Below are 69,679 nucleotides of genomic sequence, written 5' to 3' on the forward strand. Positions count from 1 at the left end.
ACTTGCAAAAATGGAACCATGAACGTTTTGGTCATCTTCAATCAAAAATACAAAACTTGCAAAGCTTCAAGGGCTACCCAATGAAGAAGGAACTCAATGGAAGGGGAATCAATCATCAAAAGAGCTAGAGCATTTAGTTAGCTGTCAGGATACCTTTTAGAGACAAAAATCAAGAGTAGAATGGTTAGAAGAAAGCGAGAAAAAAACAAATTCTTCCATGCAAGCACAATAGCTAAAAGGAGGCATAATCGAGTATTCAAAATAAGGGATACAACTGGTACATGGTGCTCGGATGAGGATGAAATCTATAAATTATTTGAAAGGTATTATACTGATTTATTCACATCAAAAGAAATTGAGGACCATCACTTGGAGGAGGTTCTCCAGGAGTGGAAAGTGGTGTTTCCCAAGAGCAAAATGACAGACTAATTGCCCCACCTTCTTTGGATGAGACTATACTTGTTCCTCCCATCCATTGTACCGAGCTCCCAATCAACTTTTGTTAAAGGAAGACTAATTTCAGATAATGTGTATAAAGCCCATGAAGCTTTTCATTAAATCAAACGCAAGAAGAAAGGAAAAAAGGCATTACTGGCACTCAAGCCAGATATGAACAGAGCTTATGACAAACTAGCTAGAGTGGAAGAAAGGAACCCATCACGGACTCACAATAAAAGTTGAATTGCTAAAGAAAAATAGAAAAACCACAATAGAACCTTGTCTCTCCAACCTCATCCACGGCCTTCATCAATGTCTTTTTTATTTTTTTTGGATAATAAAAAGAGGGGATGCAGTAGCAGCGACCTAGCACCCTCCTACGCAATGTTGGGATTTTTTATCAAATGCGACCTATACAAGCATTAGCCATGTGCACTACCAGCGCAAGCAATGACCCAATCAGCGGAGCCCCACCGGAAGCCTAGTATAGTCCACAGAAACCAATAGCGCTCATGCCCATGCCAAAGAGCACATAACTGTCCAATGTAAGAAACAAATGAGCATAGGGGACTTGAACTTGAGACATGAGATTTACCAAACCACTTGGGAGTGAGCTTGAGACTACTAGACCACCACCTCGATGGTTCATCAATGTCAGACCTGAAGGAACATGGCAGCACCGGTATACCTATCGATGTCTTCAGGGGCGTTAGTGATCTCTCAGCATGTTAAGGGTAGTTTAGTCACTCAAAATTTTACTCTTAGATGAAGATTTTAATCTCAGCCATCGATTTTGAATCTTCTCTTCTAGGTGTCACTCTCTCCTGCCCGCACTGTTTTTTTTTTTTTTTTTTTTTTTTTGGGGGGGTAAATGAAACTTAGGAAGGTCAATCGAAGCAAGGTAATGGCGGGAGCTGCGCCATGTTTGTTCTGTCAGATCGCTCGTTCCTCTACCTCTACGCAGCTCCTTTACGCCGTGGGTTGCTTGCTAAGGATTCTTACTTCTTCCATTTCGTTTCCTCGAGTCGTTGGAAGTAATAAGATCCTAATTGTTTGCATTTATTGTAGGATAAGAAGGTCGTCGCCTTTCGAGATATCAACCCTTCCGCTTTCAGGTAACAATCTAACCCTTTGTTCTTGCGGTACTTTTGATTGTCGTTAAGTATGATGTAACCCTATATGCTTTAATTCAAGAGTTTAGAGTTAAATAGAACAATTAGTCATGTATAACCATCTTATAAAGTTTTAGTAGCTGATTTATCAGATCCATTGCAAAAGGTTGTGCAATCACTGAAGAAATTGAAGAACTCCGAATATTGTCAACTGCTGAGTTGAAACTCTAGTACGTCCCAACTGCATTTGGTTTCTAATTCTAATATGTTCTGTGTTTTTTTTAGCGTTTATCGTATTATGGGTAGCAGTATGGGTAGCAGTAGATTCTAAGAACTGGCGGAGTGGGGTAGGTGGTGAGGGAAGCTCTTGTATTAGTTGAAGATGATGCATGGTGATATTTCCGAAGTTCTAGGGTGGGGGGGGGGGGGTAGAAACCCACTCATAAAAGGCCAAAATTGCTTTAGAGGGATTCCAAAGCTGGAGCTTGAGTCCTTGAATTCAATGGAGCAAGGGCCCTAATCATGCCCTATGATACCACAATAATACCAGAAAAGTAGGAGGCATTCATATTTGATAATAGCTTCATAACTCATAGCTAACTTTCACTTGACAGAGATGGAAGTTCTTAGGGCTCTTGTGATATCCAGCTTCACAAGACAGCCAAGGTGCTGCTAGCATTCTTCCAAAGTGAAGGCCTGAACTGTCATCACCTTGATGGGGGGACCAAGTTTTGCACCAGCTGAAAGCAGGCCTCATTGGAGATGAGTTCCTGAAGGAGAGAGTGGAACTGGACCCAAATATCACTGTACTTGAACTCCCAAGTCCCTAATCTGTTCCATCCTTCAAGGACTATTAAGTTCACCCAGCAAAAGATTTTAGGACTCTTAATAGAACTAGATTTACAGATCACTTGAACAACTATAGATTCAAAAATCAATTAAGGATTTAATCAAAGGACTAAATAAAAATAAAATAAGATATCCTAACTAAGACTTTGATGCAGAACCCCTATACTAATGGTACTGGTGTAGGGAGAAATACCTATACCTGATGCTGGTTTTAAACAGCTAAATTGAATCATATTTGCTCTTCATCAACTGAATATTGATTACCTAGGTGAGTAACATGTATCTACTTACACTTTTTTGAAAGAAAAAAAAATGAAAATTCTCAAAACGTGCACGGTCTTCACACTTTTGATACTTAGGCATTCGAAAACCATATTGTGTTTGCGAGTGCCCTTTCTTTCTTTAATAACTGATACAAAACCTCATATATAGTAATATTTTAGTTTCGCCTATGAAAATCAATGCTGGTATTGGGCTTCTTGCTTGAAAATATTGTACCCACCTTAGAACCTCATAGCCTCCTTCCACCAACAGGGCTTTGGTAATATTTAGTCCTTCTTCAGTGCCACTAGTATTTCCACCATTTAAAGTTTATTTTTAAGTAATTAAGTATGATGCAACTTGAGACCCTGCTTAGAAATCTAGAAACAACAAATATATAATTGTTTTTACACTATATCTTCAGCATTGAGCTATTCCTACTGCTGCACTTTTCATGTGCCTCCATGCCAAATCCAAAACTATGTTTGCTACAATCTTATGCAACTAATTTGAAAAGCTCTGCAAGTTGCTTTAATCATTTTTGTTTTTTCTTCTCTGTTCTTTGCTTTTCTTTTTTTATTTTTCTAGTGGCCATCCTTGTTGTTCATGTAATCAGTTGAAAAGCTTCTTCTCTTAGCTTGATTGTTTCTGCTTTGTTAAACTGTAGGCATTACCTGGTCATTCCTGTGGATCACATTTCAACAGTTAAAGACCTCAAAAGGACAATGGGAGACTATAAATTGGGTAAAATTTTGAATGCAATGAATGTGTACCATTAGTCTATTTAACTTTCACCTAGTTAATCTCCAGTTTTCTGTCTTTCCTAGTGAGCCATATGTTGGACGTGGGACAAACTCTACTTCACAAAGATGCACCAAACTCCAAGCAGTGCAGGTATTGTGTTTTCAGAACAGCAAAACATATATATATATATATATATATGAAAGGTGTGAAACAATGGCTTTAGCAGTGACCAAATGTCTGGAAATTAAGTTTGGAAGGAATGATGTGGATTTACGAGTCAATAGGGGTACATAGGAAGGGGGGGGGGGACACTATTCAATACCTTGTGAAGATTTAAGGTGCTCAGCTTTTCTATTTCCCACAATTTGTCTTCTTCTCCACCTTGCCATTGCAGGTTCAGTCTTTATAGGTGAACAGATATGGAGCTTACTCATGGACTTTTTCTCAAATCCTAATTTCAGTCTCCATCTTCTTTCAAATGTAAAACTTGTGACTGCTTTTCTAAATTCTCTGGTTCAATAATGACTGTGCCCTCCATTTTTGAACCTTTAAAACTGCATATCTGCAAGAGCCGAAGCAATTTATATATGATGGTCAAAAGGGTTTTTAGTATCCCCCACTTCAAATGGCAGAGGAATGTTAGCGTAGAGCTCCGAAGAGTAGTTGATGTGCTAATGAGTTTGCTTTTTTCTTATTTACTATTACTATATATTTTTTCCAGGGGGCGGCAGAAGGGTGGAAGAGTCCCTCATCAGACCACGATCATAACTTTGTTGAGCTACACCTTGGTGAATATGGGAGAGTTGAGAGAAGAGATACCTCTGAGGCTCTGCCACTATTAGGTGCTTAACTGGTTCATTAATGAAAATGAAACTTAGTGCAGCTCAAACAATTAAAATGGTTGTTCTTCCCATACTTGCAGCATTCTCATTTGAATTAAATAATCAACCTGCAATGGTGTGAGAAGAAGTTGACGAAGAAGTAGAAGATAACTGGGGAAATAATAGATTCTGACATCTACTGAGAGTTTGAGAAAAGAGAAGACCAGATTGGGAAAGGTTAGACTGTAGCAATGGGAAGGAGAAACTTCACTTCTTTACTCTTCATTAGGTACTTCCCTAAATTATGTTATTCCTAGTTTACCGCTTTAGCACTATAGCTTTGCTTTATTTTCTTTAACTGGTTGTCCAAAACTTGCCCACCACTCAAAATCAGACCAAGATAACACACTTATAAGGATGACAAATAGAATAGTGAATCAATCTCACTCGCTATATACGTATAGGTGCAAATGCATTTCTTGGATAGCATTGTGATATGTTCTCTTGTTATTACAAATTGTCTCCTGCGAGTGTAGTATGAGTTCAGGCCGATAGCTTGTCTTGTGGAAGGATTTGTAAATAAATGTTGCTAAAACAACAGCAATTGATATTTCTTGGATCTGAGCTTAAGGCAGAAGTAGTCAGCTTTGCTGATGCAGGTGAGTTCAAAATATACTCTTTCTGGAAAGTTATAGAAACAGGTCTTAGATCCTTGGAGGCAAACAGGCCTTGACTGGCCTTTTCTCATGTTTTCCAAACATGCGTTTGGAGCCTGTTTAAGGAAATGTCAGCTGAGTACCCCACCCAAAACTTTGGTGAGCTGTAGTCTAGATTGTTGTTTGCTTTTAAAGTACTGATAGCTTTTATGTTGTTTAATTTGTAATAGCACTCCCTTGCTTAATCTAGACTTCAGGCTTCTCTTGAATTTTGAGAAAACACTGCACCCATTAAAAGGACCCAACAATTCAACTTTCAGGTCCGTTGGACATTGTAGTTGTCTATTTTAGGAGTTAGCTTGCTATCTGCAACTTGAATTGTGCTATTCAGTTCTGATTAAGTTTGGACCTATATTAAACTACCTAATCCCTGTTTCCAGTCCCTAAACTGCTTTGTAAATGAGACTTCCTCCTTTGTTTCACTTCCTTCACACTTCAGCTTTATACAGACTGAGAATTATTGTAAGGTGTGTTTTGCCTGATTTGATATCCTTTTGAAAATATTTGAGGATGTTAAATCTGTCCAAGATTAGTCAACTGAAAAACCACGTTGTCTTGGTAACTTGACAAGGTCTCAGCCAAGTTGGTGCAGTTTTATGTACAATGTAGGCCCTTGGTTTTGGTTGCCATATGACCTAATTTGGCATGAAACTTACAGGAATCCTTTTTAGGGGCCCTTCTAAACATAGTGGAACCTTAGTTTTCAAAAGAAAAAACATCCAAAATGGTAATTCGCATAGGACCCTACCATGGATGTTAAGTGTTTGTATAGTTCAAGTAAGACAAAAAAAAGAAATAGGAATTAAAAGAGATCAAAGTATGAACCATTTCATAAATCATTTATCGAAAATTGTTTGTTACATGCAGGTAAGCAAATCTCCTCTAGATGTTGTGGATGGAACATCACATATACTTATTATTATAAAGAGCAAATTATAGCCTTGAGTTTGCAAACTATTACATTTACACCCCCTGGAATTTATTCTGTTTCGTTCACACCCCCTTTTTTTCACATCATATATCAAACACACATGTATAACTTAGGCCTTGTATCTAGCATGGCCTCGAACAAAACTGATTGGAGGGCAAGAATCCATGTAGCCGACCCCATTTAGTTGGGACAAGGCTTATTGTTGTTGTTGTTGTATATCAAACACACACCTTCTGTTAGAATAATGGGGTTAAATGATGACTTAGCATCCACTGTATTTTCTAAATTCCCAAAGTACCTTCCACCCTCAAACCTGTTTCAACTTTGTAGGAAAAACAAAAAAACAAAGAGAGAAAGAAGAGAGGAGGGTGAAGAACAACCATGACTGGTTTATATTTTTTTCAATTTTTCTTCTCACTTATAAGAAGATTCAATGAGGGTAAATATGTCTTTTTTATTTAAAACTAATGGTGTCAGGAAGGGGGGGGGCCTTTGTACTGTAATTAGTTTCTAGGGGTTGTAAACATAGCACCCTGCAAGTTCAGGAGTGTCTATATAACTTTCTCTATTATACCTATTTCTGGAGACCTTCATCCTTGCTACCTGTTTCTAAGCTTCTTCTTTCTTTCTTTTTTGGGTTAATTCTAACCTCTCTTTACCTTCCGCAGGTTTGGCTTTCATCAGCCTCCATTTAATAGTGTTAACCATCTCCATCTCCATTGTTTTGCACTTCCCTTCATACCCAGGTGAGCATTTTCCTTTCGTTTCCTTGGGAGACATAAATGCAATTTGAAATTATCTACGTCTGTTGACTCTTAAAGATTGTGAACAGCTGGAAACATATAAAGTACACTTCTCTAGGACCCTTGGGTGGATTCATCGAGGCCACAAAGTTGCTGGAAAAGCTAAAGGCATAAGCATCTGAGTTGTAAATATGACAAGTGTGCCCTTACCAAAAAAAAATATGACAAGCGTGCCTAGCTTGTGTACTTGTGTGGGCTTAACAGCACGGGCCGTTTGGTTACAGAGTCTGGTTCAAATATTTAGATTCACGGTTATTTGGGTGTTGGATACGCTCCAATTTTGTTGCGGTTTTGTGGATGCTTTGACATCTCTGGATTTCACCCATTTTCAAATTTTTTTTGATCTCTGATCTGCTTTTCCCCGTTTTTTTTTTTTGTCGGTTTTGTTCTCCCGTTTCTCCCCCCCCGCCCCCCCCTTTTCTTGTGAGTTTGTTAACTGATTCTTGGAAACAGTTGCTTGCAATAATCATCCAGGCATTTGTTAGTAGGCATAAAGAAACTAAGTATCTGAGCTTTGCCAAGGAAACATTGAAGTTATGGACTGAACGTGAGGTCTTTACATTAGGCAAGTCCATACTATCCATCCATTTATTGTGTTGTCGTTTGGTTGCATTGGCATCTACTTGGGCAGCCTGTCACCTTGTAATCTGATTGTATGCTCAGTTCAAATTATCTTTATTCAAAATCGCATCATATACCAAATTTATCAAAATTAATGAACAATCTTACCAATTATATTCCAGTGATTTAGGCCTCAAAAGTCAGCATTCCAAATGTGGTTAGGGAAGAGTATATACATGAAAGAATTTATAAAAACAATATAAATTATGAAGGGATTCTGTAATCGGATCTTCAAAGTCAACAGGTAATCTTTCCAATTATTTCGAATGATTTAGGTCTTAGAAGGTAACATATTAAATGTGGCTAGAAATAAGAATTTACATGGAAGAATTTATAAGAAATCATTCAAATTTACCAAATATTAGCATAAAATTACAGTAAATACCAAAATTTTGGGCCCAAAATAACAAAAATATCCTCCAAAATGGAGGGTGGAAATCTCCTAAAATTTGGGTCAAATTTCACCAAAATTTCGGCGAAATTTCGCCAGTTCGCCAGGTAACAAAGCAGCGAACTTTCATTCCTTGGTTAGACAAATTTGGGTTTTCTCAAGAAAGTGGTTGGTTTGGCTTATAAGGTTCATAAATGGGTAATCCACCCAATTGTGAGGATATCAAGACAGGAATGACTCCTGCTGTCTTAAGTTGGCTCAATAAGATGCAAATCCAAAAAAGAAAAATCAATTAGGGAGCCGGGAAAACTGGCCATTTTGGCTGTGATATTATATAGTTTCTTATTTTCCCATTTGAGTTTCTCTGTTAGCTGTACACTTTTAGCCTCAATGTGACCTCATTTGTCAGTAGAGATGTTCAGATAAGAATCAATATCAAAAGTGGCGACTAGTCCAAATCTGCTCTTAAATTACCAATGGAAACTAAAAACCAAATTGGGTTCTCTTTGACATGACTCCATTATTGGCCAATAAACACTTTCGGTGTTCCCCATCAAACATGATGTTAAGTGCTAACCTTAGCATCTTTAGGTAAAAGCAACAACATGATTCGAAGAAAGCTGTTCGGGGTTTAATGGTTGGCCACTGAATTAAATGCCCCGGACAATAGGAGAAAAATTCCAAGAAGAGAGTGGTTGGCCTAATTGGAAGATACTTGGCCGCTATCCTTTCAAACTATATTATTAGGTCTTGTTTGGCATTCCCAGCCGTTTTGTTGTCTTCTGCCGTTCACATAAAATGCTTTATTCCAAGGTTACGTTTGGTACCAAAGAAAAGATATACAATAGAAATTATTCTATCCCTCTTGTCTTTTTTCTGCACCTCAATTATTTTTAACGTTTGGTTACCCAAAAGGAAAAAAAAAATTAATTTTTAAGGTTTATCAAAGGATATTTTTTTGTGGATATATGTCGGGTAGGGTACACCGTACAACTACACTAATTATGGGGTTTATCATATTATACCAATATGAAACGAGTGCAATCATTGGCTTGAATATTATATGGTTTATCCAATCAATTTTGTTGTTCCAAATGAACCCATTACCAAACTCCATTAAAGTTGGATTTGACCTATTAGCAATTGTTTTTGGATTACAATAGACCATTCAAAACCCTAGCTGTCAGAACTCGTAGAATTTCAATTGACATTTAACCTTACATTTTTTATAGTCCACTTAGTTTGATCTAGATCATTATTTTCAATGCTTTCATTACTTTTAAGTCGAGCATTAAAAAATACATTGTAGACCAGACTCTCGGTAAAGGCTCTAGATTTTTTTTTGTGGAGGGCCTAGTAGTTATGACTGAAATATTTGTTGAAGTGAAATACTCTATCCAACAACCTAAGATGTAAAACTGTTTAGAGTTCCAAATGTGGGCTTGTTTAAAGTCAAGTGTGATGGAGCCCTTCTGCTTAACTTTCAAACTGGCTGGTATTAGTTGTGTTATCAAAGATTATGAAGGTTTCACCCTTCTTGCAATGTCTAGTCTGCAGAAGATGAGTAATTCCTTCGTAGATGAGGTGAAGACATTAACTTTCTTTAAAACTCTTTCGTATCTTGTTCTTTTGTGTGTATTTCTAGAGCTGCAAATGTTGTCGCAGATACTCTAGCAAGGAGAGTCTTGTCCTTGACAAGTAGAACATGTTGGCGAACTTCCACTTCTTCGCTACCAAGATGCCTTGTGTTTTTCTCGCCCTTCCTTTGAATGAGATCATTTTCTTACCAAACCAAAAAAGAAAATTAAAAAGAAAAAACTGCTTAGAGTTGTAGGATTAATGTCTGTTTTGACTCTTGACTAGCACCAATCCAGAAAAGGTGGTATGGAGAGATTCACCCATGGTTTCATTTAAAGAGCAAATAAATTTACCAGCTCATGATGTTCTTTTCTTTATTGATACGGTTGAATCCAGCAATGAAATACCTTTCTTCAAACTTTTTATGAAGGATAACTTTTTCAAGTTCAGCTAATCTGGGTCTACCATATTAACTAGGAAAGAGGGGAAATCATGAGTAATTTTATGTTCTAGGGTTGGGTCGATTGATGGGTTCTTTTTTTGGAAAATAGGGTTGGTGCATTGGAAATGGAGTATACAATAATATCCGAAGCAGCTGGCACATACAAGACTGAAAACGACTCAAGCAGAGCAGAAGACACCCAAACTGGTCCCTGTGATTCTGTGAATCTGTGACCCTTTACTCTTCCTCTTTCCCGTCCTTAAAAGAGTATTAGAAAATAGCAGAAGCAATTCCAACACTCAATTGCCCTTTCTATGCTTTGTCATACCCACATCAACTGTTACTCTACACGAAGTGACGCAGAAACGCCATGCTAAAGGAGAGAGAGAGATGGCGTCGTCTCCAAGTTTTGCTCGTATCTTCAAGAGACACAGCTGTGCCAAGTTGCCAACTGCCCAATGGCTTGTTTGTTTGGTGGCTAGCCTACTCGTGTGGCGGGCGAATCCCTCATTTTTAACTCCGCGCGAGAATCTAAAGTCTTTATAAGGAGAAACAAAAGAAAAAAAACGTACGTACCAAAATAGAGATGTCGTCATTCATCCCTTACCTACTCCAAGTGGTTCCCACAATTGGCCACGTGGCAGCCTTTCAATCGAGCCTTCCAGCTGGCAAGTGAGAGTCCGTGGGCCCTGCAGCTGAGCGCCTTCCTTCTTTTGGACTTTTTCGAACCAAATTACTACTGACGTGGTTTGGGCAAAACACCAACAGAGAATTGTGTTTGGTATGCATTATTGGATTCTTCTTAGAATGAGTAACAAACCAAACAATGTATCAGTGCGGATAAGCGAAAGCCTAAGCCTAACGAGCGACCACTGCAGAGAAACCTAAAGAAACGAATCTGTTAAAAAAAAAAAAAAATTCCCCTTTTCTGGATAAAGATATAAACTTGTAGTACGCTAGTCTGACCATCACCAAACAAATGTCTCCAGAAGCTCCGACTCCTCCATTAAATATTTCTGAATGATTATCGTGATTTAATGGCAACTTTTAAATTGTGACTTCGTAGCCCCAATAAGAACCTCTGCAAGAAACCCAATAGCTTCGACTCCTCTCACCCACCTTTTTCAAAACCATCTAAAACCAAGCGCTGTACTTTGTTTCTTCATCAAACCTCGCCTTTCTTACTCTTTTTCTCGGATTAATGGCGTCTCTTCTGCGTCGGTTGCTCTTCTTCAGTTTCTCCATTGCATTTCTCTCAGTTGCGTCTTCACATATTGTTTTTCCTCTGAGCCACTCTCTTGCAAATACCCAACTTAACCATACCCATCACCTTCTCAAAAAATCCTCTGTTCAGTCCACCACCAGGTTCCGCAACCACCACCATGGTCATCTCCACCGCCGGCAAATATCTCTTCCCCTTTCTCCCGGTAGCGACTACATCCTCACCTTGTCTCTCGGCTCCGAACCAGCTCAAACCATCTCCCTTTACATGGACACAGGAAGTGACCTCGTTTGGTTCCCCTGCGCCCCTTTCAACTGCATACTCTGTGAAGGCAAATACGATACCTCCGCTGCCACAGCTCTTCCTAATGTCTCTTCCTCTGCTTTTGTCCCCTGTAACTCCCATTCCTGCTCCGCCGTCCACTCATCTCTCCCATCCTCTGATCTCTGCGCAATATCGCGCTGCCCATTGGAGACCATTGAAACTTCCGATTGTTCTTCCTTCGCTTGCCCACCTTTCTACTATGCTTACGCCGATGGCAGCTTCATTGCCCGTCTGTACCGCGACAGTATATCGATACCTATGTCGTCCCCATCGTTTCGCCTGCAAAATTTCACCTTTGGGTGTGCTCACACCGCACTCGCCGAACCAATTGGCGTCGCTGGTTTCGGTCGAGGAGCCCTCTCTTTGCCTGCTCAGTTAGCTAATCTCTCCCCTCAACTCAGTAACTCGTTCTCTTACTGTTTGATTTCTCACTCATTCGATGAGCAGAAAATTCGCAGGCCAAGCCCATTAATTCTTGGCCGTTACTCTCAGAATGATGAAGAGAAGCAGCAATCAATCGATGGGAAAAGTGAGTTTCAGTATACGAAAATGCTCGACAACCCCAAATACCCGTACTTCTACTGCGTTGGGCTTGAAGCGGTCTCAGTCGGAGGAAGTAGAATTCCGGCACCTGAGATATTGAAGAAGGTGAACAGCAAGGGAAATGGTGGAATGGTGGTGGATTCTGGCACCACATTTACAATGTTCCCAGAGAAGCTGTATGAAGCAGTGGTGGCAGAGTTCGACCACCGGGTCGGTCGGATTTACAAGCGGTCGAGAGAGACAGAGGACCAGACCGGGCTCAGTCCTTGTTATTACATTGAGGCGGCGGCGTCGTCGCCTGCGAATGTACCAAAGTTGACACTACACTTCGTAGGGAACGCCAGTGTTGTTCTACCGACCAGGAATTACTTCTATGGGTTTACCAACGGTGGTGATGATGGAGTAGGCAAGAAGAGGAAAGTGGGTTGTCTGATGTTGATGAACGGTGGAGATGATGCGACTTCAGGTGGGCCCGCGGCTTTACTAGGGAATTACCAGCAACAAGGGTTCGAGGTGATGTACGATTTGGAAAAGGGTAGGGTTGGGTTCGCCCGGAAGCGATGCGCTAGCCTTTGGGATAGTCTGAACCGGGGACGCTAACCTACGTGGCTGCCAATAGCGTTGACTATCCTTGAAAAGTCGAAATCATGGATCTATAGGTAGCTAAGTTGACCGCACGTGGAGTTCATGTAAATACTGGGAAGACGTGTTGTCGGAAATCGGAATAATAATAAGGGATGTGGGAGAAGATAAACTTTGTATATATATATATATATATATATATGGGTTTTGAGAAATTTGAAAAGTTTACCAAAATAAAAAAATAATAAAAAATTGAAAAGACATTGAATAGAGATAAATATCATAAATTAACTATATATTTCGAGGGGAGTTGCCGGCCGAACCAACCATAGAATCTATGAATTTTTATGCTGCTGCATCACTGCATACAGCTGATAGTGTAGATTAAACCACTCATCAAAATAAATTTGAACGGTGCAGAATCAAGGAGTGGGTTTTAATAATAAATATTATTTTTTATTTTTATATTTTAAAAGTAAATAGTTTATTAATTTAAATAAAACCCCTCCATTTATTCAGATCTTCAAAAATCTATTTTGTTTGGCCCTAGATTGGAGATTAGCACGAGGGGTTTGACGCCTATAAGTATGCATTTGGTAACGTTTTCATATTAAGAGACCAGTTTTTATACAAAACCATTTTGTAATGTTCTTGTACTAACAAACCGTTCTTTGCTTAGAAATGGGCATTTGATAAATTCGTTCTGAAAATATCTATTAGAATAAAGTGATATTTGATAAATTTGTTCTAAAGTTTCAATTTGAACCAATTTTATTACTTCTGTTTCTTTTATTTAGTAAAAACATCTTTTAAGAATGTGTGCAATACCGCTAAAAGTGTCTTCACCCCAAGATCAATCAGCTCAAACCTTTACAAAGTTCCTCCAACACAAACTGGTTTTGGACTCTTTACCTTCTTCCATGGCAATTTTACATTCTTATTTGGAATTAACTATATTTGTTACTGAGAGAGAGAGAGGAGGACTTATTCTATTTTTTAAGATTAGCACGAAATGTAGTCTTTAGATTATAGCACCCCAAAGGTTGAAATGAAAGGGTTAGGCCCAATATTCTATTTTGGTTCTTTACTCTCTTTCTGGGTTCCTCCATGTTTGGGATTGCTGGATTGTTTTCACTCAAGTTATGGCATCTCCACGTATTCACCAGTGTGCTTCTCTTTCTCCATTGCTTAGTTCAAAGTAAACTTTATCTTCTTGCAAAACGTAGCTATTTTGCCACTCAATTTTCTCCTACTTACCAAGATTTCCTTCTCCGCATCAAACCCTAGATGGGGCAAAACCAGGAGAAACGATCAACCCTATTGGTCAAACTGGTCTAAGAATTTGAACGTACGTATTGTGAGGGTTAGTTCAATGCTCTCATTAGGCTGCTGGGGAGGGGCGGTGATGATTGCCGGCAAAGGGAGTGGCGTGATGTCCCTGCCGGGCAAGGGAGGGGGGGGGGGGGGGTGGATGAACGACAAGATAAGGGCAATTTTATAAAGGGGCATTTAGGTCTTTATGCACGCAAAGGGGTAATATCGTCTTTTCCAACCCTCATTTGTCGGTCAAAAGACTTCGACCGTCAAGAGGGGTAACTTGATATTTTGTTTTATGGCATGGGTGGGCATCGTGATATTAATTGCATATAAAGGGACAATCAAGAATTTAGCCCCCACTTAAGGGATCGGCAGCCCTGAAAAAAACTCTTAATTTTTAAGGATGTGTTTAGCCCATTTTCATATGTGCAAGATAGAGTCAGCTCAAAATTAGAAAGCTGGAAACTCTCCCACACAAGCAAAGAGGTTTTGTTAAAACTAGAAAGGTTTTTTTCTAGTTATTGGAATTCTAATTATCTTAATAATAGGTCTAAGAGTGATACTAACAATCAATACTACGATCGTTACACCTATGACACTAAATACAGTTGGAATAGTCACCTTGATAGTTTCATTGATAATTATCTTTGTTCTGAAATTAGTATTTGATAGTAATAGCTCTATTCTCAAAGAAGCTGCTGTTAAGGAAGCACCAAATTTCTAGTGGCACCATTTCACCTTGATTCTACTTCTATTTTTTTGTTCCGTGGAGGCACATACAACACTAGGATAAACCGGAAAAGTGAAACAACATATCAAAAAGATTCCTATTACTAACCTTAACTCATGTAGAAAAAAGAGTGAAAAATCAAAATTTGTTGCATTCTCTTTAAACTTAGTTTGCAGGAGCACACTACAAGATTTCAACAACAATCTATCCATGATGAGATAAGAAGAGCTTCAACTAAACACTAATGAGGAAAAGGAGAAAAGAACAAAATACATTGGGTGGGATGGCATAGACTATGTGTACAGACCATTATTTGCTAGAAGAATTGACAATTATTTGCTAGAAGATTCTGGGCAAACCCTAAATTTTAGGAAAATCCTCTTAGAAACCCTAACCCTAATATGGGGTTCACATCATATTTCAACTTTCAGAAATATTCTTGATATACTTTAGGAGTTTTATGTAGCAAATTGTGATGACCAACCACTATAATTCTAAAGAGGTTCTCCTCAGAGGGTTTGAGGATGAGAGACAAAGTGGCAATGTCAAATTTGGAAACAACCTGATTGATCTCATGGCTAAAGAAAGGGGAAGAGAAGTGGAAGCCCTTTCGAAGGGAAATCCCTTTAAGTTAGTCTAATGTGACAGAAGGTAAGGCACTTTCATTGTTTCAAGTTTCTTTAACTGTGCAGATTTAATTATTCTCAGTTCATTTAGACCCTATACCAACTATTTTTGCCAGCTGCACAAAACCTATTAAGTAACAAACTGTCAAGATCTTTTTCTTCCTCAAGAAAAAGCCATTGTCATTATTAAAATAAAAGTGCCTGTAAGTTTTGATCAACTAATCACCTGAAGAGATACTTAAGGCTCTTTTTGGTATCAATTCTCATTGTCTATTATGACTATTTAAAAGAAATAAGTATAAGAATTCATTATTGATCAAGAATGACAAATGGTTTGGTGACATTTGTCAACAATAAATTATGGAATGAAAAATAAGTTTGGTATGTTAATTGAAAAATTTTTAGAAAATGAAAAATAAGTCTGACAATAAAATGATTTCCCTTTGACTTCCCCTTCTCGAGTTCGATATATTCCCCTCTGTTTCCCATTCACTACATTATTGGATATTTGTTCTCTGGGATTTTGTTCACTCGTGGTGCTGTTTTAATTGGGAGATAGGGTTCTGTTAGCATTTGCGATTCAATCTTTTGAGTAGAAATTGAAGACCCAACTTTGCCCGTTGGGCCGTTTTGTTTCGGTGAATAGAAACAAGCTTCCATCTTTTTTGTACGTAACCTAAGTATATCCCCCACTAGTATAACATCAAACCAAACTAAAACCAATTCAAAACCCAAATCGCTAACGGCTTCTGCACGGTCCGGCGTTGATCGGCCAGGATTGTTGATGGTTTTGGTTTGGCTTGTCTGCTCTTACCTAACGGTTCAATAGATCACATCGATCAGGAAGCGAGCTGAACCCAAAATTCAAACCAAAGAGAGATTATCCAAAGCGTGAATGACATAAATCGAGCCTATATCACCATGACCAAACAAATCAAGAAAGAGGTAGCCCGGTAGATATCATGCCACCAAAATCTAAAACTGCTCACGATTTCTTAACAAGGAGGAAGCATTGACTAAGAGCTTTGTAAAACAAATCGTCCAAAAAGAAATGAAATAAAATTAAAAATAAATCCTTTCAAAACTCCGAAACAATAAAATAGAGAGAACCAGACAGGAAACTCATCAATGCAAATCCACCTTCTTGAGATTTTTTGCGGGATTGAGAGCTTCCTTGAGACATGGAAAGAGGATTTGAGAAGCCGCCGTAGACTTGAGAAGAATTTTTCTAGGAAATGAGAGATGTGATAGGGTTTGAGAAGTGATTTTATAAAATAGTGTGTTTTTATTGATACACCCCTATCTAAACTTCAAAATTTCAAGTTTACCCCCGCATAAATGAGGAGAATGACTTTTCACCGATAATCCATAATGGACTTTTAATCCATTGTGAATTTTTGAGGTTTTTCTATTATTTTAAATAAAAATAAAAATGATAATGGATGCCAAACAATTTAAAACAATGAAAAAATCTCATAATAGACAATGAGAATTGATACCAAAAAGACCCTAACTTGTAACTGATCAATATATGCATAGTGTGGTACCTCATGCTTTGCTTTACTGTCTGCAACTCAGACCAGTTACTGTTATAATCCAGAAGCACCAAAAATCCTTCCTTTCTTCCTCCATCTACTTTCCTCAACTAAATCTGTTGATTGATGCTTTAACAAGAATGTAACCTAAAATCAAAGTAAAGTAACCAAAATTTTAAGCTTCACATGTTATATATGTTGGTTTCTAGACCTCTAATATTTAATCCATGATTAAAATCAAAAGCAGATAAAAAAAAAAAAAGAAGCTATTTTAATATCAAAAGCACCTAGAAATCAACTTCCAAATGAAAGCAGCACCTGGAGGTGCAAAAATTAGAAAAAGTGGGTCAGATAAGGTGCCAACATTAGGCCTAATTTTAAAGCAGCAGAGACAATAGTAAGAGTTTGACATTCAAAACAAATTTTCTCATATACCTGTATAGACCAGGTAGTTCTTGCACAATGAAGGAGATCTAATAACCCAGAAATGGTTTGTCCCATTCATAAAATAGACATTTATTTGTTGATGCTAGGGACACTAACACGATTCTAGGCTCATGCTTTAGTAGTCCTTCACACATCATGAGCCATGGATGGTATAGCAATGATAGTTTGCAGGGTTCCCTATACCTATTTGGAAAAAATTTCATATGATAATTGAACATCTGAAAAGGATATATCAACCTATTAAGTATTAAATAAAATATAGATACATGAAACAATACCAATTCAAACCTTTTAAATGTTTCAGATTCATTTATACTTTTCCACTCCTACTCTCCAACCCACCCACATGCTTATAAGAAGAAAAAATTAGTGCTGCTGCCACTGGAGAAGATAAAATATAACCAGAAAAGGAGAACCTTGAGACCTGCGACTATTAGTTGACCCCAAAGCAAAAGCAGCACAAAAGATAGAAGAGGATGCCAGAGTTACAAATCAAACCCTAATATATTTCCCACTGCAATTTTTTTTAGGGTGGGGAAGAAAGGAATCCATAACTAAAACAGTTTCATGAAAATTTGCTTAGGTCTATCATTTAGCTTTGTCTCATGATAATGTATGACAAACAAAAGAAAGGCCACATACTTTACAGAGACATGATCATCGTAATAGCCTCAGAGTTAAACTTCAGTGAAGTCTGGAATGAGCATCAGCTGGTGAATATCATAACTTAGGGTAACAAAAAATAAGTGTCTCCTTTGTCAGGTCATGAAGAACGAATCTTCTACTTGTACACAGATCTCCATCTATATTCTCTAATAAATCCTTCAAGTTTCGGGCGAAGATGGATATAGTGCCCCTTCTGTTCCATTTGTTCTATCACTTTATAAGCTTCATCCAGTTTTCCAGCATTCCGCAAATTAACTACTAGAGTTCTATAAACAATGAAATTTGGACTGCAACCTCTAGATTCCATTTCATCCAGTATTGCATGTGCCTCTTCGAACTTCCGGGCCATGCAAAGACCACGTATCATGGAATTGTATGTAAAGGCATTCGGTAGCTGTCCTTTTACAATCATCTCATCAAACATTTTCTGTGCATTCTCAAGCTCCCCAGCAACATTGTATCCCGTGATCATGACTGTGTAACATACCACATCTGGCGTGTACCCCTTCCTCACCATCTCATCAAAAAAGTAGCGGCACGCAACCAAATTTCCAGCCCGACTCAGCCCATCCATCAATGTGGTGAAATGAAGAATGTTTGGTTCACAACCAGCTTCATTCATCTGATTTAATAGCTTAAGAGCTACACAGGGTTTGTCATCTTTCCCAAGCACATGGAGTAAGATATTATATGTGTGGGAATCTAGGGAAAGTTTACTTTTAACCACCATATCATCAAGCAACGAACGGAACTCATTAAACTTTCCCAGTCTATACTTTGCACATAAGAGAATGTTGTATGTTAGAACGTCAGGAGGATGCCCATCGGCAAGCATTTTCTGGTACAACCACTCAATCAGATTGTACTGATTTACTGCCAGAAGAGAATGTAGGATTGCATTGTAGGAGTGCTTGAAGGGCCTATATCTAAATTTCTTTGATTTAAGAAACCTCTCCACTATATCCCTTCTCATACCTGCCTCACTGAAAGTACATATTAAGATGTTAAAGGTCCTGGCAGTAGTTGGCAACCCATCTTTAGTCATCTGATCAACTAATCTTAGAATTGCCTTCCACTCCTGGCAATTTGCATAGATGCTCATAAGCAAGTGGTAGGTTCCCGTGGTGTGGCTGTAGTTATCTTGAAAACTAGCCCATGTGAAGAACTTGAAACTCAATTTTGCACAGCGGTCCTTATTTGTATGGTTTATAATTTTTAAAATCCTTTTAAGAACTTCCCTGACAAGGAAAGTTGACACACTAAGTTGCAACTCATCCAGAGCCAACCTAACATCAAAACCCGGCTCATCACGGTGGAGAATATCCATGATTCGATCAGCATCCAACCTAATGCGCTTGAAATTTTTCTGCCGAGGGGACAAATCTAAATCTTCCTGAGAACCATTTTCGTCATCATCATGAACATCAAAACTCGGCTCATCTTGATGGAGAACGTCCATAGTGCTGATATCAGCATCCAACCTGACATCCTTGGATTTCGGCCAATGGAACAAATCTTCCTGAGAACCATTTTCGTAACTGTCCTGAATTCCTACAATAGACATCTCGGGGAGGGTCGCAGCATTAGGGTCCTCTTGAAGGGAAGAATCAAAATCCAGTTTTGGATCACCTCCCTTTGAGAAACCATCAAAAACTTCTTCGCACCCATTGTCAATGGCACCGTCGTCTCTGAAGCAGCTACGGTGGTCACATAGAGACCACCGCGAAATATAGCGAAAAAACGAAATGCTCCAACTGACCCTTGACCAAATAGAATCGTACGAGTATAATTTAAGCATCTGGAGAACTTCATTGTCTCTTTGCTTTTCTTTTGAACAGCAGCAAGTTCATAGGATAATAAATTTGTAATGTCTTAGATGAACAATAAAAGAATAAAAATTTCATTCTACACAAGAGTTGAATATGAGTAACTCCGGACACAAACACCCACTTAATAATGGAACTGCTGCGAACAACCCTAATTCTGATGAAACCCTTACGGGCAAATGCAATAAAAATTTGATCTCTGAGAAAAACAAATATCACCGCAACTATTAGAGTTCTGTTAATAAGGATTTGGGACTGCACTACACATACCCGATTTGGCTGATTGCAGGCTCAGAAACACTCGCTTTACGCTATAGATTGAAGGTCCGTCTGCCCCTCAGATAAGGCAAAACAAGGATCAACAAGCACCCCCTGAGCAGTCGAACTACATTGCCAGAATCGTACTTCGAGCGATCAGATCAGGTGTATGTGATGGATCCTTATGCCAGCTGATAGTGTAGATTCCACCGCGTCATCCAAATAAAATTGAACGGTGCAGAATCAAGTTTTAAATCTAAACATTATTATTTATTAAAATACAATTTTAAAAGTAAATAGTTTATTAATTTAAATGAAACCCCACATTTACGGCATTTACTCTATCCTCAAATATCTATTTTGTTTTGCCTAGATTGGAGAATTAGCATTTGCAGATAAAGCTTGTGTCTCTAGCATTTTTTTTTTTCTCTTTAAGTGCACGAGGCATTTGACGCCTATAACTCTATAAGTTTGGTAAAGTTTCGTAACTAATAAACCAGTATTTATGCAAAATCATTTTTTAATATTTTTATGCTAACAGACCATTCTTTGCTTAAAAATGAACGTCTGAAAAATCCATTCTGAAAATACCTATTAGAATAAATTGGTGTTAGATAAACTCGTTCTAAGGTTTCAATTTAAACCAATTTTATTATTTCTGTTTCTATTATTTGGTAAAAACATTTTTTTAGTATTCTATAAAAAGTGTTATTTAGAACACTTTTCTTATTAGCCCATTCTTAAAAAACAAAAAAACGAACAGTTTTAATAAACGCCTCCAACGCAAAAAACGTTTTTTAAAAACGTTACCAAACATGCCCTAAAAGTTTTTCCTTGATTAACTTTGGCATTCCTCCAATCCAAAGCTCCTCTTGCACAAACTGGTTTAGGACCCTCTATCTTCCATGGCAGTTTTACCTTCTTATTTGGAGTGAAACTATATTTGTTCTTGGGCTCGCTTCATTCTCTTTTATTTTCTAGTTAGCAAAAAATGTAATCTTTAGATTATTCTAGCATTTAAGAAATAAATTTCTTATACCCAATATTCTATTTTGGTTTTTTATTCTCTTTCTGGTTTTCCATGTCTGGGATTGCTGGATTTTTTTCACTCGGGTTTATCACATTTTCGTCTCCTCTTGCTTCTGTTTCTCCTTCTTCTTAGTTTAAAGTACGATTTTATCTTTTTTGTTTATTTTACTTCCCCCTTTTCTTTTCTTTCTTTGTCTCTATTTCATTTCCTCTTTAGCTGTTTTAGAGGTTCCTTTTTCTCTCTTCTCTGAAACATGTGTCACTCAATAACGATTTTAATAGCTTATGATTGAATAACTATAATAGAAGGTGGTTGCATAATGAGGGATTTGGACATAAATCAAGTGCCTTCAACTGCAGAGTAATGGTAAAGATGATGCATTGAATCTACTTTATGTCACTACTGGCCAAGTTGTGAGTATGAAGATGAACGACAAAATTTCCACTGCCACCACGAACAAGGGCTATTAGGTCCCCCCCCCCCCCAAAAAAACTGGCTTTAATCACTCCCCTCTTGAAAATCCTTAGAAATAGAAATCTGAGTGTCAGTAATTGTCAAATACTTAAAATGTAAAAATAAAAAATTATATTTACAACTAAACCCAACCACTTGATTCTATAACCGTTCAATTATATTTTGATTATATGACATAATTTACACCGTCGACTGGTGCAAATAAAAATCCAAGATATATGACAAGTTTTCACCCTTGAAAGAAAAAGCGAAACAAATCTAGCGGTTCCTGGCATTACGTGGTATTACGGGACCCAGTTGGTTCCCTAAAGAGTATAGGTGTTGAAATCGTGATATTGTTCCTGGCATTATGTGGTATTAAGGCCCAATTGGTCCTCTACGGAGTTTAGGTGTGGAATCGTGATAATATCTCCAATTTTTCATGGTGATTGAAATCCAAGTACAAAAGCAATATCGCAACGCCTAGCTGCAATTCTGGTATGCACTTTGGAGTGGTGACTTTCCGAGTTTGTGCTTCGAATTTCAAATATAGTGGAATATCCACGTGGTAAAAATGTCCAAACAAACACCACCTTGAAACCATGAGTGATACATCAACTTGCTACTGTCCCGAAGCCCGAAGATTCTCCCTCTCATTGCTTAGTTGTCCCTCACTATCCGTACGTGTGATTTTATGCCTCTGCCCGATGCTCACGGACGTATGATGTAGCCCTCACAACCCCCAAGATTTTCTCTTTCAGGGCACATTGGTTTTAGATCTTATTGATATGGATATCAAACCCTACCAAAAAACGGATATGGATATCAAACCAAAACAATTCTCAATTTTAGAATTTTTTTTCAGGGCACCTTTTAAGAGTTGAAGTGAGGTTTAAATTATTAATTGCCCTTTATATGTAATTAATATCACGGTGCCTCCCATGCCATTAAGCAAAAATCAAGTTACTCCTCTCATGCCATTAAGCAAAATATCAAGTAATTCTTCTTAAAGGTCAAGTTTTTTGACTATCAAGTTAAGATTGGAAAAGACGATGTTACTACTCTACGTGCATAAAGACCTAAATGCCCTCTATAAAATTGCCTTATAGGCCCAAGTGGATGAAGAATCCCTTCACTTCTCTCTCTCCACATTAGGTTCTCCTTGGTATGGATGAAGGTTTTGAGGAAATTTAAGGTGGGGATTATCTAATTTTGCAAGCTTCTAAATAGGATAGGTTGGTTTGGGGTGAGGAACTTAACCAAATCAGTTCTTGAAAACCCCAGAGATTGAAAGAACTCAATCTTAAGTTTAAAGGTTTTGACGGGATCGGCAAAAAGCAACTTAGGGAATTTCGTCATTAGGTTAGCTATTCGAGTGTTAGTGAATCCATAAGTTCGGAAGAGCTCAATGACAGAGTCCAGTCCCCTTGTGGTCTCGATGCAAATCTTCTATGCCGTTGAAGCAACAGATTTGGGAGGCAATCCACAGGAACTCACAAGGTTAGAGATTGTGAGATTTTTTTGGTCAATGGAGCCCAAGGTTCCTGAGGTTGATACAGTAGATGATATTGTTCGAAGAAAGAGAAGATGGCAATTCGTAAAACCATTAGCTTTTGTTGTAACCAATGTTTTGCAAGAAAAACACAACATTGATAAAAAAGAATACTCTTAATGCAAAAGTGCAGCGGTTCCCACGGTCAATTTTCTCCTACTTACCAAAATTTCCTTCTCCGCTCAAACCCTAGATGGGGCAAAACCAGGAGAAACAATCCACCCTATTGGTCAAATTGGTCCAAGAATTTGAACATAAGTACTATGAGGGTTAGTTCAATGCTTTCATTAGGCTGCTAGGAAGGGGCGGTGATGATTGCCGGCAAAGGGAGGGGCGATGGTGATTGCTAGCGAGGGGAGGGGCGGTGGTGACTGCCAGCAAGATAAATGCAATTTTACAGAGGGGCATTTAGGCCTTTATGCACGCAGAGGAGTAATATCGTCTTTTTCAACCCTCATTTGACAGTCAAAAGGCTTGACCGTCAAGAGAAGTAACTTGATATTTTGCTTTATGGCATGGGTGGGCGCCGTGATATTAATTGCATATAAAGGGGCAATCAAGAATTTAGTCCTCACTTAAGGGGGAGCGCCTAAAAAAAATCTTAATTTTAAGGGTGTGTTTAGCCCAAACACACATAAAATTAGAAAATGGTTCTCTTAAATTCTCAAGTTTTCTATAAGAAAGAACCAATTAATAACCCTGGGCTCCCAACCAATATAGGTGTTTCAAAAGTGAGAACATTTTCATATGTACAAGATAGTCAGCTCCAAATTAGAAAGCTGGAAACTCTCCCACACCGGCAAAGAGGTTTTGTTAAAACTAGAAAGGTTCTTTTCCAGTTATCGGATTCTAATTATCTTAATAATAGGTCTAAGAGTGATAGTAACAATCAATATTACGATCATTACATCTATGATACTAAATATAGTTGGAATAATCATATTAATAGTTCCATTGAAAATTATCTTCATTCTGAAATCAGTATTGATAGTTATAGCTCTGTTCTTGAAGAAGCTGCTGTTAAGGAAGCATCAAATTTCTAGTGGTATCGTACAATAAGAGAGAGGGTAGCCAGGATGAAGGCTAGCCCTGTTTCACCTTGATTCTACTTCTATTTTTTTTGTTCCGTGTAGGCACAGACAACACTAGGATAAACTTGAAAAGTGACACAACATATCAAAAGATTCCTATTACTAACCTTAACTCATGTAGAAAAAAGAGTGAAATATCAAAATTTGTTGCATTCTCTTTACCTTAGTTTGCAAGAGCACACTTCAAGATTTCAACTACTATCCATGATGAGATAAGAAGATCTTCAACTAAACACTACTGAGGAAAAGAAGGAGAAAAGAACAAGATACATTGGGTGGGTTGGCATAGACTATGTCTATCTAAATATAAAGCAGGACTAGGATTTCGAGAATCAAATCTATGAAATATAGCCTTGCTGACAAAAGCGGCATATAGACTATGGAACAAATTGGATTCTCTATGGGCAAAACTCCTCAAATCAATCTATTTGACATTGCTCATTTCTAGAAGCAAGACTAGGCCAACAACTAAGCTAGGCATGGAGAAGCATTATGAAGGGACAAAAGGTGCTGAAAGAAAAATTAATTTGGCGCATAGGAACAAGTGACAAAGTATAAATCTGAGAAGACGGATGGGTGCCAGGATTACCAGGGGAATTAATAAAAAAATACCAAACCAGATGGATGTACTCTGACTTGGGTTGCCAACCTTATTGATGCACAAAACAGAAGATGGTAAGAAGAAGAACTCCAGTTAGCCTTCCACCCGTCAGATGCAATTCATCATATCAAAAAGATACAACTGAGCATCTTTCCAATGGAAAATATTCAAATCTGGGGAGCTGCAAAAAATGGAACCTTCTTCGTTAAATTGGCATATCATTCTTTGGTGAATGCACAAGAGAAGGAAAGATTGCAACAAGGAAATTCATCAAGACTTCCAAGATGGAGAACGATAGAAGACAAGACATGGAAGTTTATATGGGTGGTGCAAACTTATCCAAAGATCCGACATTTCACTTGGAGATCTTTAGCGGAAGGTTTACCAACAGGAGCAAGTCTGCAACAACGAAGAGTTCCAGTTGATACTTATTGCATCTAGTGGAGGATGCAAACCATTTATTACTTGGATATCATTTTGCAAGGGCAGTCTGGTTTGCGAGCAACTTAAATTTTATCCCACCCTCTAACCCACAACAAGACTTCAACATTTGGATTTCTAGTCTTCAACAAATAGCACCAACAGGGAAGGAGGAATGCTGCAAATTCTCCAGTCACTGTTTTTTCATCTCTTTGTTCATCTGGTTAGCAAGAAATGAGGCCATTTTCAACAAGAAGACTCGGGCCCCCTTTAAACTGCATTACTGAACTCCAGTAGATGTTGCTAACAGGGCAGCCCAAGCCCACTGAGAATTCTTTGAAGCAAACTCACTCACGCAACTTCCAGCACAAGTTGAAAGTTAGAGACTAGCCCTTACAGAGGCAATAGGCGCCCAAGGGAGAATAGTCAAAAGAGGTTGGTTTACTATTAACTGTGATGCAGCCTTTAAAAAAGAACCTCTATTTATGGGCTTGGGTTTTATCATCAGGGATCACCAAATGAACATTATTATAGTGGTATCCAAAAAACCACCTTCTATACACCAATAGTGGGAGAGGCATGCTATTAGATCAGCCATACTTGCAGCGCTGGGAAAAGATCTGAGGAAGGTTGAGATCCAATCAGACTGCAAAGAGCTCATTGGGTATCTGCATCAACAAAAAGGAAGCCCACCAACTGATTTGGAGCCCATTATTGCATATATTTTTCATCTGAAACAGTACTTTGAAGTTTGTAATTTTCTTTTTATTTCTAGGATTAGCAACAATGTTGCTCATGTCCTAGCCTGGAAGGCGCAATCGATTTTGGGCTCGATTGCTTGGCCTATATCCATTCCCTGGCTACTGGAGCTTTCCTCGCTCGCCTTGGTGTAGTCCACTTTCCTCTAATAAATCTTTATTACCCAAAGAGAAGGGATTAATTTTAAGGAAATCAAGGACAACTCTAACCAATATTGTGAATCCCAATTCCCAATACTAATCCGAACAGCATATCAGTTTCCAAGTTCACTGATACTCATTCTGATCCTATGTACCAAGACAAAGAACTTGGACAATTTGCTTCAGTGGATCCCAAATGAGAGGAAAACAGGAACTGAAGTGCCAATTTAAAGGGCACACTAAGGCAACTCTAAGGAACATGGCCCAATTCGAAAAGACCTCATGGAAACAGTCCCTGTTTCTACAACTAAGATCTTAAGATGTAACCAAAGACTTCATCCATGATCCTTGCAAGCTTGCTTCAAACAATTCATATAGTGGTTCCTTATAACCCCTGTATAACCTAGGCAGGGATTCAAAGATAGGAAGGAAAAGAACGAGAAGGTAACTTGACTCTAAAATCAACAAAGCAAGCTCTAATACGAAATTGGAATTACCTCATTTAGGTAATGAATGTAATCAAGGAAGAAGGAAGAAGATAAGAGAATACTAGGAAATTAAGAGGTAAAGATAAGTTGGTGGTAAGTTGTTTGGGTACATGTTCAATATGCCTAATCCTACAACCGATCCAAGTTACAGCCCAGTCCAACCTCTACCACCATGTTTCTTCATAACCTCAACTCCTACGCCAAGACACTGATTTTTTCAAGAAACCTACATCTACCAATTGGAAAACTAGAAACAATTCAGAGTTACCCTATCCTAAACAGAGCCTCAAAATCTGGACTCAAACAGACTATCCAAAACATTAATTGAGATACCCCATCTCAAAATCCAAACTATCTCAAATTTTCAATGCATCAAGAATCTTGGAGTCCCATTCAATTGATCCAAACATTGTTACATAGCAAACCCCATAACAACCCATTACCCATGAGATCAAAATCCTAATACACCCTATTTGATCTTGGTTAACACGCCCATAAATAGCCCAACTTGACCTGATTCAAGATCCCGTTTCTCTGCCTTTAGTTCTTCCAAGGCTACATCAGGAGGTCTAACAACATAAGTGGTAGTCTTGCATAAGACAAAGGATGAGTTATTTATTGTATGATTCAATGGTGGGTTCAAATGCAAACCAGAAGGTCTAAGAAGCTGGCACAACTACAAGAATGAATAAAACCAAAGCAACAATTTGGAATTCGAGGAAGACTTAGTTGATGGCTATGGTAGCATGGCTTTCCATCAAAGGTGGATACTGACTAAAACCAGTTGCAGAATATGAAGATCAGCTGTTGTGCCTCTGCAGATTTTTCTGGGGCCCTGAAGCATTTCTATCTTGTTCACATACACGGGCCTGTTAATACAAGCCAATGATTATTGACAGGAAAAAACATGCCCAACTTCAAAGTCCCCACCATTGCCAAAGGCTTCTACCATTCATAGCTCCAGCCATGATATATGAGATTCAAAAATGCTACTGGTTTGTAATTTGTTCAAGGGTTTAGCGTATTCAGCCTGTCCTTCCAAAGTAACTCAATATCCACCAACGTTTTTTCACCGAAAATCTGGAAAGAAAATGTTGAGTTATCACTCTAATGATACTAAAAGTTTCTAAGGTATTCTTGCCATGCAATCATGCAGACTGATTATTTGTTCATTACTTTCTGAACTTCCAGTATGCATCTTCTTTGGATCTAGTCAAAATTTATGGTTCATCATAAGTTAACAAATTAAATAGAGTTGTTCTTTGATCTGTGTTCTCGAAAGGGATTTGACTTCCAAAAAAATATCTCAATTTAAAACAAAGCCACAGCGGAATGCAAATTAACCAATGATCATAAAATGAGCATTGAACAGTTTTATATTTATAAATTAAGATAAGATAATAAGAATCAGATTCAGCCTGGCCACTGCTTACAAGGAAGATCCATGGCCTCATTGTTATACCTAAAGGACACCTAGTAAACCATAACAGCAAAACATTGTACAGGGCCAAATTGACATCAAGAAAGCCTCAACAACAAACCAACTACCTTGCTAGAGAAACAGAGAATGTAGTTGCCCAACTAAAATCTGAACTTGTTCATGTCCAGCAGTTTAGAAAAACAGTTATATCATTTCAAAAATGTGCCACAGACAATATTTATATGTAAGGGGTTAACCTGGATGATGTTGCCCTAGATTGATGGGGCTCAACTACAATAGTATATATATGAAGCAACCAATTCAAGTAGTCAAAACTGAGTGTGAGGCCCACCTTGGGGTTAAGGTTAGGGTTAGTGATGGAGTAATGTCAACTTAATGTGGAGACAAATATATGCTGAAAGATACAACTAAATCAGGTAGTAAAAATTTGGAGTTATGAAGGATATGTAGATAGGACCGAAGGGTCACTGCAGTCCCTGATCACAAGAATTACACTGTCTCTAATCGCTAGCTTCTCCAATAGGCCCTAAAGACAAATCAATTATCAGCGCCAGCTACTCACAAACAGAAATCAAGATAAGGAGATGATAGCTTGCATGAATCTCCGTTCCAGAGCTCACAACTCTCCTCAGCGACTAAGCATTAAAGAATCTAACCAGAAGGTCTAGCTCCAGTGGGGCTACGGTGATCTTTCCGTACCCAAGGAAAGAGGTTAATTTCCTTGTCAACGGGCCTCACAGAGAACCTAGGGGATTAGGTATCTATGGGTAATTTTTACAACAGAAACCACATAGACACAATCGAAGAAAGCCCAAATGGAGATGGAAGGGGAAAGTGGTGCAAGATATGACCATGGGTGTGTTCAAAGTTGCTTCATTGCTTCACAAGAGTTAACAATGAAGGGAAATGGAGTTGGGAGCAAAATAGAGTTGGGATCCCTGACTTTGAAATCAGAAAGCACATGATAAGTTGTGCCAAACAGGCCGAAAATAGTCGGTTGCTAACATAATTTACACTGTATTATGCTATTATCTATTTTAAGAAATTTATTACAAGATGTAATTCCTCTGTAATCCCCTCCACCTAGTGTTTACACCATTCTAATTGTCTGACCACTAATGGACCCCTTCCACCAATCACAGTTACCTGATTGCCATTTACTTGCTAATTGCCTTCCATCTGAAACAAGTTTATGGGATGCATCCTAAAGGGGCTGTTTTGAAAGAATTAAGACTTCAATTTTCATTATGAAAAAACCTGGAAGTAGAATGGGGTTATGCAATAATTGCCAAACCACTTTGCTTTTAGTAAACTTCAAAAGTCAGATATATCAAACCCATACTTGAAAACATTGGCACAGAGGAACACCTAAATGCAAAGAGAGAATCTTACAGGGTTACTTATATTACCTGGTTGCCTATGAAAACGAAATTATAGCACCTCCCAAATCAATCATAGCAGCATAGGCTGTGTTCCTTGCTCATAGTAGCTTAATCTTAAAATGTGGAGAGATACAAGAAAACACAAAGCACTTAAGGTCCTGCACAGCAGATAATGAAAAGGATATGTCAAAAACTTGCAGAAAACTCTGCACAATTCAAAGCATGCATTTGAATAAAACCAAAAGAAACGATATTCCAGTAGTCGGAAGACTCAGAGTGGGAAAATTAACTCAAACAAGTGGTTATTTATGTAGAACAAGTGTAGAGAAGACATTCCCACACACAGGGTGTGACTATCAAAAGAACACAAGTGTTTATCTGCGCACAAACTAGCGCGCTAGTGCATGGAAACTCTATCATGATCCTACAAATCTAAAGATCTCAAAATTGAAGAACGAGCTCTTCTCTAGCGGCCCTAGCTCGTTAGGGGCTTACACTGTAGAATTGCAAGAGATATGGCCGATGTGTCTTACAATGATAAATGTAGCATTCACGGCCACAAGAACGACTCTGCTATTATGAATTTAGTCATGCGATAATTAATATTTTAAACTTGATCGACTCATGGAAAGAAACAATACCAGCGACAAACACTAAAATTTGAAAAGAACAAAAAAATTACCGGGACAAGGTAATAAACGATCCGAAGTCCTTTAGCATCTCTGCTACTCTGTACATCGACGAAAGATCCGACCTCTGAAGTGGTGAAAACATGTGCTCGTTTCGGATCACAACTCCAAGTTCCTGTCGCCCAACTCGGTCGAGTTCCGGTTAGTTGTTGTCATCTCCCCTCATTGTCTGAAAATACCATCAAATTCAACCAAATTTCAATAACTCGTATGATTAAAAGTAATACAGCTAGAGCTTTTGGTAGGGAAAATGAAAACCCTACGAAATGAATGGCGGAAGAAAAGAGAGAGAGAGAGAGAGAAAGACATACATTCACACTTCGCTTTCTGCAATTATTCTTGCAGCGCCCTTAACAGCAGCAGGAGTAAGGAAGACTTCCTCATGGATCATCGTGTCTTTTCTCTCTTTTCTTCTTCTTCTGCAAATATACTTTAAAGAACAGAGATCACCCTACCTTAGATCATGAAGGCGGCGAAGACGGTGCATTTTTTAGGGAAATCGCTTTGCCGCGCAAAATATAGATATTTCATTTTATGGTGGGATAAATAGGTCGGTCCGGTTCGATACTGGATTCCTGATCGCTGTGGTTCCAGGGTCCCGCGTTAATCTGAACTGTTAAAACTGGGCATGACATGTTGGAACTGATCCAACTATAACAGGTCCAGGTCCAGGTCCAGGTCCAGGCCCAGTCAGAATTGGGCCTGGAGATTGCTTGAATGAGATTTACGTGAGCCCCACTAATGTTTACACTTTTAATTCATTTTATTAGCATTTAAAAGTATAACCCACTCCAATTGTGTAGAGATCTTGCTTGAGTAGTGCGTCTGTTGTGGTATCTATAATGCCTATAAATAAATTTGTAAGTAGGGTGTAAATTGATAGGATTCAAATCGGGTAATACTATATTTGCATCCTATTATATTCAAATGGATTCGGATAATATCCTATCGGTTTTCAAATGGATTCAGTCGAAATCGGATAATTATTACTCGTTTGGTTGTAAAAATCTCTAGATTCATGAAATCTAGGGATTCACTTTTAACAAACATGTGAATCTATAAATTTATGGGTAAAGGTGAAATCCAAAGATTTCAAAAAAGCTATACATTTGCACATTCAAAAAAATCACGTCAATCAAATAGTTTTTAGGATAAATCCACGGATTTCATTCCACAACCAAACATTTAATTTTATAAATTATGACTCCACATATTTGAAATCTCCAGACTCATGTAACCAAATAGGCCCTTATTGAATAGATTATTCCAAATGGATCTGAATAAATTGAATACAAGTTTTCAACCTCACATTTAAGAATTTAACAACTCTGGTAGTTAATTTAGTTGAACTTCTAGAAAAATAGTCATATATGTCAAGTTTAACAACTTTGGTAGTTAATTTAGTTGAACATCTAGAAAAATAGTCACATATGTGAAGTACAAAAATTATAAAAATAAATCCAAAACAAGTAACTTAATCCGATAATTTAATCAAACGAATAATAATTGGTAAAAAAGAGGTATATCATATCCGCATCTTATTAGTAGTTTGATGGATTCGGATACCGTTAAATGGATGCGGATGCAAATTTATGAGCAGATTTCAATTATCCATTTACACCCCTACTTATAAACCGAATTAACATGGAATTAATAGTATAAAACAGCAAGATATGACAATATAAATATCTGACAATGTCTCAGATTTTTGTGGAATACAAATGAGAATTTGTATAAATTTTCCATAGTTTCAGATTACAAAAAGTTGCTTAATTACAAACCGAATTAGCATGGAATTAATAGTATAAAACAGCAAGATATGATCAGATTTCTTCCCTTCAAGCTGGATTGACATGGAATCAGATATATTCCGTTCAGCATCATGCCCTCAGCTCATGATATTGGAGTATTTCATGAAGGCCAGTTTCTATACCAACCAGCCCATGCAGAGACTAAACCACTAATGCCCAATGTGACAGCATGGTTGCAGAATGGATTAGGCTCAATATCTGCTAATGCGATAATTAAATCAGCAACATTTGCAGCCACAGCCATCAATCTCATAATCCTATCAGTTCTGATCTTCCTTAAGATTTCCTCTGTTTTCGTATCTTTTTCTGTATCGGTTCCTTCTTTTGACACTTCAGGTGGCTGCTTGAGAAGCCTTCTCTGTGTCTCAATTCCCTGTTTGATGACAATGAAGTCAGATACAATGAAGAACACATACCCCAATGACTCTCCAAAAGCTGAAATGAAACTCATCTTCCTGGCTAGCCCTGTATCTATAACTCCAATTCTTGACAACCATAGAAAGTGATCGAAGAAGAAGTAGATCATCTCTCCAGAATTAGCAAGAACGGCAAGAGATCTAAAGGTTGGGTTGGAACCTGGGTTTCGGCGGAGAGTATTGAAACCAGTAAGGAAACGACCTGTTCTGAAAGCTTTACGACTGAGCCCAGATGAAATCTCCCACTGCTTGAATCTTTGAGCGATGTCTGGGTGAGTTTTCTCTGTGTTCCAGTTAACAAGCTTAGAGACATACTGGAAAGTCTTGACAAGCTTGTCTATGCCATCTCTCTTTGCTAAGAACACAACAAGCTTATCCACTGTGTCATTCATGGCGGCCGGAAGCTGTGAGGAATGAAGAGATAGAGCTTACTGGGTTGGTGTGATGGTAAGGGAGGTGGGTATATACATTACAAATTAATCAGCGCCACATAAATCAATGGAACTTGGATAATTCAGCATTTCAGCTACAATCCATGCGACTTGTGGAAGATATAAGAGTTAATTTAAAAATAAGAAAAATGACCGTTGGAAAATATGTAAATCTTCTCAGAAAAAATATCCACCAACCATCTTGCATCTCTTTACACCATGGGTTTGATGCAAGGTGCCAGATTGAGTAAGGGTTTCAATTTGGCCGGGTCAATCCAATCCAGAGCCGGCCGAGTGTACCTAGGGTTTAATTAGCTGAGATTTTTTGAGCTAACTCGATCCATACCCAAAGACCGGACTAAAATCGTCTGCGGCACTCGAAGTAGCAGCCGTTCAGCGGGCACTTAGAACTAGCGGCAGCAGCGGCAGCTACATGATGAGCGCCACGTGGAGACAAATATATCTTAAAAGTTGATTTGAGTAAATCGGTCCATCGGACCAACCATCAACCACAACCAAAAAAACTCGTCTATACCCTCTTCTTCTTTACCATCGTCGCCGGGAAAATTTATCAGGTCCGTCAGGAAATGGACCATCCAATTCATTGCAGATGTGTGTCAAGTGTCACATCATCACATCAAATGGTAGAAAATGGATTTCCGCCATTTGATATGATGCTGGGACACTTGTCACACATCTACAAGGAAATGGATGGTTCATTTCCTTGTAAGAAATGGACCTGATATTGGTCCCGTCGCCGGCCTTTGCTCAGAGATGTAGGTGCTCTGGATGTGATTTTTAGGTGTGTGTATTTTAGAGAATTATTTCTCTGCCTCCATGAATTTTCACATGGAGAGCTTTATATAAGTTTATTTGTGTATGATTATTTTGTATTTAAATTGAGAATTCTAACCTTAAAATTCATACATAACAACCTGCTTGTGGGGGGTTCGGTTGGATCGATTCACAAGTTTGTAAAAGAAAAACAATTAGAAATTTAGCAGTTAGCTTTTCTAATTGGACTTTTAGAAGTTGTCTATTTATGTTGTACATATTAAATCTGAAATTCATGGATTCATATTTGGATGATTCAGTTTTAATTTCAAAACCCAAATTTTGATTGAAGCAATAAGGCAATCAAAACCATTACAAGAGTATATGGACCATGAGAGCAAAATCAGGCAAGGAGAAAATGAATGGGTTGGTAGGAAGCAACGAAGGTGGTTTCAGTGGGGGTACATAGGAGAGAAGCAACACCAGCGAAGACTTTTTTGGTCAAACATTGAAATTTGTATTAATTGAAAGCAGACAAACTAGGGGACCTGGATAATAACAAAGAAGTATCAACGATAAACAAAGGTGGAACATTCCACCTAGACCGAACCAATGAGAACCTAGAAGCTCCTTTAGCAAGAAAGTCTGCAAACAAATTATCTTCCCTAATAATGTAATGAAAAAAAACATGCTAAAAATAGAAGGACAACCTCTTAATCTCATAAACTAGACTAAGACTCCTCCAATATAATGAAGAGGAAACAAAGACGATGAGAAAAAAGAGTGTAAAGATTAGAGGGTTTTTTTTCAGTCGAGGCTGAGGATTGGTCCAATAAACCAGTTTACTTTTTTTAGTTTAAAATTTCAAATTAGTATTTTAAAATCAATGATTAAAATAGATTCATGTCCACGTGACACTCATTGGGTAGTAGTCATTTTTTCTTTTTTTTTTTAAGTAAATTTGGCAGTCGCCATTGGATGGCAGTTACTTTGAGTGCCGCAGACGATTAAACATTTAAACCGACCTTCAGTGTAATGTATTTAAATAACATTTATTTCGTTTTCTTTCTAAATAAATGCCATTATACAATTTACAAATCATCCATTGCGAAGAGTGGGTAATGGTTTAAACACCCATATTTATAGTGACCCCTGGCTCTCTTCTCTTCCAACGAAATAGGTAATGTCTTCCCCTTTGGTTCAAGGAATTGAATTTGTTCACGATTTAATTAATTGGGAGAATCTCTGCTGAAAAGAGAGGTTAATTACCTCTATTGTCTCTCCTCAATAAAAATTAGCAATTCTCTCCCTCCCAATTCTTTCACCCCTTGCCCCTGATTCTTGGTTTTGGAGTTTGACAAAGTCTGGGAAATTCTCTGTTGGCTCGGCTTTCAACAACTTCCCCTTCTCAGGCATTAAAACCATTTTTTTGGAATGATATTTGGAAAATTCACACTTTTCTAAAAATCATAAACTTTATTTGGAAATTGGGTCATGGGGCTGTTGCTCTTAACCAACCTCTTTTCCACCGAAAAAGTTCTCATACACCGTATTGTTATATTTGTTGTTCTGATTTTGAAACAATTGCTCATGCATTATTTTTCTGCGACCATGCAAAAGCATGTTGGAAATTCTCTCCATTGAGAATAGATGTGCTTGATTTTTCTGGTAATTCAATACAAGATTGGATGACATTTATCCATACCCGATTTAGAAGTACATCTAACCTAAATTGGGTGTACACATTATGGTCTTCATTATGCTGGCTCATCTGGAAATGCGGAAACCGGGTAATTTTTCAAGGGTAAACTCCCTCTTTTAATAAAACTCTAATCCAATTTTCAAGTTTAATTGCAGAATTGCAGATTGCTATGGTGCCTTCTCCTCCACCCTCCCCCTATAGCCAGGTGTCTTCTAGGAATGCGGATGATGTCCACTCTCATCATATTTACATTGATGCTACTTGGGATGCCCTCTCTTCCCATGGAGGCCGCGGATGCATTATTTGGACGCCTTCTGGATCCTTTTTTGTGGCAAAATATGTGGCTTGCTTCAGTGTTTCTGCTGCCTTACTTTAGCTAGAAGCTATTCGGGATGCTATTATGCTTGCTGTGTCCATCGGGATCAAGCGTATTTGCATTCATACTGACTTCAAACCTGCGGTGTGCGCTCTTTCAAGGGGCGGTTATTGTTTAGATTGGCTTAGCATGGGTCTTCTTCATGAAATTTATGCTTTAAGTACCTACTTTGATATGTTTAAGGTTGTTTATGTTAATAGACAGCAAAATATATTAGCTGATTTTCTTGCTTTGGGTGCAAAGAAACTTTATTTGTCACGCGTTTGGTGGTCGTCCCCACCTTTTTTCATAATTGATCAATCCCTTGTTTTAATTAGGCAGATCTCCTGGAGTTCTTTTATATGATATATATCATTTGTTAAAAAAAAAAAAAAAAAACAAAATCCTATCATAAAGGCCAACAAATCAATCAACTTATTGTATAAACAGAATCTTATTATAGAGACACCAACTAATCAGTCAACTTATTAATAATAATAATACTAATAATATATTTTATTCCCCTGCGCGAATCTTAAGTTTTACTTAAGATGTAAGAACTATTACGTATGCATAAAGAAAGTCAATTCTATAATCTCTTCATTAACAAGTGTTGGTCATCATCAGCCACAAATCTTTGATTGTCTTTCTTCTTCTTCTTCTTCTTCTTCTTCTTCTTCTTTTTTTTTTTTTTTTTTGTAAGTTGATAGTCAAATTTTCATATTTAAATATAAGTTAAAATGTGCATTTGCGTGTAAATTTCACTCATATAAATATTAGTGTATAATCACATTTTCCGCACGTGATTGTTTTAGGAAAACTTTAAGTGCCACCCCTTGACTTATCCTTTAAAATTAGTGTTACCTCCTAAATTATCAAATTTATCAATTAGACCCCTATAGGAAAAAAGTATACGGTTGATACTTTCACAGTTAATACTTTCTACTATTTTGAAATTATGTCAAGTGTTAATATATGCGAGTTATTTAGAGAAAACAAAAAAAACAAAAAACCATAGGTTCAGTTCGCTTGTTAATTGTTATACTGTCTATTACCATTCATCTTACTTTTGGGTTTTTTTTCTTTGCCATCTTATTCCTTTTAAAGTGTGGGGTAATATTAAAAATGATAATTTTAATCTGGATTCCTGAGGTTTGGTTTATGTCATTTTTAGTACAAAAAAACGGAGACTTTGCATATGCCTCCATGTGCTATAGAAAATGTCAATGTAAGAACAAATTATCGTTTCTATGACCAATTTGCTAATTTTTTTAAAGTAATTTTTATCTAAATTTCCTGAGGTTTGGTTTATGTCATTTTTAGTAAAAAAAACTGAGATTTTGCATTTGTCTCCCTGTACTATAAAAAATGTCAATTTAAGGGCAATCGTCCACTGTTATGACCAATTTGCCCTTTTTTAATTTAATTACTCAAATGACTCAAATACCCCTTAAGGATTTTTTTAAAAATCTTGGATTAAAAGGGAGTTGCGAGTTTCATGACAGGTGAGATTGTGTATGTAAAAATAAATAAATTAAAAGAAAAAGTAAGGGCAAATTAGTCATAAAAATGATAAATTGTCATTAAATTGACTTTTTCTATAGCACAGGGGAGGCAGATGCAAAATCTCAGTGGACTAAAAATGACATAAACCAAACCTTAGGGGGTTCAAATAAAAATTACCAAAAAAAAAAGAATAAGGGCAAATTGATCATAAACCGATAATTTGTCCTTACATTGATTTTTTCTATACCACAGGAGAGGTAAATGCAAAGTCTCATTTTTTGTTGGATTAAAAATGACATGGACCAAGGGTCTAAAAATTGATAAACAAGGGAATTTAATAAATTGATAACTCAAGGGATGCATTAATATTAGGAGCAAGTCAGGGGGTGGCATTTGAAAATTTCCCCTTTTTTCAATCAATTCACCTCCTTGGAAAAAGCTTGGGTCATGCCATTAAGCCAAGATTTCGGCCGTTGAATTCGAAATTTCGATTCGATCATCCCAAATGCATGGCTTGACGGTCCTGCGCATTACCCAATCAAGACCCTCTCAGAGGTTTTCACCTGAAACCGAGTCACAATAGGGTCAACGGTTGTCTGAAACGGAAACAGAGGACCGTATCTCTAATTCTATATCTTCGCATCCAAACATTTAAACGAGGAGAAATCGTCCGTCAGTCCTGAAAGCTGGGAGCTAACAACAAACCGATCAAAGCTCCGCCTTCGAGACTTTCAATTTTCCATATACACCCAAATACATACATCAGAATGTCAATTGTTCGATTGCTCTTTGATTCAGGTTATTGGAATTTTTGTTTCCCTGAGTACTCAATTGTGTTTTCTTCTCCTTAATTCACCTGTTCTAGGGTTTCTAAATTTTGTTTTCTTCATTTGCCGCTCCAATTGAGATGGGAACCTCGATTTATTTCTTGCTAATTGAATTATTGATCGTCTAATCTGGTTGTTAATTAAGATGAAGGGATATCATAGTCTAATTATGTTAGCTGTTTAACTTTCGTGGCAATATGTAGTCATATAACTGATATCTGGAAACTATTTCGTCCCTTGATAATTCAAATGATTCCTGATGGATCTATGTTCCATTAGGGTACTTGATATTGAACATTAAAAAGTCTCTATCATGCAGAACTTCAAACCCTACATACAATAGTTGTTGAAGTTTGCAACGTCAGAATTTAGACGACTGGAATCACCCTTTTTGGTGTAAAATGCGGGTCTTATTTAGAAATTTGAATGTCCTGGAGAGCTTACAGTGAGGAATACCATACAAATGCTTTTATGGGATCAAGACAAAGCCTTTGCCTTATTTTAGTGGACTGGTCTAAGATATGTTGGAGTTGACCATTACATTCACTTTGCAGATATTTTCCCCTTTCTCTTATATGAAGTTTTGGTAGAACTTTTATGAAACTTGAGAATTCAGACACCACTTGAACCAGAAAGCAGTTTGGTTCAATATTTCCCAGCATTTAAAAAAAAATAAAAGTTGAATTTGTCTGATAATTTTTATTCTGCAGAATGATGGTCATCACTTCCACGAAACACTAGGGAAATTATATAGTTTTAAACCAGAAGATGGCATCTTTCGGGTGGTCACCTCCAACTGTTGCAACAGCTCCTGGTTCTCAATTCCGTCTGCAAAAGGTATCAGTGAAAGCACCAAGATTGCTACATGGGTTTGCATTTTCACACAATTGTCTCAAACATGTCCCAATCTGTTGTACCAATTTGACACCCTGGGAACCTTCCCCCGTCACATATGCTTTTAATGAAAATACAGATGAGAGCTTCTTGAAAGGAAGTAATAACATCTTTGAATCCATGAAAACTGAAGATACAGCACAAACTCCACCTGCTGGTATTGCAAAAACAAGTGATCAGTTATCCTTGCCTCAGCTTCTTAAATGGCCTATATGGCTTCTGGGTCCTTCTGTGTTGCTTGTCACAGGCATGGTTCCCACATTATGGTTACCTTTGTCATCTGTATTTATTGGTCCTAACATAGCGAGCTTTCTTTCCTTGGTGGGGCTTGATTGTATTTTTAACATTGGTGCAACCTTGTTTCTCCTCATGGCTGATGGATGTGCTCGACCAAAAGAGCCAACTGAAACCTGCAAAAGTGAAGCTCCCCTCAGTTACAGATTCTGGAACATGGCTGCAAGCATTGTTGGAGCTGTCATTCCATTGTCAATGCTCGTGGCTATGCACAAGGGCATTATAGAACCACATCTGTCGTCAATCTCTTTTGCTGTACTTTTGGGTCCCTACCTTCTGCTTTTGTCTATACAAATGTTGACAGAGATGTTGACATGGCATTGGAAATCAACAGTGTGGCTTGTCACCCCTATTGTATATGAGTCTTATCGTTTGTTGCAACTGATGAGGGGATTGAAGTTGGCAGCAGAACTTGGAGCATCTGCATGGGTTGTGCATACAATTAGAGCACTGGTTTCATGGTGGGTTCTGGTCCTTGGAATGCAGTTAATGAGGGTTGCTTGGTTTGCTGGATTCACGGCTCAAGTTCAGAAACAGCCTTGAGCTACATACCATATGCTCTGATAGCCACCAGTTTGTAGATACATGTTCTTACAAGAATATTCTCTGGCCATGAGAAGACTTAGGGCAAGATTCTGTATTTATGCTTGCATTGCTTACAATACAATTATGTATGTATACATTTGAAATTCATGAATTGGAACAAAGGACGTGTTCAAGTAGTTTTGGTTCTGGCTTCAGTTTTTAACATATGAAATTACTTCATCCAAAACTCGGATCCTTGATGCTGTAGTAAATATGGGGGAGGGAGTATCAACAGTCCTCATTGTGATCTCCTCTCTTGATTGTGCCATGCTAAGGCCAGCTTAGACATTTTAGTATAAATGCTGGGTGTCCAAAACCTCTTTTGATATTATTGCTTCGACTTACTTTTCAGTATTGTCAACAAGACTTCACTACAATCATGAATTCTGATTTTGCAGGCCATTGTTTTCACCTTTCCCTCTCTTCTTGGCAGACTTTCACTTGGTACTGAACCATAGAGACACATAAAGTCCTTAGCTATTGATTACTAAAGTCCCAAATCCTTCTTCCTGGCATCATTTGTACTGGTATCTGATATATTTTCTTTAACAATACTGAAGTGTTCAGGTTGGTAGGATTGAATGTGTTATAGTCAAGTGGTATGGTGAATTGGTTGAAAAAAATGGTTAAGGTTCTCATCTAAGAACGCAATTGTCTTGACAATTTAAATTGTTTGCTTTTGCAACCACACTTGGTGGATTGCAGGAAATTTTAACTTCATATCAAATGATCAGCCAGTAGAGGGCTTTCAGTCATCTATACACTGCTATAAGTTTAAAAAGCAGGTCAGGTTTCTTCATCCTCTTTTTAAGTAGTGTGTTATTTTAAATGTCAGTATTTCTATTACCCATAGCAGGATGGATCATATTGTAAAGGCCCAGTCCATGTACCTGTTGGAGAGTAGATGATTCCAGTTTCTTTCTCTGACATACAACTTTAAACAGGTAGATTCTTATCTATATCTTCTACGATTTAACACAGCATATCTTGAGTTCTTATCATAAGGTTGTTATGCTTCATCTTCTGTAGCTCGTCCAATATTGGCTTTCTTGTTGGATTCCTTGCGTATTAGTTAGGGAAGTCATTTACTGGTTGGTATTTATCTGGTTACTGCTCTATTGTTATAATAACATCTTTTTTACCATTTAGTTTCAGACCATTTGCACTGCCACTTCAAATCTTTACAGTTCATGTTATCAGTTACTGTTCTTGGATTGTGTTTCTAAAACCTACCTATGACTTTAGATATGTCTATCAGAATTTGGGAAGTCATTCGTCTTGGTACAATTGGCCTTCAACCAGCTTTTGGGTTAGGTCAGAACCTTCTATCATCTGATGTTATAAATCTCTTGAATTCTGATTTCTGAGTTTGTCATTGCAGTTCTGGTTTATAAACCTGTGACTGGGACTCTAGTTTCATTGGATTTCCAAACCTGGTAACGTTGAGTTCCTAAAATCCCATCAAGATTAGCTTGCCAAAGGATTGTAGGAAAATGTTAAAACTAGCTCAGGGAAAACCATATGACTCTTCCAAAATAGATCAGGAATTATATCAGATAAATCAGGAACTATAGTTGGTTAGTTTACCAGGCAAGGCTCTGGTGCACCGTGCAGTGGTTAAGGTGGCTCAAGTGTGATCAAGTGGTCACATGTTAAAAATCCTTAAGTCATTGTTTTTTTTTTTTTTACCTTTGGGTGGATTCTTCGAGATATTATCTACTAACTACTACGATGATTCTCTTCCCCATTTGATCAACAATTACTCTCACTAACTTCTTAATTAAGAATGTCAAATGTGGATAAGGTTTTGGTTTGATTAGAATGCACGCACGCCGCTCACAATTCGCTACCTATATATCATTTCAACATATTGTGGGTTTATTCAGGGGCGGACCCAGGATTCAAAAGTGGGGGGGGGGGCGAAGAATAAAAGTCCAGATAACCTTCTCGTCGGGAAGCACTAATGCTTATTTTGTAGGGCCCATTATTGATAATAATTTTTTTTGACAAATATAGATAAATTAAAGCAAAAAAAAAAAAAAAAAAAAAAAAAAAAATGAATTCAACCCTAGAAAGTTATACGCAAACCAAAATTTTCTTTGTTAGTAGATGCAAACCAATGGTAGTTTTACCTTACTAACTATAGACATTTTATTCACAGTATAAAATCAAATAACAAAAATTGTAAAAGAAATAAAGAAAAAAATAGTATAAAATCAAATAAAAAAATAAAAAAATAGAAACGATAAATAAATTGATAAAGAGAAAGAATACCTAATTGTGGAGAAGATTTTTTTCTAATTTTTCCTTAATCCATACTTATAGAAAGGGAAGAGAATAAATAGAAAGAGAATATGAGAGAGGAGAGAATAAATACAATCTGAGGAGTTAATTTCTAATTAGGAATGAAATTTTGAATACCTAATAATATTTTTTTTCAAAAATTTTCCTTAACCCACGTTTATAAAAAGATAAGAGAATAAATAGGAAGAAAACATGAGAGAGAAGAAAAGAGAGAAGAAAGGGGAGAATAAATAGGGATTGAGGAACTAGTTTTTAATTTGGAATGACATTTATATCCATTATATTACCTTTAAAAATGGTTCTCAATATTGGGGGGGCCAAATAGTGACATTTCACATGTAGAAAGAGAAAAAGCTGAAGAAAAATAAATGAATTAGCATAAAGACCAAAAAATTAAGGAATTTATAACAAATTTTAAAAAATCCGAGGGGGGGCATGGCCCCCCTGGCCCCTATGCAGGTCCGCCCCTGGGTTTATTTGGTATGGTTTAATATCAATAATAAATGCTTTTAGTTCAGCCAAGTGTTGAAACCCATCTCCCTAAACGGCATTTTAAAAGCTTTGCCATGAACTTTCTTAAATGTTGATTTTTTTTTTCTTACAAGAAAGCTCAACTCATAGATTGAACAAATAAAATAAAATTTCTATTTCAATTCTCTTTTATTTTTCTTTCTTTCCCTTTCCTTTTCTTTCATGATGGCCAAACTTTTGCACCTTGACCTTGTGATAATTGTTTATGATAATGTATTTGACACTTCGTCCCAATATTATTTGATGTATATGAGCTTAAACGTTCTCATTGGCCACCATCACCACCAAAAAAAATTAAAAAAAATAAAAGAGATTGTTCAAAGACTACCAGTGATATACTTGACAAGCAACTGGTATTGTTTAACCTGTTATTCAAGACATCAGTTTTTTTAAGCTCAAAGCTCGAAGGTTTTTGGGCATCCTATGTATATTGGAAGTCCATCTTGTAGTAGACTATTTAGCCAAAAAAGTTTGAAAGAATGGTGGTGTTTCAATTGTTTGAGCTTTGCTCATGCTCCTCTTCATTGACTTTTTACCCATAAAAAATGTAATGAGTATGAAAAAACACAAAAGAATAACAAAACAGAATTGTGTGTAACCCATCTCATATATTTTTGTCTCTTTTTTTTTGTGTGTAAAAATCTAATTTTATTATTTAAATTTTAAAATATTTTATTTTGATACAAAAACGTTATATATATATATAAATTGGGATGAAAATATATACTTCCAACAAGGGTTGAATCTACAATATCTCTCCTGAGAAGTGAGGTTCTCAAGCATTATACTAAAAATTTAATAATATATATCGAAGGGCAAAAAGTATACAAAATTACATACCTTTTTTTTTTTTTACTTTCTTTTGGTAATACATAATTACAAACATTCAGTGTCAACTGATGACTGAGGCTTCGTTTGCTTGCTGTAATAAAGGTGGGGTGGAAAATTTATTCAAAAAATAAAATTTTTTTTATTTTTTCTTTAAATTCCACAAGTGTAAATTATTTGGTTGTTTGGGGTGGAAAAAAAGAGAGACAAGTTTCATATAATTAAGGAACCCAACTTTCTCACCTCAAACCTTTTCAAAACCTCAAAAATTTTGTGGGACTTTGTGAAAAAGTAAAAAGTGGGACCCACCATTATCACTTTTCTACAAAATCATTTCCTTCTCTCTCACCTAGGGGTGTCAATCAATACAGTTTCAGTAATTCGATCCGGTTTCGATTCAATACCAACTTTGAATATTGAAAACCAAAAGCGTACCGTGTTGTACGGTATGGTTTGGTACGGTTTCGGTATTAAATTGGTGCAAGAAAACGGTTTAAAGACGGTATTTAGTGTGATATAGTTTTGGTATGTATGAACTTATGCCACTTTTATTATTAGTTCTTTAAGATCATAATGAAATTGTGATCGACCAATCGATAGAATTTGATATTAATAGAGATCAAACAAGTAAATCTAATCAATAGAGATAAACAAGTAAATTTAAGGAGTGAATGATGAAACAAAAAACTAAAATATGAAATTAGGGTTAGGGTAAAGATAAAGTGTTTTAATGTAAATTACAATTCACATCCCTTAATTTGGTACGGTACTAATTTATTATGGTTTCAGTACATATCGATGGTATGAGTACTTAAAACCGGAACCGTACCGAAGAAATTCGGTTTCGGTACGCACCATACCAAATTTTGAACAGTATGGTAAGGTGCAATTTTAGACAGCGCGGTTTGGTACGTTTAAACGATTTCGGTACGTAATTGACACCTTTACCCTCACCCCACTACACATGGGGCTCAGATATTTCTTTTTTTCACTTATTTTTTCCACCCCACCTTTGCAAACAAATGCACCTTGAATGATGACAACAACACCCCTGGAGTACCGAGGGTTTAACTTTTTATACCCCTAGAGGCTAGAGACTAGAGATAGAGAAAGAGGCCCTCTTTTGGAATTGATAATAAATTGGCTAAGTCATTTTGGATTTCGTTCTGGATATCATATTTTCTCGTCTAACCCTAAGGAAAACCTTCCTATCGTCTTTTGGTTTATAGCCCGCCTGCATCTTCGTGTTTTATTATCTCTCAATTGTCGGTTTTTATTCATTTTAATCCTTCTGAAATTAGGGTTTGGGGGTTCGAATCCGTTGCACTATCTCTACTGTTAGCAGGGAACCGTTGTGAACTCCGTTCTGATTGTGGAGTTGGCAATGGATGCACAGAGAGCTTTATTGGATGAACTTATGGGAGCAGGTACCGTCTCGAGTTTTGATGTTGTCACGACCTTCAAAAATCCCCCCCCCTCATTTATCTGCAATTGATCTACTATTTGCTGTTTTAATTGTTATTTCTGGCGTTCGTAGCCCGTAATCTGACTGAAGAGGAGAGAAAGAGTTATAGGGAGATCCGTTGGGACGATAAAGAGGTTTGTGGATTCTATATGGTTCGGTTTTGCCCTCATGACTTGTTTGTCAACACTCGGAGTGATCTCGGTACGTTGTAACAATTTCTGCTCTCTGGAGAATTGTAAAAATCTAATTCCCTTGTCTGGAATTTGAAATTTTTATCAGTTTTTAATTATTTAATTGGTTATGCACCAGGACCGTGCCCTAGAATTCACGATCAGAAGCTGAAAGAGAGGTAACTAAGATATTCTATATCGTTGCTTTCTGTGGTATATGTTCTGGAATGTGCACCCATGTGTGTTAATGTACTCGGTGATGAACCTCTCCGTGTTTTTTCCCCTCTCTCTCTCTCTCTCTTCCGGGAATTACTCCTTTAATGCATCCCACGTTATAACTCGTCAAATTCTTAACAAATTAGCATGAATTTTTGTTGATTTTGGTATAAGTCCTTGGAGTAAGTTACATGCTTTATAAATGTGGTGTAGGATTGGACATTGTATGAGTTACTGGCGTTGCATGCTATGCTAAATAAGACCTTTGGAGTTCTGGCTGTTGCAGGTTTTTCCTTTGAGGTAACTGATATTAAGTTTTTGGGTGAGATCACAGAATGGAAGGGAGAATTAATGCCCCTTCAAAAGTGGATTCATGGGGCTTATTATTCACTAGGTCTTGGGTCATTTTCTTTGTTTTCTGGTTAGGTGATGTAACACTTATATTTAGCAATAAAGAAAAAAGAAAAGGATCAGACTTTATTCAAAATCTCCTGTTCTATTAGTGTATAAGAGAAACACATTGGAAATTATTTTCCTTAGCATTCTTTTTGGGAGAACATTATGCCCTCTTCCTTTAGCTGCATAGTGGATGTCTTTTATAGCCATTTTGCTTTGTGTTTAATCTTTTGAGAGGTTGTTTATCCTCAAGACCGCAAAGTCCTCTTTCAAGGATAAACAGATCAGGTAATAAAGGCCAATGGCGAGTCTTGAGGGTTAACACAGTTTTTGAGAAAAACAAAGTCATTTGTGAGACCAAATGGTGATCCCATTTAGATTTGAAGGTGTATAGGACATCAACATGTAGTATCTATGGTTGTATGAACTCATTGTACCTGGTAAAGATTTCTTTTTGTTTTGTTAAGATATATATGTATATATACCGGTGTCGGCTATATATAAAATCTGAAGGCATTATACCAATAAAATTATTTCCTCTTCAGTATCTGCCTTTCGCGGAATTAACCAATAATATTTCTAACATGAGCTCTATCTGGCTTAGTTTTTCATGATCAGAATATGATGTAGTTGCTTGGCTAGGTTGGACCAGAGCAATCCTTTTTGGGGCCTAAGCCAAGAACTGGTCCTAAACAAGGTGTCTGGTCTTGTGGTCTGTCTGGCATTGATTGAGTATAGAGGATGTAATTTAGTTTATCTTATTCTCTTTATTTTAGGAAGTTGGATGAATACTTAAGGGATTTTGGTTAGGTTTCTATTTCTGTTGAAGAGTATTTTGTTTGTGTTGATTGTAATAAATAGGGTAACGCATATTTGAGGAATCAAATGAGATACTGAACCGGTGGCACTAGTTGCAACTGTTATTGTGGTAGCAGTCCTCTCTCTTCTTAGACCCTGCTATTTGGTTTCCTATAAATTTCTTCCTTTTCCTGCTATCATACTGTTATTCTTTTCTGTTTGAGATTCTAGATATTATTCTTATCCTCCTTTCCTGGATAATATCCCGACTGTAAGAGTTGGGCATTGGACTCGCGAATTCTCTTCCATCTCTCGCTTTCATTTGGGAATAAAACTATCCTGAGCATTGGGCAAAGCAACTTGCATGCCCCTTGACCGAAATGTTTCTGGATCTGTGAGTTCTCAAGTAGTGAATACACCAGATCATACTCGTACGTCTGCTTCTGGTTGCGGAAATTTTGCTGATCTTATTTCTTGCTGTTCTGGTTGGATGCTGTTAGAAATCAAGAGGGGTTCAATTAAAATCTCTTTCTGAAGTAGTACTTAGATTGGGCAACGTGTAATGGATGGGAACAGCTTGTTTCTTCCAATTTTAAAATTCTTGATTTTCTATCCTTTTCCAATCTTTGGAGAAGACAGGTCCCTGAAATTGTTAATTAGGACAACTAATGTTACTTTACGCAAACCCTCAAGTTTTCTTATGTTATTCTGTTTATTACTTTGTTTCTTGCCTTAAATGTTCCACTTCCAAGGTACTCATCCCATAAACATGTTATACTTTGTTCCCTTGCTTTCTTCTTTTATAGTTGATTCTATCAAAATACTAAATTTCTACTCTTATGAACTTCAATTTATTTCCAGAATTGCCCACAAGTGATCCAATAAGGGTTAACCCAACTTGGAGTAGGACCATAATATAGGGAGTGCTTTACTCTTGTGACTCTTTGTCTAATCTACTTAGGCCTATTATCTTTTGCCACTTCAATTGGTGTCTTCCCTCTCTCCTTAAGGAAAAAAAGAAGAAGAGAGAAATGGGTGGAGAAATAAAAAGAGATTTTCTTTTCTGATTTAAAATTAATGTCTGAACTAGAGATTGTAAAATCATAGTATCTTTCTTAATTTTAAACATCCCTTTGGAGTTCGATAAGTGTAATTACCGAACTCCACAATTTAATTTAAAATTATCTCTTTGGAGTTCGATAAGTGTAATTCTGTAATCAGCAATTTGAGTAACAATTCTAGCATTCTGCCATCGACATGTGAATGTATCTCTTGCCGAATTTAAAGTGTGGAACAGGGCTACATCTTGCATTAAATATATCTAATCTGAAGGTGCACAAAAACAATCAGAGATAATTCCATATTTTTTCTAATCTAAGGCTGCTCTGTATGCTAATATTTAACAGATCTTTACCCCCCCTTTTTCTTCTTTTTCTCATTCCAAACTTTTAACTGTGACATTTATGGAGAAACTCTATTGTCATGTGCATGCGCGCTTGCTTGTTGGGCCTGGTATAATTTTGCATAATTGGCTTGTTTTGCTTCGTCATTTGGTACAATTGAGATTGTGCTACTTCTAACTAATGGACATGAATGCTCAAATTACATGAGCTAAACTTTCAACTATACAATTTTTTTCTCCTTATTTTCTCTTTTGATTACATCAACCTGGTTTATTTTGAAGACTGAAGAAAAGCCCTGGTATGAGGTTTGAGCTTTTTATTCGCAACAGAGTCTAATGGAAGTTTCTATTGTGATTATTGGTAACAAGATGGTCCACCTTTATTTTGTCATTTTCTTTTTCTCCTCCGGTTTTCATTTTGCAGTGTAGGTGGACCCGTTTTGAGTTAACTTCTGATGTAATGGCTGGATATAATATTCTTCCATCAATGTGGTTTTTATTAATTTGATTCTCTGGTGGTTTTAGTTTTGAGAAGTCACCCCGGCATGACTCTTATGTGCCCAAGTTTGAGGCTGAACTTGCTCAATTTTGTGAGAAACTGGTGGGTCTATTCTTCTCTTTACACTTGTTTCTAGCTGTGTTGATGAGTCAAAAACATGCTTCTAGAAAAATAGTTGTTTAATCACGCAATACCGTGTTATTTTAGGTCTTAGACTTGGATAGAAAAGTTAGGCGTGGTCGGGAGCGCCTAGCTCAGGAGGTTGAAGTTACTCCCTCTGCTCCAATCCCAAGTGAGAAGTCAGAGCAGTTATCTGTGCTGGAAGAGAAGATTAAGAATCTGTTGGAGCAAGTGGAGACACTTGGTGAATCAGGCAAGGTGGATGAAGCTGAGGCACTCATGAGGAAGGTGCTACAATAATGCCTACGAATATCTGCTATTTCTTTTTCCATCTTGGCAAAGTGTTCTTATTTATTTATTGTTTTCAATTTCTGGGCCCCTTTTCAGGTCGAAATCCTGAATGTTGAGAAGTCAAACTTGACACAACAACCACAGAATGATAAAGCCTTGATGCTTACACAAGAGAAAAAGATGGCACTGTGTGAGATATGTGGTTCGTTCCTTGTAGCCAATGACGCTGCAGAGAGGACACAATCTCATGTGACAGGCAAGCAGCATATTGGTTATGGCATGGTTCGGGACTTCATTGATGAGTATAAGGTGAACTTCTTTCTTATTAGTTCCTATGTATTGAGTTTGGTTGCTTTATCCTATTTTGTGTGGTAAAGTAACAGAATAATCTACAGGAAGCCAAGGAGAAAGCAAGGGAAGAGGAAAGACTAGCAAAGGAGAAAGAAGCGGAGGAACGGAAAAAGCTGAGAGAAAAAGACAGTGACAGCAGAGGTCGAAGAAGTGTTTCGGGGGAGAGAGAGATATCCCATGATCGAGAACGAGACAGGGAACAAGATCGATACAGAGATCGGGAAAGATCTCGGGAAAGGAATGGGAGGGGAAGCCGAGAAGGGGGGAGAGGGGACTGGAAGCACAGTAGTTACCGGAATGGAAGAGATGTGGGTAGAGACGGACACCGTGACAGAAATGGGAGTGTTGATATGCCAAGAGAAAGGGTTCGGGGTAGGAGCAGATCACGTTCACCTCCAAGGCGTTCCTACAGGAGATCTTCAAGAAGTCCAGTCCGCCGATAGGGTGGCTAATGTAGATAAATGACATCTTTTCAAACCAAATGAGGTAGACATTTTCTATCACCTTTTAGTGTGCACTTTTGTAGTGTTAACTGAAAACCTCATCATGGGTGAAACTCTTTTTTGCTATCTGACAGCTGTATTGAATCTTTACCATCTCCTTGTACATCGATATTTAAGAGAGCAGAGAGTTTCAGGTAGGTATACGTTATCGTTGCAACTTTTCTTAACATGCTGTTTTAGTTTTCTGTTGTGCTAAATCTATTTTTACGCATTATCTCTGAACATGAACATTGTTTTCAGAGCATCTTTTGTTGGGTGTATGTGGGCTATCATTTACTCGTAGTTTTATGAAACGTTTGCTTGACTGTTACTGTTGCTGCTGCTGAGGGAGATATTGGGTTGTGTCGCAACTTTTTAAGGTAATATATGATCCTCACCCTGTCATAGCTGGAGTATTTTGCTTGGGGTGGGGAGGGGGGGGCGGTTCTGTGGTTTTCCAGGTTGTTTGGGCATCCATTTATTATTTAATATTATTTTTCTTTTTCCCTGCTTGTCTTTGCATTTGCATGCGATATTGAATGTGCCCCTGGTTTAGATGGGGACGTAACGTTTCAGCCTAATAGGTCTTTTGAAGTTTTTTACTGGTGCCTTGTTGGTGTATGCACCTATAATTCATATGATCAGAAGAATATGTGGGCGTTATAGTAGTCAATGTGTGCGGGCCTTATGGTAGTCAGTGTTTGCCCCATGGTGCCAGTTGAATTTTGTTTGCATTGATAATGTCTTTTTGGTCTGTTCGAAAATATTCGTCAAGAAACCACAGGCATGTTCCCTTGGCCTGTACTTCGATTCTATGATCATTTGCTTGCATCACTGTCTTTTAGAGCTCATTTGGCTGCAGATCTTAAGATCCACATTTATGCAAGCTGCTTACTTGAGCTTTAAGGTTGTTGTGATGGACTACTGGGATTGAGGATGAATACAATTAAATTTTCATTTGGGTAAATAAAACGTTTAGGAGCAAGGGTTTCTATCGACTTGGTAAACCTTATTGTGATATTAGTTCTGCAGGAAAATGTTATTTCTGTATCCACTATTAGAGGGTTGCGGGGCAATTTTTTTCCAAATGGAAAGCAACTCTTCCTTGCGCCTTCAGTTGCTTATCATCTGTTTTTGTATCATCTGATGTGTATGGTATAGGAGACCGATGAAACCCTCCACATCACACGAGCATAATTAATTGTGACCATGTTCAATTGGCTTTCTCTCTTGCCATTACCCATCTCTTTGCAAGGGGTTGGGATTTTTCTTATTTTAAGATGCTAACACAGGGCTATTAGATATGGGGACTGCAATGATTCAACATGGAGTTACGGGAACTAATTTGGAAGAATTGCAAATATATGCGACTAGGTGTGGACATGCAGGCAGTTCAACTCGAAAGTCCAGGTTTCAGGACTCTGGCTATTGTCTGTAATGGAATTGCCAAACCAGTGAAAGTGGATAATAGCTTAATTTACCATCGGAAATGATTTTGAATTGGGATATGGTTTTCATATTCGATCGATCCATGTCAACTGTTGCTTCAAAACTGGATCAATTTTCTTGTTTGTTGATATTCATTCTCGTGTTGTATGATAAACTATCCTGTGGGTGTAGCAAGTGATTGTTTGCTTTGTATTGGTGTTAAAGTCGTTCTTGTTTGTGGGAAATTCAATTCAAAATCTGGGTCAAGAGACTGCTACCCGATTCATAAGGGCCAAAATTAGAATAGTCTCAGTGGTTAGTGAGCCTTAGGAATAAGGGTGTTGAATTTGAATTTTGAAATTTAAATTTGTATGTTATTTATATCGTTTTCATACAGTTTAGATTGTTTTTTGTATCTTTTGTGTCGTGTTTACGGTAATTGTTTTGTAATGCAGATACAAATGGTACAGTATCGTTTTGGTTTCAAATATTGGATTTCTTTGTTTTTATTGAAATTTGAGTTATGATACATACATCTTGTCTGAGATGGTAAAACCTTTAGAGCCTAGCCAAAGGTATGTGTTTCCTTGTAGGTTGGGCTCTGTGGAGACAAAATTCAATCGCAGTGGGAGCATATATGACTACAAAATATGAATGGGATATGTATATTGCGATAGAAATATGCCTGTCGAGAAATAGTAGTACAAATTATTCCAAAGGCAACAACAGAGTTTCCACAGAACTTCACCAGACAGAAGGTGCAGAAACGATGTTATATGCTTAAATGCAATAATACAATCGAATCTTTTGTTAAAATATCAAGAAATGCTTTTATCTAATCCTAAAGGGTGGTTCAGTTGGCCAAATTTGAATATTCTTGGTGGTAGGGATAAAGTTATGTATGTGTAAATAGTTAATTTCCCCCTCTCATGGAAAACAAGAGTTTTTGTTAAGTCAATAATAATTAAAAAAAGAAGAAAAAAAAAGAGAAAGTATAATTCTTACCAAGTAAGATGGAAAAAAGAAAGATGCAGGTTCGTAAGTCTTACCAAACTAAACATCAAATTTTGTAATAAAATATATTATTATGTGAACAACCCTTTTTTTTTCTCTCTCAACTGAATAAAGGATTGGGTATAATTAATCAGGTGTTGAACGGTATGCCTACATTGTCCAAATTTATACTTGTCTTGTGTTCATGGGCAATGGAGGCCGAGGCGTAGGCATTAAGAGCCGGACTTCCAGAGGCAGTTGGAGAAGGGGTTGACTATATTTGGGTAGAGTCACTGTAATCAACTAATTGATGTGTTTCATACAAAGGATCATTCACTCCCCCCTCCCTTTCATTTTGTCTATCATTTAGGATATTCAATTCCTAAGATCACAATTTATTGAGTGTAGAATTCAGCATATTCCAGGCAATCCGATACTATAGTGGAACTCCTATCAAGGAAGACATTCAATGTTGAGAGTCCTACCGAATGGCCTATTTTCACTAAGTGGCAGATACACCCATGGTACCTTGTGTCGGCGATATATGGGGTGAAAAATCACTGAGTCGCTGGGGGGCGACACGAAACCCCTCAACGACACCGACTTTACCCAAAGTCGACGATATATCGCCGATTCTCGGCGACGTATCGCCGACGATCGAATAGTCGAGCGATCCACCATTCCTCTGGCTGCGGTGGTTGTTTCCTCTCCCCCTCTCCCTCCCGTCTCCTGTCTCCCGAACCCATAAGATCACTGTTGCAGAGCTGAAAGGAAAGAGTGTTACTCATGAAGATTGCCATTAATGAAGATGACATTGGCCGTAGATGGATTGGCATGATTAGCAATAGATTTTGAGGAGAAACATGAACTCATCTCTAGAGTAAGCACTGTGATTCGAGAAACATTGATTGAGGAGAAACACGGTCTTCAGAGAACCAAGGATTTTGTTGATGCACAACGATTTGCAAGCCAGGGAATAACAGAGAGAGACGGAGAGTGAAGATTTGAGTCGGTTGCGCAGCAGCTAAGGGGGTTTTAACTTTTAAAGGGTTCTAGTGAGCTTGGAACTTCGAAGAAAGAAGAAGAAGACGAGTAGGGGCAATGGCAGAATGTGGGTGATGACTTGAGCGGCTATGAAACTGGGCAGAAAAAGGGCTTCAGTTCAGCGCTTCATTAGCAAGGCAAGAAAGAAATCCATATAAGAACAATACCAACCCATTCCAACCTCATATCTTTCGAGTAGTGGAGTTGCATCTTGATCATTAGGAACTGCATGTGAAGATGTCTTCTACTAGTGCCCAATTTTAAGCTCTATGTGGACTTGTGGAGAAGATGAAGAGAGAAAGAATTAGGTGAGTAAACGATAAGTTGCCCGACATGTCGATATGTATCGTCGTATCGGCCGTGTCGCCAGGCACCAACACGGCGATACAGATCGACACGTTGGACCTTGGATACACCTGTGTTTAGTCACTCATTTGGCTACTTTTTCAATGAGATGTTGATTCTAAAAAAATAAAAAATAAATAAAAACTGAATAAAGGATCAGATTAAGCAATCCATCCTAAGTCCTAACTCGCCCGAAGGTGGTGAAACATAAAGACATGTCAATGAAACATAGTGGTGGGAGATGCCACCAATGACGGCTCAGGGAAAGTTGCTTGGCTCCTTTGGCCAAATAGCCTGCAACGACATTGAAATCTTTGCTAATTAACTTTTTTTTTTTTTTTGGTAAACAACAATCTTATTCAACGAGGGCAAGGGGTGGGACGAACATAATTCCACCAAACACGCAGTGGAAGACGGCCAATCTTTCGGGCCTAAAACCAAAAGGACTTTCCTGACTAAGAGATCTATAATTACATTAAAACTCCTAGGAATAAAGGTAGAGATACAATGTGTGAAGTTATCCATTAAATAATGGATATCTTGGATTAGAGGGTCCACCACCATCTGGGGTTGAATCTTGCCTTCAAGGTACTTGATATCTCTACTAATAAACTTAAAAAATAGGAAAGAGAAAGAAGTGTCTTATATATTTTTCTGATTAAGTTTGAAACCATCCAGTCTAGAGGGTACCATTGAGTTTGTGAAGCCTGTATAGCAGTTTGAGAAGGGTACCAACTTCAGTACATTTAAGAATCTCGCAAGGATCATCTCATCTCTCAAGGTTTTGAGCTCTACTACCATGGCTGAAAGTCCTCAGCAATGCTTCATTTGTGCAGCAATGAAACTTTCAGTTTGACCCCATAAAACAACACCATGACTCTCTTTTTTGGACTACTTGTCCCATGCTCTGTAAACATAGGCCATTTGATTCCATTTGAACAGTCTTTAATTGCTGAATCTTAGAGACTTTTGAACTCCGAATGGTCTATTCTAAGTGGAAAGACTCTCCAACAGTCCCTTAAATGGATACAATCAGACAAAGCATGAATTAAAGATTCACTACCAAAAGAACAAAGTGAAATGGGGGAATAGGGGCACTCTTTCTGAAAAAAAGAAATGTCACCAATTGTAAGTTTGTAACGGCCTCATGAAAAGCCTTCAGGTGAAGTGTTTTATTTTTGACAAAGTGGGATTTGCCCAAAGTTTCTTCAACAAGGGGAAAAAGATGAAGCAGTAGCTACATTATGTTGACAATGGTACATTGAAAGGCACAAGTAATATCTAATGTTACTTATAGCTTTCTGGATTCGTAATCGCATGAATGATCCAAATTTTTTTCAGAAAAGAAGACTATTATTTCCCAGATTCTTTAACTTTCTCGTAGGGACATTACTTGTACTAACAAAGAAAAAAGTAGGCAAGATATCTTCCTTATAAAAAAAGATATCATTGTTTTTTGTTGGCGTAGATTTATTTTTCTCTATATTGCTTAAGGCTACGTTTGTTTGTTGGAATAAAGGTGGGTGGGAAAAAAGGGGTGGGAAAATTCTTGAAAATTGTGTAGATTTTTTACTTTTCACTTAAATTCCAAAATGCTAATTTGTTTGGTTGTTTGGGGTGGGAAAGTGGCAGCCCAACTTTCCCACCCCATGCCATTTTAAAACCTCACATATTTGGTGGAACTTTGTGAAAAAGTTGGGAAAAATAAAAAGTGGGACCCACCCTCATCACTTTTCCACAAAACTCTTTCCTTCCCTTTTCTTCTCCCTCACCCCACTATACATAGGACCCACATGTTTTTTTTTCCACTCCTTTTTTCCCACCCCACCTTTGCAAACAAACGCAGCCTAATGGAATCTTCCGTTATTCACTAACGTCCAATTTTGTATAGATGGGTCTTACAAAAACGTATAAATAAATATTAAGAGATGAGAAGAGCCAACTCAGCCAAGAACCTTTTACCTTAGACAAAGGTGTCAAAAAAAAAGGTACCATCTTTATAATCTAATTATTAGCTTTAAGCTGAGTTGATTAATTATAGAATGATAACCTAGACCAAGTAGAAACCTACACATGCCCTAGTTTGTATTTTATCCAAAAAAAAAAAAGAAGGCCGTAGATTATGAAACCTAATTATCTTAATATTTTAAAATACTGCAAGGCCTTAAATTGATAAACCAAATGGGTCCAGGTCAGACCGGAAGTGTAATAACAATTATAAATAATTAAGTAAATTGCACTGGCACTCTAAAATGGAGGCATTAAAGCACTGACACCTCACTTTATGTTTAAAAAACACAGAGACCTATAATTGAATTTTTATTGGATATATTTATCAAATTTAATACTTAAAAACAATTAAATTACTGTTTATTTTCAAAAATATCCCTATAATAAACAACATCTGAGATGTTTTCAATGACAAAATGGACAAATATATGCATGAAAATTCAATTTTGGGATTTTTGTAATTTTTAAATATAAAGTAGGGTGTCAATGCTTTAAGGGCTTTATTTTGGGGATTTTTATCGCTCCAGTTCGTGTCAGGTTCCAGTTCCTCCGGTTAGCCATTAGATCTTCAACACGTATTTCATTATAATCGTATGGTTACGATTATTCCAACTTAACCAGTTTATCCTTTATTTTTTTTCTTTCTCTTGTTTCGGCTGGCTCTCCCTCTTCACCTCAGGCAACATCGACTCATCGCCGGCGAAGCGAATCAAGGGATCGAGCGATCACTGAAGCGAAGCGAGAGAGGAATCGAGCGATCACTGAAGTGAAGCGATCGGTCTCAAATCTACTTCTTAGATCTCTGTTCTTCTTCTTCTCAGATCTGGGTTCGGTTTTCGGTTTTCGGTTTCGGTTTCTGGTGTTCTTCTGGTGTTCGAAGCTTGTTTTTTTTGGAGACTTGTTTGTTGCAGGAGAAATAGAAAGGTAAAAGAAGAAGAAGAAGAAATATTTGGGCAATTTTTTTTCAAAAATTCATTATATAAAATGAATCCTCTGCAACCCCTGCTACTTTTCTGAGCTCATAAAGATTAACAATGGAAGAACAAAGACCCATCAAACGTGTTAGCATATAGGCAATCTCCTTTATGGTATTTCACTTTGAAGAGTATTTATGCAGAGAAACATAACTGCTACCCATTTGGATCCCTCGAGTGAAAAAAATGCTCAATCAAAAAATGAATTGAGTGAATAAATCAAGAAAATACAGATCACAATGACCCTTCATGGATCTAGAGTTCTTTCTGGCAACAGCAAGCCACCATTAAGAGAAGAAGAAGGAATGCCTATCATACAAGATCTTGAAGAAGCAGGAATTTTACTCTTTTTGACGAGAGCCAGATCTTGGAAACGGAGAAGCTCTCGCCTTTACTTCGTCTACTGAGTTTTTTCCCTCCAATTTCCATATCCATAATAACGGTGGTGTTGCCGGAGTAAAAAAGGGAAAAGATGGAGGGAGGAAAGAAATACTTTAGGGTGAAATGGTTAAGGTTTTACAACCATCGAATTAGAATAAGACAGGTGTTCATCATCTAATGGTCAACATGATGAAACTGGAGGATGCCAATCCTGGAGGTGATAAAAATCCCTATTTTGGAGTGCATAAAAAATATGAGTATAAATGACGGAAACGCCCTTACTTGATGCTCATTTATGGTAAGCACGTGTGACGAGTAAGCATGTATAAATAATTCCATGGGACCCACCCACGACTGTTTGGTGGCCTGCCTAATGCCTAACAACAGCCCCTCTTCTAACTGACAAGGATTTAAAAGTCAAACCGGTCAAATATTTTATAACCATCTGATATTTAGCTCGTTTAGGATAAGATCCCGTTCCAAAGACAGAGATTTCTCCTTTGAGAGTCATCAGTTCCACGGAATCAAACCCTCTTAATTATTTAACATAAAATAATTTTTTTTCTCTAATTTTTTTTAATTTTTATTTCTTTTTGGATAGAAAATACGATAGAATCTCACAAGTCACAACGTCGCAGTAGCGATGTTTCTGCTTTAATTACACCGTACTAGTCGATTTTGGGGGAGAAGAAAAAGAAAAAGAAAAAAAGAAAAATAAAATCCAGAAACCAGGGCAAGAACATTTTGGTGGAAGAAGCGAAGAAATGAACAAAATTAAAAGAAGAGACAGTCTCCACATTCCAGATCCTTTACCCACTTTCTTGAATCTTTAGTTTCGCAGAAAATTTTCTGCTTTTCGACGCCGAGAAACCAGTTTCTCTTGTTCGAGATCTCTTCCTCTCTGTTTAAACGTCGGCAAAGCGGTGTTGATTGATATATTTTCTGTTTTTCTTTCTTTTCCCAACGCTAAATCGATATGGCTACGGGAGAGCTTCTCAGCATTGAACCTCAAGAGCTTAAGTTCGCCTGTAAGCTTCGCTTGTCTTTTCTTGTGTTTCGTTATCGTTTTCTCCTCCCCCCTTCTTCTTCTCCGGTTTTGTTTGGGTGCTTTTTGGATCTGGTTTTCCGGTAGGGTTTGAAGTTTCTAATTGCCTCTGTTTTTGTTCTTTTTTCTTATTGAAAAGTTGAACTGAAAAAGCAGATCTCATGTTCACTACAGTTATCAAACAAGACGGACAACTATGTTGCTTTCAAGGTAACCCTGTTTGTTCCCCCATTTTTGTCATCTCCTCAATTTATGTTATTTTTTTTTGTTTTTTCTACCGTATTTTTCTGGATTACGTGACGAGACGAAATTTTTTATGGAAAATTTGTAATTTTTCTACTGGAGATTCGAAATTTATGTCTTCTCTTTTATTGTATTGTATGGATTCTCAAATTTGAAGTCACCATTTGCAGGTGAAGACGACGAATCCAAAGAAGTATTGTGTTCGACCAAACACAGGAGTTGTGTTGCCTCGATCCTCTTGCGATGTGATAGGTAAATTACCTTACTAGTTTTTCTTATCTCTTTTGTAAATTTGCTGCTGCTGATGAAGTTTTCTTAGAAAAAGCTATTGTTTTGATGATCAGTTACGATGCAAGCACAACGTGAGGCTCCCCCTGACATGCAATGTAAGGACAAGTTTCTCCTTCAGAGCGTAGTCGCTAGCCCTGGAACTACTGCAAAGGACATTTCACCCGAAATGGTAAGAACTACATGCGCATAATCTTCTGTGTATTCGGTTGGTGGGAATGATGGTGTAAGGTTGACAACTTAATTTCTTTTTTTTTGGGTTATTTAGTTCAACAAAGAGTCAGGTAACCAAGTCGAGGAGAGCAAATTAAGAGTTATTTATGTTTCTCCTCCTCAACCACCATCGCCTGTTCCTGAAGGATCTGAGGAAGGCTCTTCACCTAGAGCCTCTGTATCAGACAATGGAAATGCAAATGCTCCTGAATTCAGCGCTGTAAGTTGTTGCCCTTTACTCGTATTTAGTCTTTAATAAATTAGGTGTAGATAGACTGACCTCAAGGTTTGGTGGAAGAACTAACTAGACCTCAAAGGAATTAACTGAAAGATGTTCATTACCTGTCTTATAATTGTGGTCTCAGGTTTCTAGAGCACAAGTGGATCCCCAAACTCAGGTTTCAAGAGGATATGCTGAGTCTCAAGACAGAGCTTCAGATGTGAGTTTTTCTTATTCCGTGTCCATTCCACTTCTCTGCATCCAACCCCCTGCCAAACGCAAAAACCTAAATCAAGTTATTGAGCATCTATACTCTTGAAAATTTTCTGCTTCAGGAGTATTTTTAGATAACAAGGTCTTGTTGCACATGGGCATCGCCTTTCTCAGATTTTTGTGTGCCTGTTTTAGGGGAATTCAACAGTTGTTCTGCATAAGACTTGGAATCTAATTTCAAGCAATGTAGGATTCCAACTGCTTTCAAATGGATATCCGTCACAAGCACATGTAATTGATGAAGTGCTTCATCTAATTATGAACTTTTACATGCCAACATGTTTTGAGAAAAGTACTTACTTTGGCTTCGCCACCAACTATAGCATTTCTTTTGTTTTATAATGGAGAAGAAAAAGTAAGTGTTTGTGAGAAGAGGAAAGGAAGGAGAGAAGGGGGTGGTGGGTGTTGGAATGAAGTAGGGAGAGGGAGAGTTGGAGAGACAAAAATAGAAAAACAAATAAGTGGGAAAAATGGATAAATCTTTCAAGTTATCAATGCTTCAAGTTGCATTCATCATATGAGTTTTAGCTTGATAATCTACTTGACGTTTCAATATATAAAATAATTTTGGAGAAGACAAATAACTTTAAAGTAGTATATAAGGTCACTATTTAGTGGAGAGGGGGATTTTGCTTCTTCGAATCAGTGAGTTGTTATTGTTAGCTTGTGCTTCATTGTGAAAAGTGCATGTTTACCTTTTCTATTTCCTCCCCTCACTCATGCATCTTGAAGGCCAATGTTTAACTATTATAAGAGTAGGAATTATTCATCACTCTTCCAAGGAGTGCACTGTTAGTGGGAACGCCACTTCTCCACATTATTCTTTCCAATATTTGTTATCTCCAGAGATTTCCCCACTTCTCTTCTCTGAAATGCTTGTCAAAGTTACCTATTGCATTCAAGTCTATTACCATATATGTAATGTGTTTACAGGCAAAGGCTTTGCTTTCAAAGTTGACTGAGGAGAAAAATTCAGCAATTCAACATAATAACAAACTTCGGCAGGAACTGGTGAGGAAATTTGCATGCTGATCTTTTTCATATTATAGGTTCATGATTTGAAGTTATCTATCATATATCGATCATCATTGGTGTTGCTTGAAATGATTGAATAAATGTTTTTATATGCTTAGAAGCTTACATATTTTGGTCATTGTATAAACTTTACATGTATCTTTTTTCATGATTTGTTGCTAATTGAATGTCTTTTGCTTCTTTGGTTAGCTTTTCTCTTTGTGTCATCTAGTATATTGCTTGTTCATGCTATAAAATTTTTTTGGCTCCTTTCTTGGGGTGTTTGTGTTGTGTATATGTAGATCTTTCTGTTGTGGAACATTATGTAGATGCAGCAGATAAGAACTTGTCATTTGTTTCATTAACTACTTGATTGACATTGTATTGGGATTCTAATTTGGTGAAGTTATTTTGACTCCAACAGGTTAATAAAAAAACTTTGCTTGGGGAAGTCTTGGGTTTTGTTATTTTGGAGAAGTGTCGATATTTTTATACTCGGGAGATATGTCCTCTTATGGTTGCTGCTAGTAATTGCAGCATGGTTCCTTGTTTTGGCTAAGTTAATTGTTGCCATTGAGCCATCCCTCCAAGCGGTAGACAACAATGATATGGACTGAAATAACCTCGGTGGGGTGGGGTTATGGTTTTTTTTTTTTTTTTTTTTTTTTTGGGGGGGGGGAGGCTATGGAGCTGGCTTTATCCTTCCTATAAATACTTAATAAGAGTTCAGCCCCTTTTTTTGGTGGATTACGTCTTCTGTGGGATTTCAAAAGCCACGTTCTTAGAAGCAAGGAAGTTGTTTGATACTTAGTTGTCAGTTGAATATCTTTATTCCCTTGCCGCCAAGCATTGTTGTCTTGCCTGGAGTCATTAATTATTCCAAGACTACAAATATCTTTGTTGAACTTGCTTTCTTCACCCTAGAATCTTGTTTTTTTTTTTTTTAATATATTTTTGGATGAATAAATAATAACAAACAAGGACGGTTTTTAGTAGGAAGACCAAAGAGAAAGGTCAAGGCCGCAAGATACAACAATAAGCCTGTTCCTTAGTGTATCATCAATCACGGGATGGGGAGAGGCAACAAGTCTAGAAGAAACATCAAAATAGATGGCATTCCTAATCATATCTTTCGAGCGAGATTTGGAAATCCATCTCCAAAGGTTACGCTCCCACCAAAGATGATGGACAGAGGCATAGAACATGAGCTTACCAACCCGATCACAAATAGTAGAACCTGGGAAGTTTCTCAGAATCCAAGACCACTCACTAGCAAAGCTAAATGATTGCCTCGAACGGGGCCAAATGAAGGAATGGGCCTTTTCCAAATTAGATCTGGAAAAACGGCAAGAAAAGAAAATGGTGATCAAGGTGCTCCAAACCATTCCAACAAAGGATTTAGTTTGGGTTAACAGGGATCTGATGGCCAATAAGGAAGGATTGGGTGGGGAGGGCATGGTTGAGGGCCCTCCAAAGGGTAAGGGAGTGACTGGGATGTGTCTTTTAAACCAAACCATGGGAGGCCAGGGGCCTTATGGTCGTGGGCAGGGAGGAGGTTCCAGGCTGAAGAGGTGGAAAAGGTTTTGGTAGGGGATGGTAGCCAAATGATAGTGTCACTGGGGGAGCCCGAAATGGTGGGAAGGGAATCCCAAACCTGTGTGAGAATGGGGAGGGGAACAGGGGTCCAAGAGCCATTGGAAATGAAGGCAGACATGAGGGTGCTTTTGGAGATGTGGGTATCAAAGATTTTGTTCGGGGGCCAAAAAGAGAAAAAAGAATATCCAACGGATGCCACAGGTCTAGCCAAAAGGAAGTGGAGGAGATAGAGGAGAATGAAGTAGAGATAGCAGAGAGAGCATGGGGACAAAGCAAGGGAATCTTCCTCCAGATCCAAGAAGGGGTGGAGGGCATGGGGACCGTTCAGAGGGAGTATGAATGGAGAAGGAAGGAGTAGACCTAGGAAACCCATATGGAGTCATGCTTAGAGGCAAATTTTCAAATAAGCTTGAGAAGGAGGCCAAGTTAACATCAGAGATCCGATGAATACCAAGGCCACCTTCAGAAGTTGGGCGACAAATGGTCGACCAATAGACAGAGTGGATGAAGCGAGGAAGGTAGAGAACAGGGACTCCATGGCATGGATGGTGGACTTCGGGATAGAAAAGATTCCACACCAATAGAGTTAGGAGGATTGAAGGATAGAGCGAATGAGCACCACTCTACCGGCAAAGGAGAGAAGCTTGCCTTTCCAAAGTTGAAGCTTCTTACGAATGTGGTCAAGCATAGGGAGACAATGATAGCGAGTAGTGAGCCTACTAGGAATGAGGGGAAGACCGAAGTAGGTGATAGGAAAGGAACCATGCTTAAACCCTGAGAGCTGAAGAAGAGAGGCTCGAATCTGGCTTTTAGATGCCCAGATGCCTAAAAGACCAATAAGCTGTTCCAAATGGGGCCTTAAGACTTATGTGTGATGCAGGGGCACTTCCTTGGAATAAAAGCAATTCCATTTGGGAATTGATGTGAAAGGGAATCAGGTCCATGGCTTTTTAGGGTTGGCAGGATATTTTGTTATATCCTTAGACTGAAAGCACTACCTTGCACTGTTTTCTGGCTAATCTAAGGTTGACAAGAAGATTTTCTGTTTTCTATTGTGGCCTAGTTTTAACCCTTCTTTCTAGTTTTACAGTAGCCACATTAAAAACCTAATGGACCAAAATATATGCCTTTGGTTATGGTACCATGATTCTTAGGTCTGCATTTGCTCCTTGACAAGGTGCCAAAATGATACCATGTTTCTTAGATCTGCTGCTTGACTTTTGAATTGACTCCTGAGCAGTGTCCTGCCAGTGCTACGAGTACCATCTCTAAGCAGTCAGTTCTGTGTAGAGAATGGGTTGTAAGTGGCATATTGAGGGTGACTGGAGTGGAAGGAGGGGAGGGGAAATTCCATTCTTTCTGTTCGTTAGATTTTCAAGTGACTACGCTGGGCGTGGTCTCTGTAAATGTTTATGGAAAGGAGAAATTGCCAGGAATTCTCTCTTGAAAGCTAAACATTGTAATGGAGAAATAGGCGTAATTGGTATGAAGGTGGCAGCTGGATATCAGCTGAAAGAAATTCACAATTGGCTTGATGATGGTATATTTGGCACAGTGACTGTTGAAAATTTATTCTCCCCTTTTTTTGCTTTGAGCAAATGTTACAAATCGGAGATCAGAAAATGGAATATAGAGTTAGCCGAAGGGAAATTTGTGATACATTGACCTATTGATAAGAGTTGATGGCAGCTGTTTACTGTTTTGGTGTTATGAAGAGAATAAAATTTCACCTTGTTGGATTATTATTGCACACTTCTTGTTGGTTGGATAGAGAATCGTGTTCCTGTTTGGAGAAATTAAGAGAAGAGCATTATTTCACTTAGTTGATTAGGGAGAATGTGACTTAAATAATTATGCAGTGCTTGTTTGAGAATGTATTGTTTGTGATGCTCGGCCGAGTAGATTTATCCGTGCTCCACTGCACATGCACTTACCTCCCATTTGAAACAAACCTGATATATGGCTGATATGTGGCTGATATGTGGCGAATATTGCTTGAGAGCATGCCTTATGTTTTTAGTGGTTAGTGGTTGGTTGTTGTTTGTTGTGTATGGTTTGTCAACTGTCAACAGCTTAAAGGGGTGGCTGGGAGAATTTTCTTATGATGTGAATCTAATATTTGCCATGATGTTACTTATCTGCTGATGGGCAGAATGTTAGCTTATGGGGAAACAGGACAGAATTGCACCCCCCCCCCCCCCCAAACCAAAAAAAAAAAAAAAAAAAAAAAAAAAAAAAAGGAAAATTGCTTTAGTGTTTCATTTGATTAAATAAATGTTAATCTTTATGTATTTCTTTATATCTTGAGTGTCTGTGATGTGCTCATCATTCAGTGGTTCTCTTGTGCAGGAACTCTTGAGGCGTCAAGGTAGCAAGAACAGCGGTGGTATCCCACTCTTATATGTTGTGATTGTTGGTTTGGTGGGCATTCTTTTGGGTTATCTTTTGAGGAGGACATGATGAACCATTGGGTGATCTTTCGGCATATTCTTCACCAAATTTTTTATTTCCGACTTCACCAAACCGTAAAGAGGGTTAAAAAGAAAATGAAAATGACATGTGATGTTATGTTTTTCTTTTCGAGTTGTATTAACAGCTTTTGGCATTAAAAAAAAAAAAAAAAAAAAAACGTGCTGAAGCTGATGGGTTTGTAATTCTTAGAGCAGGAAGTACGAGAACTGGATTGTCTGGCTCTTAACTAGGTTTATGCTTCTTATTCTTATTTCCTTTCCAGTAAAGTTTGTGAACTTCTAAAAAGGAAGTTTTGTATTTATTGTCCCACATGGTTGCATCACCAGTTTACTTATCATTCTGGCTGATCATCAGTTTCATTTTGCGTTGCATGCTTGCATTCTTCTTTTTTTTTTTTTTTTTTGTTGGTAAACGCATACTTGCATTCACATCTTTGAAAATTGGAAAGCAAGATATAACCACAGTCAAAAGTTAAGAATTTAAATATGTCAAAATAAGTCATGTTGGGTAATGATTATTACATGCTTGTGCTTCAGAGAATCAATGACCCTAGTGATAACCTCTCTGGTCAAATCTTATAGCAATTTCATGTTTATAATTTGACCTCAAGTTCGGAATACTTTATCATATGGTTTGGGTGTTCATCTCAACTCTCTTTTTTTTTTTTTTTTTTTTTTGGGTAAGCAGTCATTTCAACTGATGAGCTGTATGGGTCTTTAGGCTATACCTGTAGAGGTTTCTTTGGAATACGCTCTTTGATGGTCTGTGGCATTGTGAATAAATCTGCTGGCAAGAGCATGCTATAATCATTATTGTACTGTTTCACGCATTTCTCTTTTCTTAGCATTACAATTTTACAATATTCCCTGGGCATTTGATTCCAAATTTGATCCTTTCTAAAGTCAAGCTTGCGTTGTGGAGCTTTGTCTCTTAAATTGCTTGTAGTTCAAAGTTTAGAATTTGACATCCGAATCCGAATTGCATAAAAAATAAAAACCAATCCTTAAACAGGGGTTTAGAATATCACAAGGAACTCTGAAGGAGATCTGGTTCTAGGCTTCTAGTGAGATCAATCCTGACATCAGAGTTGGGAAAGCCTCAGAGAACTATGGGAACGACCACTTGGAGGTGGAGTCATATAATTTAGAGAAAAAAAAAAAAAAAAAAAAATTAAAGACCTTGAATTCAGTACCATGCATAATCTAAAATCTAAAATGGGTTAACGGGTCTAAGAAATACATAGAATTAGAGACCGAGTAGATCGAACTCAGCTGCCATTGTTACTGTTATGGCGGCCATTACCGACGACAGCTCTTCTGCTATGATTGAGCTGCGAAAGCTCGATCTGGGTCTTCATGAAGAAATGCATCCGCTGAAGTTCCAAATCCCTTGTCAATTCCATTCTCTGCCTTTCCATCTCCATCACCTGTTCCAATTTCGACCTCTCCACCTTCTCGTACACCTCGCCAAAATTAACAATTGCCCGACTCAGCTCCTTCATCGGAGAATCCGATTCGCCACCAACCTTCCTGCTCTGAACAGGTGGTGGTGGTGGCGGCGGCGGTTTCTTCTCGAAACGCCATCTCTTTCCGTTCACGTTCGTCGTCCGCGGTGTAAAACTATCTGACGAATCCCCCTCGCCGGAGTTACTCGAATCTCGCTGCTTAACCCGAAAATTCTGCCTTGACGATCTGGCGCTCCTGACGGCGGGGATCTTCGGTAGAGGCGCAGATGGATGGCCATGCCTATTGTTGTTCTTGTGGTCATCATCGTTGTCTCCGTTCTTCTTGGAAACTGGGCCGATCAGCTCCTCAATGCGATCAAAGAAAACCCATTTGGTAGGTACACCAGAAGAGATCTTAGCTTTCTCGATCTTGTACTTCTTCTTCAAAGTGTCGATCCGATTCTTGCACTGGATATCAGTCTTGGGTGCCTTCGTGTAGTCTTCGCGGCTTGTGACGACGTCGGCGACCTCTTTCCAGTGTTTCTGCTTCAAGTTTCCTCGGCTGAGCTCGATGTAACGTTCACCCCAGGCATCGATTAGCGTCGATGTGGCACCTTCGCTCCAGCAATCTTCACGGCCACCGCCGGTGCCGGGTGCCCTAGGTTGCTGTATCGGTAGGGCCAGGGTTAGAGAGTGATGAGTCGGCGGCCCCACCGCCGCTACTGTTACCGGCTGGGAAGACGGAGACGGCGAAGGCGACGGCGGCGGTGGCGACGACTGTCGTTGGTCTTGGTTTTCCGACGACGACTGTGATTTTGTGTGGAATTCGTTTTCCTCTTCGTCTTCCATCGGCGGTGGAGACGAGAAACAAAAAGAGAAGAGAGAGAGAGAGAGAGAGAGAGAGAGATTATCACGGTAAAGTCTCAAGGAAACCCTTTGCCGACCGGTGAGGACTGCGAGGGGTTTTGTTTATTTGTTTTTATTTTTTTAATTTTGTAAATTTAAATTTGGCTTTATCTTGCTTGGGGGGACAGAATAGCAGGATTTCATCGGACACGTGTATGTATGGAGATGAGAAAGATTCTGTATGGAGATATGTGATTTGGTTGCCGTAGGGAAATGCTTACGGAGGAATTAGTGTGAGGAACTCACTTATTGACCGGCGTGTGAGTCTTTAGCTGTCGGCGTGACTTGTGCGTTTCGGTTTCCATGATGATTCGATGGTGGCGTGTGATTTCGAAACGGATGTATTATTCTCATCTGAGGGTTGTAAGAGAAGTCAAGAAAAAAGAAAACCGTATTTCTGCCACTGACTAAGGAACTGTACGACCTGGTGTGTTAAAGATCCAACGGCTGAAAAGGATGGGTTGCGATCCAAGTGAACTCCCACAATTGAGTTCGATTTGTTCGACTCTAAGGTTTGACTAGAAAGTTTTTCCTCCCTGTGAGTCTAATTAGTATCTGAGGCTTTCACTTCCTGTTCCTGGCGATGGCTTCCCTGAGGAGAAGATGTAGAGGGAGGGGGGTGACCTCCACATATCATTCCCGCAGCAAAACCACCACTCAGAGGTGGTGCTTTCAGACGATGAAGAGCTTCAGGTAGGTGGCAGTGAAGAAGAAGGGGAAGGTGGTTTGTCTCATTCATCCTTACTAGTGTTAAATTTGTTGACCTGATATTAAATACTATATCCTCGATTAAATACTCTGTAATTGTGAATGGAGCTGAAAGATTTTCATTAGTTTCAGAGAGAGGATTCAGCAGGGGATACTCTCTCCCCTGTCCTGTTCGTGATTTGCTCTCAAGGGATATCAAGTCTGTTGGCAGCCAAGGAAAGGCAAGGTGATCTACATGGCTTGAAAATTAGAAGACATATACAACCCCTGACTTATTTGATGTTTTGCAGATGATTGATTTTGTTTTCGGAGGTGAGGCTGGCTAGTACTGTGTATCCCATCAAGGGATCCCTTGAGTTGTATTGCAGGGCATTAGGACAGGCTATTATAAACTAGAAGAAGTCCTCCCTATGTTTTAGTCTTAACACCCCCTCTAGATTCAAGAGGTGGTTCTCCATGATCTCGAAGGTAAGATATGGTGATAGTCCACAAAAGTATCTTGGTCTCCTTACGAAGTTTGGTGTCTCAAAGGTGGAACTCTTTCACTCCCTCAATGACCCAGTAGATAAGAAGTACAAAGGTTGGTCCAAGAAGCTGCTCAACCATGCGGGAAGAGAAATACTACCGAAGTTGTTGCCTCTCCCTTCTTCAGATTATGTTGGATCACATTTTCTAGTACCCAAGACAACCCATAAGGAGAAGAAAGCAAAAGCCTTAGGTTGCTTTTGGGGAGGCACTGACTCAAAGAAGGCCATCCACTGGATCTCCTAGAAGAGGATGCCAAAACGGATTTTTATTTGCGGCAGCGGCTGCTGCCAGCTGCCGAGGGTCGGATTTTTGCCAAATCATCCAATTTGGATTGAACGGTTGAGATTCCAACAGGATGGGATTAAATGTAAATATAAATTTCTTATTTTACAAAACTTATTTTTAAGTTTTTTAATTTACAAATTATACCCTCTGAATCTACGAACTCATTCGGTTGTCATCTGAATCTACGAACTCATTCGGTTATCATCAGTGGTAGAATCTTTTATCTGGGCCGCACTCTTTTCCAGTTTCGGCGGCGAGTCCGGGGGTTGAATCTAATGCGTCTATGGGACCAGCTCCGATCTCCATTCGTTCTCGCTGCTGGTTCGGATGGCGTTCGGTCGGAGTCCTCCGGGTTTTCCTACTCTGTCTTCTCGCTTCTCCTCTTCCTTTTTTTTTTTTTCTTTGTTTTCTGGCTGGCTTTTTTTTCTTTTCTTTTGGTCCTGGGTGCCTTTCTCTGTTTTTCTTTTGTCTCTGTCTTGCATTTCGTCATTCCCTTCTACCTTTTTTTTACTTTTTCATTTTACTGCCTCTTTTTGTTTTTTTGTTCTGTACTATTTCGTTCTCGCCTCTCTTCTCCCCCCCTTTCTTTCTGTGTTTCCTTGTTTCTGGCCGTTTTGGCGTTTCCCCCCGATGTTTGCCCGCCTCCCGCTTTTTTTGCCGACTCCTTTGGGCTTCTTCCTCATCGAGCCCTGCAAACCTGCGCACCGCGCCACCCCGTATCGTGGCCGCATCCGAGAGCTACATTTTCACTTTAGCTCCATGAAAGGTTAGGGTTTCGATGAGAAACGCCGACGGAAAAGATCCGTCACCGTAAGAGACCTGGTAGAGCCAAAACCGCTGCTGACTGCAACCGGAAGCATCAAGTCGCCGGCGGAAACCGGGAGCATCGTCGCGGCAAGGAAGAACCGTTCCTTGGGTGTCGGGTAACTAAAGGATTTGAAGTTGTAAATTGATAAAATTTAAGTACTTACTATGTAAAAATAAAAAATCAATATTTACATGTAAATCTTATCATCTGAATCCCAACCCTTGGATCAAACTTTGTTGATGTGGCATAATCTAAACCGTCGGCAGCAGCAGGCTGCTGCTGCCACAAATAAAAATCCTGCCAAAACCAAGGAATCAATGGGGTCTAGGTTTTAGGGACTCAATATGACATAATATACAAGCTTGGAGGCTGATGTTCAAGCCAGAGCTGAAATGGTCAAGATTCCTGCGAAAAATACATTATCCTGGTAAATCCTTCCTAGAGGCCAAGGTTGGAAGCAACCCATCTTAGAAGCATACTAGGAGGCAGGGAGGTTCTAAGGGCAGGCTTGACATGGAAAATGGCTAGGCAAAGGAAACTGTATAAGAGCTCGGGAAGATCCTTGGATTCCTTCCCTAATAAGATTCATGATACGGTCAGCAAAGGAGTATGAATGCCCAAATACCTGGGTAGAAGACTTGATAAATCAAGAAGAGAGGACTTGGAAGCAAGAGCTGGTCAAGTACTGGTAATGAGGAAGAAGCTGCTGCAATATTATAGATAAAATTAGCTTTATTTCCCTAGGAAGACCAGTTGACTTGGGGTGGTAGCAGGAATGGGGTATTTTAAGTTAAAGACATATAGATTACAATGAGAATTGAAGGAAAATGAGAAAAAGAAGAGCCATCATCATCTAGATCTCACTCATCAGAAGAGATGAATCCTAATTCTGGGCATCGATTTGGAAGTGCAAAGCTCATCCAAAGGTGAAATCTTTCCTATGGAGAGCATGTAACGAAGGTTTGGCTTCCTTTTCAGAACTGATTAAGAGAGGTATGCAGGTGAACACGATCTGTGGAGCATGCGGAGAGGCAGAGGAATCAATTTCTCACATTAGCCTTCATTCCCCAATATATAGAGCTGTTTGGTTTGGAGGCTGGATAAGGAGAAGTATGGATTGATGGTGTAATGGTTGAAATCCTGGAAACGTTTTGACAAATTGAGCTCGAAAGATATGAAGAAGG

The 69,679-nt window shown here is 38.2% G+C and overlaps 8 protein-coding genes and 1 long non-coding RNA gene across 16 annotated transcripts; 5 read left to right on the plus strand and 4 right to left on the minus strand.

Moving 5' to 3' along the window:
• Positions 1-1,327: 1,327 nt before the first annotated feature.
• Positions 1,328-6,873, plus strand: LOC149013464 (bifunctional adenosine 5'-phosphosulfate phosphorylase/adenylylsulfatase HINT4-like). Of its 4 annotated transcripts, XR_016174069.1 has the most exons (7): positions 1,334-1,414; positions 1,507-1,553; positions 3,328-3,404; positions 3,488-3,554; positions 4,126-4,246; positions 6,541-6,618; positions 6,705-6,715. XR_016174069.1 is itself a non-coding variant. In XM_089159593.1 (6 exons), the coding sequence occupies exons 1-6, from the start codon at positions 1,343-1,345 to the stop codon at positions 6,787-6,789; spliced, it is 426 nt and encodes a 141-aa protein (XP_089015719.1). In that variant the 5' UTR covers positions 1,328-1,342; the 3' UTR covers positions 6,790-6,873. The 4 variants fall into 4 exon arrangements, 2 of the variants coding, with proteins under 2 accessions (XP_089015719.1, XP_089015718.1); XM_089159593.1 differs by lacking the exon at positions 4,126-4,246 and having other exon boundaries at positions 1,328-1,414; positions 6,705-6,873; XR_016174068.1 differs by lacking the exon at positions 6,705-6,715 and having other exon boundaries at positions 4,126-4,514.
• A 3,805-nt stretch (positions 6,874-10,678) lies between these two features.
• Positions 10,679-12,539, plus strand: LOC149013465 (Eukaryotic aspartyl protease family protein). The gene has a single exon (XM_089158865.1). The coding sequence runs from the start codon at positions 10,909-10,911 to the stop codon at positions 12,394-12,396; it is 1,488 nt and encodes a 495-aa protein (XP_089014991.1). The 5' UTR covers positions 10,679-10,908; the 3' UTR covers positions 12,397-12,539.
• Positions 12,540-13,863: 1,324 nt separating this feature from the next.
• Positions 13,864-20,032, minus strand: LOC149013466 (uncharacterized). Of its 2 annotated transcripts, none has more exons than XR_016174075.1 (3): positions 19,796-20,020; positions 16,560-16,733; positions 13,864-15,288 (listed from the first exon to the last, which is right to left on the minus strand). XR_016174075.1 is itself a non-coding variant. In XM_089159760.1 (3 exons), the coding sequence occupies exon 1, from the start codon at positions 19,495-19,497 to the stop codon at positions 17,815-17,817; it is 1,683 nt and encodes a 560-aa protein (XP_089015886.1). In that variant the 5' UTR covers positions 19,498-20,032; the 3' UTR covers positions 13,864-15,288; positions 16,560-16,733; positions 17,676-17,814. The 2 variants fall into 2 exon arrangements, 1 of the variants encoding a protein (XP_089015886.1); XM_089159760.1 differs by having other exon boundaries at positions 17,676-20,032.
• A 1,299-nt stretch (positions 20,033-21,331) lies between these two features.
• On the minus strand, positions 21,332-30,327 carry LOC149013467 (uncharacterized). The gene is made up of 3 exons (XR_016174058.1): positions 30,141-30,327; positions 29,823-29,998; positions 21,332-29,298 (listed from the first exon to the last, which is right to left on the minus strand). It is a non-coding gene; the product is annotated as an uncharacterized LOC149013467 (long non-coding RNA).
• Positions 30,328-31,467: 1,140 nt separating this feature from the next.
• PEX11B (peroxin 11B) lies at positions 31,468-32,503 on the minus strand. The gene has a single exon (XM_089159418.1). The coding sequence runs from the start codon at positions 32,446-32,448 to the stop codon at positions 31,741-31,743; it is 708 nt and encodes a 235-aa protein (XP_089015544.1). The 5' UTR covers positions 32,449-32,503; the 3' UTR covers positions 31,468-31,740.
• A 4,896-nt stretch (positions 32,504-37,399) lies between these two features.
• On the plus strand, positions 37,400-39,561 carry LOC149013469 (cytochrome P450 family protein). Its single transcript, XM_089160202.1, has 2 exons — positions 37,400-37,622; positions 38,362-39,561. Exon 2 carries the CDS (start codon positions 38,420-38,422, stop codon positions 39,380-39,382), a length of 963 nt encoding a protein of 320 aa, XP_089016328.1. The 5' UTR covers positions 37,400-37,622; positions 38,362-38,419; the 3' UTR covers positions 39,383-39,561.
• Positions 39,562-44,231: 4,670 nt separating this feature from the next.
• Positions 44,232-52,241, plus strand: LOC149013470 (LUC7 N terminus domain-containing protein). Of its 4 annotated transcripts, XM_089158725.1 has the most exons (10): positions 44,232-44,514; positions 44,625-44,753; positions 44,862-44,901; positions 48,060-48,135; positions 48,241-48,441; positions 48,541-48,753; positions 48,840-49,281; positions 49,373-49,432; positions 49,539-49,657; positions 50,570-52,241. In XM_089158725.1, the coding sequence occupies exons 1-7, from the start codon at positions 44,472-44,474 to the stop codon at positions 49,236-49,238; spliced, it is 1,101 nt and encodes a 366-aa protein (XP_089014851.1). In that variant the 5' UTR covers positions 44,232-44,471; the 3' UTR covers positions 49,239-49,281; positions 49,373-49,432; positions 49,539-49,657; positions 50,570-52,241. The 4 variants fall into 4 exon arrangements, with proteins under 4 accessions (XP_089014851.1, XP_089014850.1, XP_089014849.1 ...); XM_089158724.1 differs by having other exon boundaries at positions 48,840-49,432; XM_089158723.1 differs by having other exon boundaries at positions 49,373-49,657.
• A 4,850-nt stretch (positions 52,242-57,091) lies between these two features.
• LOC149013471 (vesicle-associated protein 1-2-like) lies at positions 57,092-64,174 on the plus strand. Its single transcript, XM_089158281.1, has 8 exons — positions 57,092-57,480; positions 57,637-57,707; positions 57,911-57,992; positions 58,085-58,200; positions 58,297-58,461; positions 58,607-58,681; positions 59,668-59,745; positions 63,694-64,174. Exons 1-8 carry the CDS (start codon positions 57,429-57,431, stop codon positions 63,802-63,804), a joined length of 750 nt encoding a protein of 249 aa, XP_089014407.1. The 5' UTR covers positions 57,092-57,428; the 3' UTR covers positions 63,805-64,174.
• Positions 64,175-65,000: 826 nt separating this feature from the next.
• On the minus strand, positions 65,001-66,256 carry LOC149013472 (trihelix transcription factor ENAP2-like). The gene has a single exon (XM_089158280.1). It carries the CDS (start codon positions 66,107-66,109, stop codon positions 65,084-65,086), a length of 1,026 nt encoding a protein of 341 aa, XP_089014406.1. The 5' UTR covers positions 66,110-66,256; the 3' UTR covers positions 65,001-65,083.
• Between the last annotated feature and the right edge of the window lie 3,423 nt (positions 66,257-69,679).

The sequence above is a fragment of the Hakea prostrata genome, chromosome 6 (assembly GCF_041222555.1).
Source record: "Hakea prostrata isolate BN-2017 chromosome 6, UWA_Hpros_2, whole genome shotgun sequence".
Taxonomy (NCBI): Eukaryota; Viridiplantae; Streptophyta; class Magnoliopsida; order Proteales; family Proteaceae; genus Hakea; species Hakea prostrata.

Coding starts and splice junctions, on each gene's coding strand:
- LOC149013464 (XM_089159593.1), top strand. CDS start 1,343: ATGGCGGGAGCTGCGCCATGTTTGTTCTGTCAGATCGCTCGTTCCTCT. Junction 3,555..6,540: donor CCAAACTCCAAGCAGTGCAG/GTATTGTGTTTT, acceptor TACCTTCCGCAG/GTTTGGCTTTCATCAGCCTC. Junction 6,619..6,704: donor GCACTTCCCTTCATACCCAG/GTGAGCATTTTC, acceptor GATTGTGAACAG/CTGGAAACATATAAAGTACA.
- LOC149013465 (XM_089158865.1), top strand. CDS start 10,909: ATGGCGTCTCTTCTGCGTCGGTTGCTCTTCTTCAGTTTCTCCATTGCA.
- LOC149013466 (XM_089159760.1), bottom strand. CDS start 19,497: ATGCTTAAATTATACTCGTACGATTCTATTTGGTCAAGGGTCAGTTGG.
- PEX11B (XM_089159418.1), bottom strand. CDS start 32,448: ATGAATGACACAGTGGATAAGCTTGTTGTGTTCTTAGCAAAGAGAGAT.
- LOC149013469 (XM_089160202.1), top strand. CDS start 38,420: ATGGCATCTTTCGGGTGGTCACCTCCAACTGTTGCAACAGCTCCTGGT.
- LOC149013470 (XM_089158722.1), top strand. CDS start 44,472: ATGGATGCACAGAGAGCTTTATTGGATGAACTTATGGGAGCAG. Junction 48,136..48,240: donor CTCAATTTTGTGAGAAACTG/GTGGGTCTATTC, acceptor GTGTTATTTTAG/GTCTTAGACTTGGATAGAAA. Junction 48,442..48,540: donor CTGAGGCACTCATGAGGAAG/GTGCTACAATAA, acceptor GCCCCTTTTCAG/GTCGAAATCCTGAATGTTGA.
- LOC149013471 (XM_089158281.1), top strand. CDS start 57,429: ATGGCTACGGGAGAGCTTCTCAGCATTGAACCTCAAGAGCTTAAGTTC. Junction 58,201..58,296: donor AGGACATTTCACCCGAAATG/GTAAGAACTACA, acceptor TGGGTTATTTAG/TTCAACAAAGAGTCAGGTAA. Junction 59,746..63,693: donor ACAAACTTCGGCAGGAACTG/GTGAGGAAATTT, acceptor TCTCTTGTGCAG/GAACTCTTGAGGCGTCAAGG.
- LOC149013472 (XM_089158280.1), bottom strand. CDS start 66,109: ATGGAAGACGAAGAGGAAAACGAATTCCACACAAAATCACAGTCGTCG.